Source organism: Mytilus edulis, chromosome 9, assembly GCF_963676685.1.
Source record: "Mytilus edulis chromosome 9, xbMytEdul2.2, whole genome shotgun sequence".
In the NCBI taxonomy this organism is placed as follows: Eukaryota; Metazoa; Mollusca; class Bivalvia; order Mytilida; family Mytilidae; genus Mytilus; species Mytilus edulis.
The window spans coordinates 50,177,679-50,249,767 of NC_092352.1; the positions used below are offsets into that span (position 1 = coordinate 50,177,679).

The window sequence follows — 72,089 nt, forward strand, 5'->3', positions numbered from 1 at the left end:
CAACTTGAAAACTGGGCCCATAATAAAAAATCTAAGTACATTTTTGGATTCAGCATATCAAAGAACTTCAAGATTTCAATTTTTCTTAAAATCAGACTAAGTTTAATTTTGGACCCTTTGGACTTTAGTGTAGACCAATTTGAAAACAGGACCAAAAATGAAGAATCTACATACACAGTTAGATTTGGTATATCAAAGAACCCCATTTATTCAATTTTTGATGAAATCAAACAAAGTTTAATTTTGGACCCCGATTTGGACCAACTTGAAAACTGGGCCAATAATCAAGAATCTAAGTACATTTTTAGTTTCAGCATATCAAAGAACCTAACTGATTCATTTTTTGTCAAAATCAAACTAAGTTTAATTTTGGACCCTTTGGACCTTAATGTAGACCAATTTGAAAACGGGACCAAAAGTTAAGAATCTACATACACAGTCATGACAGTTAGATTCAGCATATCAAAGAACCCCAATTATTCAATTTTGATGAAATCAAACAAAAGTTTGATTTTGGACCCTTTGGGCCCCTTATTATGTTGGGACCAAAACTCCCAAAATCAAACCCAACCTTTCTTTTATGGTCATAAACCTTGTGTTTAAATTTCATAGATTTCTATTTACTTATACTAACGTTATGGTGCGAAAACCAAGAAAAATGCTTATTTGGGTCCCTTTTTGGCCCCTAATTCCTAAACTGTTGGGACCTAAACTCCAAAATCAATACCAACCTTCCTTTTGTAGTCATTAACATTGTGTTTAAATTTCATTGATTTCTATTTACTTAAACTAATGTTATTGTGCGAAAACCAAGAATAATGCTTATTTGGGCCCTTTTTTGGCCCCTAATTCCTAAACTGTTGAGACCAAAACTCCCATAATCAATCCCAACCGTTCTTTTGTGGTCATAAACCTTGTGTCAAAATTTCATAGATTTCTATTAACTTAAACTAAAGTTATAGTGCGAAAACCAAGAAAATGCTTATTTGGGCCCTTTTTGGCCCCTAATTCCTAAAATGTTGGGACCAAAACTCCCGAAATCAATACCAACCTTCCTTTTGTGGTCATAAACCTTGTCTTAAAATTTCATAGATTTCCATTCACTTTTACTAAAGTTAGAGTGCGAAAACTAAAAGTATTCGGACGCCGGACGACGACGACGACGACGACGCCGACGCCAACGTGATAGCAATATACGACGAAAATTTTTTCAAAATTTGCGGTCGTATAAAAAATGATGAGTTCTTGAATTCTTTCATTCCAATCCAGACCAGTCTTATCATTTTACATGCATGTACATTGTATTTCCACCCTTTTTGTCGAGCCTGCGAAATTTATTAATAAAGCGGGACATACCGATAATAGATTACGTCGTCGGCGTCGGGGTCAACATTCAGGTACAGTCGGCGTTTTGTTAAAGTTTGTTTGAGACATCAGTAACTTTGTCAGCCCTTCATATAATTTCATGAAATTGGACAGAAGGTTGTTTATGACCAAAAGACAGTATCCAGAGTGAATGTTTGAAAATATTTTTTTTCATTTTTCGTTTTCTACTGGTAAATAGACTTTTTTTTTTTAACAATTAACAAGTAGATACAGTCTAGGGTTAAAGTTTTGCTGAAGTTTCTGAATGATTGTTTAAAATGTCTGAAGCAAATGTTTGAAAATATAATTATTTTTTCATTTATACATGATGGTATATTTCTGATGAATGGACTTTGAATATTACAGTTCACATTTACAGAAACTTAAAAGTCTTGAATTTCATTTTTTGACATGACAAATTTGTGAACCTTCATGGATTGTTATGGAAATTAGACAGAAGCTCATCTTGAAGACCAAGAAATAACATCTAAGATTTTTTTTTTAATTCTGTAGTTTACAGTGACTGATAAATGGATTATTTTTTTTTAGTTAACATTACACTTTTACGCTGACAGCAGCATAACATCGCGAGAGAAGGGGTTTCGATTTTTGTATAACATGTATTCCTTTTCGGTTATCGTCATTATAGAATATTTTTTCTTTATTCATATCTATGTCCATTTTGCTACTATTGCAGATAAGATATGTTTAAATTAAATGGCTTTCTTTTAATTGTTTATATCGTTCTTTTCTCATTGTTTGAAACTTTAAGGCACCAGTATTTAGGTTATGTTCGGTAATTGTTCCTTTTTTGACTATTGTACCAATCCATACTCATATTCATAGTAATAATACTATTTGCAAAAACTATTTTCTATTATATATAACTATTGAAACAATTTTAATGGGATTTAGGACCGTTCTGTGTTGTTGCATACCCAAAATTTGATTGTTCAAGTTCCAATTTTATGTTCATTTTTCATCTATTGATTTCAGGGTTTTGACAATTTATGCATACAAAGCCTATAGAAAAAAATTAATTCGTTGACTTAGAATATTGGTTCAACTGTACCCACGAAAGCCATGAAAATTGGTATCCAACGAACCGTAATGTTGAATCCCGCACATGTATCAAAATATCTGACAAGGATTTTTTTTTATAAATATAGTTTTTTACCCTTCCCATATCTTCATGAAGAGTGCTGCTTTTTTTTTTAATTAACAGCTGCTGATAGATTTAGATTGTTTCAAATGTCCTCGAAATAAAAAAAAAAGAAAAATATAATATTTCAACCGGAGTTATTATAATTGGACAAACAAGCACTCCCTGCCAAAAAACGCGGACGTGACAGAAGACACCTTTTATTAGCGTCAACAGTAAACATTGGTATAAAATTTATTGTCTAGATGTTTTGGTCATATATCACAAACAAATAGTTTGTTCCAGATATTTCTTATTGTTCTGTTGAAATAACTTGTTATACATATGAATTGTAAGTACATAGCACGCAAATTATCTTTTACTTTACTCAAAAGTCAGTGTGAAAGGAGGTCAAAGTTGGAGAAATTTACCAAAGTCGTCCTTTCAAGGCGTGGTAAAAGCGTATCTGCAAACTTAAATATGCTCTGTCTACCAAGAAGGTAGCGAGATATGATATATGTGTCATTTAAATTGTCACTGATTTCAGTCCTTCCCTGAAAACCCTTTGTCGTCTAAAAATTCGGCGACGGTTGTACCCCAAAGTATGCAAGGCGACGGCCATCTTTTATTTAACGATCGCTTTGCGACAGGTTTAACCACACGTAAATAGCGTCCGCGATTCACACGCAATGTACGACCATCGCAAAGTACGATTGTTTTATGAAACGGAATTTTAGCGTTACGTTTGGTTAACGTTCAAACGTACGCTAACGATCGTTTTATGAAACGGCAGCCAGATACTTTTGGGTCATATTTTAAAGCAGTAGTTCCAACACAAGGATGAAGAGATAAGGGGATAAAGGATCCCCTTGCCTAACCCCCCTAGCCAAAGTAAAAAATTCTGATAAATGTCCATTATTTGAAACTGCACTGGTAATGTCAGTATAAAAACATTTTATCCATCTTCAAAGTGTGGGACCAAACCCATGTCGACCGTGTCGAAGGCTTTTTCAAAGTCAACCAGTAATAGTAATCCTGGAATATCTTCTTCTTCTAGTTTATCTATCAAATCTGCAATAATTCTAACACATTCACCAATAGATCTTCCACTTAGAAATCCTTTTTGTGTCTGACTTATAATATTTTGCAGATAAATAATGTACAAAGTTGAGAAGCATTGAGGACCAATATTCCTGAAAGTTTTGTATAATACAGCCAATGTGTTTTTTTTTTTTTTTTGTCATTTACGGATAACTACATGTAAAGCATTTAGTGAGGCTCATTGAAGTCCCTGACTCAAATAGTTAACGTAAATGTCAACGACATAAATTTAAGATCCGTGTTCAGATTATTCTTTTGTATAACTACTGTTTAGTTCGAGGTGTGATGCGACGTTTTTAAAAGGGCGTTAGTTACGAGGTATATAACAATCAAAAAATAAAACGTGATTTTGTTGGTGATTCTATCATTAATGAAAATGGAACAGTGATAAAATAATTCACTTTTAACTGCCAGTGTGGTTCAGTTTTGTCAAAACAAGCAGAGAAATTTCGCTAAGGAATTGTTTACCTACTAGTTTTACTATATTTAATCCATATTTATGAAATCTTCATCTGAACCCCTTCATGAAAGAAGGGTTACGCATGTGTTCAGCTATTAAAATGTCAATCTTTAAAGTGAAACAAGGTATACTATTTTTTTTCGATTATGCTAAAGCTCGTTCTTATACTGGTCAACGTTTTGTAAACATACATTCAAAACCTATACTTTAAAATCCAATTGTACGACTTATATATATATTTTGTTTATATCGGGTTGATTTACCATCGGTAGACTTCGGAGGTCACATCGAAGGTTAATAATAAGTGCGTCTCAACTAGTACTGTAAACAAAAAAAACAAACGAAACGATGTTTTGCATCTTAATGGTTTATTTTGTATTTCTCTAATTTTTATATACGTTCTAATATGGTATAAATTTATTATTAGAATTGAGAGAAATATGTGAACCTGAATTTGACAGGAAATGCCCTTCAATACACATAATAATAAAAAAAACACAGAATGGCATACATTTGTTATATTGTTATTTTTGGACATATGATTCTAATTAGCAAAATCCATACATGTACTTGCATCTGTGCTATGACAACTTACCACTTTAGTAATTCACTATTGCATTACTTGTTGAACAGAGTGTAGTTTGAACTTAGCTTATTCACAATAAGAAAACGAATGATAAATACATGATCGTTCATCGTCGTTTCCCTTTCCATAATTGAATTTACAAAGGTACATACGAAGGTATTGGCTTCTTCTATTCATCAAATTTTATTTCACAAATACCATTAAAGTCCAGCTTGCCAAAATAAAGCTACAATCAAGACAACTTCAAGTGAAAATCTTAAATCTAAACCATAACATACAGATCAAGTTCGATTTTCACATAAACTGTTCAAAAGATCACAATATTAATAAGTTAGGAAGTATCTCAATTCATAAAATACAGATGAAGTTAGATTTGACAGCTACAATTTAACAGATCAAAAGTAGAATAATTTGTCTAAATGCAAATGTTTCAATGGGTTGTTTCCGGGTGATGATTATACAAACATTCCCCAGAACATTTATTATCAAAAAGATTGGGATTTATTGTGTTTACTTATCAATTTTAAAGTACCTCTTGACAGATTTACAAAAATGTCAAGATCTATTCAAGTGTTGTGTACCAAAGATCAATTTTGACAGAGCACTTGATAAATACTTCAAGTTTTGAATTGGAAAAAATATAGAAGTAACTAATGATTTTACCTTTTTTCAACATCAATTGCAACATTCTGGATTATTGGAGGTTTTTGTTTTGTTATTTTGAGTTTTCTTTAAATATGCTGAATAGTCAATAATAAAGTTTTTTTTTCTTTTTTCATGAATGAATCTATTAGTAAAATGTGTTACACATCAATATATCATTATTTCAATTAAATGTAATTTTAAATCAAAGTTCAACAAAAACACAATACACAGTCAATGCTAAGGTTATATTTTTTTTTGAATTTTTGTATTATATCATGCATATATATTTATATATATGGCAATACTACGAACTTGTCTTTTTTTAATAGATAGGAAAAGTTTCTTTGGAAAATACTTTTGTCTATTCTAGCTAGTATAGTTTGACCCGAACTTATCACTTCATATTCATGTTTGCTGATAAACAAAAAACCACTTGTTTATGTCATGTAATACACAAATGCAATCCAATTCAGGTTGACTGTCTATTGAAATTGTAAAATATCAGCTGATAGATACAATATGAAGCCTTTTGACCATGGTTCACTATTTCGCCTTGCATACTGGACAACAAAATCTTATTATTGTGACTCACAGCTGATATTTTACAATAGCATATGCAGACCACCTGATAATCGGATTAATCATCTTACATCAACATTGTAAATATCAGAAATCATTTTTGTACTCCGGCTTAAAAAAAGCTGTGTGTATGTCGTTTGTTTATTTACAGGTATTGAACTATTGACTTATAAAAATCTGTTGTTAACAATGTGTACCACATATAATACTATTTTTACACAATAATTCCAAGTATAGCATTCTTATAATAATTTCTTAAGACATATTGTTATCGTATGTATTTATCACATTCAGTAAATAAAAAAGTAATTGAGAGCAAAGTAATAACAATGCAATTAACTCATCAAATAAGAAGTAGCTAATTAAAATTTAACAAGAACATGTAATTTATTTAAAATTTCACAAATACTTAACATGAAACTTAAACTGTCGCTTAATTTTCAGTGCTTTTTAATTGTTTTTATCATATCGTATCTTTAATCGCATTAACTATTGTATTTACAATAACTTCAAAGGATGAAAAATAGGAAGTTAGCAATATCTCTTTACTTTCCTTTCCGCCAAATAGATGATGTTCTCTCACTAAATAATTAAAAATTTGGTGACTATTTTGAACGCATCTATCCCATCGAACAAAAGATAAAGAATACTACAGATACAGTTAAGTCTGAGTCATATCTCGGCTTAAATCTAGAAATTGACAATAAGGGTCGGCTGAAAAAACAAAACTTTACGACAAACGAGATGATCTCAGCTTCCCAATTGTAAACTTTCTATTTCTAAGTAACAACATTCCCGCAGCGCCTGTATACGTAGTAAATATTTCACAATTGAAAAGATATTCCCGCGCTTGTATTTCCTATTATGATTTCCTTGATAAAGGGTTGCTGCTCACAATGAAGCTATTAAATCAAGAGTTCCAAATGGTGAAGTTGAAATCATCCATTCGCAAATTTTACGGACGCCATCACAAGTTGGTTGCCCGTTATGAAATAACCGGTTCACAGATGATATCGGATATGTTTCTTACGTCGTAACTACAATCCCCTTCCATTTTCATGAATGTTACCTACCGAATTAGACTATTTACCGGGTTTGTTATAACATGAGCAACACGACGGGTGCCACATGTGGAACAGGATTTGCTTACCCTTTCTGAGCACCTGAGATCACATCCAGTTTTTGGTGGGGTTATTATTGCTCAGTCTTTAGTTTTCTATGTTGTTTCTTATGTACTATTATTTGTCTGTTTGTCTGTTTGTCGTTTTCATTTTTAGCCATGGCGATGTCAGTTTCTTTTCGATTTATGAGTTTCACCCTTCCTCTGGTATCTTTCGCACCGATTTTACTTTTTTTCTTTTGTTGCCTGTTCTGACATCGGATTCGGACTTCTTTTAAAGTAAGGGCTATTGTAAGTATTGAGGTGTGTTTGTTTATCATATTCGTTTCAGGTATAGGTGAGATCTTATAAAACATGCTTAACTCAATGCGTTTTTGCTCCTGTACAACGACAGGAGCCACTGGACTTTGGCAGATTCGTATGTTGTTTTAAATCTAAGTTCATTAATATATTTCGGAGTTTAGTGTGACGCCCATTTTAGTAAACTAGCACACATCTTCGTTTAGGGCCAATTGAATCCCGACTACGGGTGCGGGCAAACTCACTGTTTGAAGACCCATTGGTGGTCTTCGGCTGTTTTCTGCTCTTTGGTGAAGTTGCATTCTCTTTGAGTCATTATCCATTTTCATTCAAAATTTAAACCAACAGTTAAACTATGCATAATCAACTTCTTAGCTAAAAAACATTAAAAGTAACGGAAAACCAAACAGTTAGATTGCATCAACTATTCTGAAGCTGTCTACCTATGAATAAAGTTTACGAAAAATTAATTCTTGGCAAATTTATAAAGGAAATGAAGCGTACACCTCCCCTCCCCCCCAAAAAAAAAATATGTTGACATCATTATGCATGTAGATTAACACTGGTAAAAGTAAAAAAGTAAGCTTTTTGTTTTCTATTTTTTTGTAGGGTTTTCTTTGGTAAATAGTCTGATGTTCGATGTTGAATTATGAAAAAAAAGATTGTGTATATTAATTATATCTTTGAAAGCAGCTTAAAGCTCATCATGTACAATAGACGAAATTCACCGTTCTTGAGTGTGTGTAAATCACAAAAGACATATGTTTCTGAAGAACTATCTGAGCATTCGTGTAATCGTCGACCTTTCATTTTATATATCAGACTGTTAAGGTAGCACAATACAAAGATTTTGTTACTCCCAATCAGACAACTTTAAACTGATGTAATTCATTTCATCCTTCTTTATATTTTATAAATGAGGTACCAAAAGAAAGAAGAAAGATTAATCTTTCAAATTGTGATAATTTTATTATGACATAATTATTACATAATTAATTATTATGTAATTAGTTGCTATATTGTGATGTCCACACTTGAATGAATTTAGCTTCTTTGTTCTTCATAGCATCCCAAAATATTTTATATATTCTTGTACAACACAGCTTGACCTCCAAAACTGTGTCTCAGATTTCTAAAAACATCAATAGAACAAATTGTATACCCAATTGAATTTAGTGGTCTCTTATGAATTGATGTTGTAAACTTCATTGAAGATTTATGAGAGAAGGAAATACAATAGGAAAAATATGAGACACAGTTTTGGAGGTCAAACTGTGTTGTGCACGAATCTATAAAATATTTTGGGATGCTATGAATAACAAAGAAGCTAAATTGATTCAAGTATAGACATCACAATATGGCAACTAATTACATAATAATTAATGATGTAATAATTATGTCATAATGAAATTATCACAATTTGAAAGATTAATCTTTCTTCTTTCTTTTGTATTGTGCTACCTTAATACAACCTTACATACACACTCCTATTTTGTTTATTCTACTGCTGATTTTCTTTTGTAAAAACTCAAACACGTACTTATATTTTATTCTAATGAATTTAATCATCCAACATTAACTCTTAAATTAAGAGAATATTTAAATTAAAACATAATTACATTTACATTGATCATGTTGATTAAGTTAGAATACAAACAAAAAAAATTAAAAAAAATGCAACAAGCTTAAGTTCGATAAAAAAAAACTAGCATAGTAATTGAAATGAAATATGTTGTAAAATGATTAACAATATATGTCGAGAGCTTAAAAAATGGACAGAAAAAAGATTTAGATAATGCATTTTATGTACGAGAATGCAAATGAAAGGATGATGTTGTTTTTGCTTCATCTTGTTGATCGTGTTAAAATCACAAATAACATACAAGTTCAATACGATAACTAATATTAAATTATTTTTCTGTAACAAAAAAATATTCATCAAATATATTTATTGATGTTACTTGCAAAAAATGGCCATCGAAATACATGAAAAAGAAAACAGTGTGCGGTTGGTATCAAATTCATATAATTCAATTCACATGATAAATTTTGTATATTATAAAAATGTCCTCAGTTCTTAAAGGAAATTCTTGATTTCCCTGAAACTTTGATTTATCCAGTTATGTTCTTGTAGTTACATCGTATTGATCTTCAGTTTTCTGACCGAAAACGAGGTCATAGGTCCCCTCTTTCCTTTCTTGTCTGTTATGTTGATCAGTGGAATCATACATGGTATCGATCGCACGGCTGTATACGGCTGTGTCATTTACAACATGTCTCTTTTCATTTGCTTTATCATATACTCCTTCCTCAGATAGTGCATATAGTGATTGTGCGTCCTTAGATGGTTGACTATATTCTTGTCCGCTTTCAATTACCTGTGTCTTTGTTCTGTTAGTAGCCTGGTTATATAATATCCTGTTATTTGATGGATACTTAGGGAGTGAAATACCTTGCTGACCTATATAGTCATCATCTGCATTTTTTCTCATAGAATTTGAGATTTGTTTGTCCGAGTTTTTGCAAATACATCTGTAAAAACAAAGTATTTGATACCATGTGCTTAAAGTTGAAATTGAAATATTGTACAATATTATAATGTTCAATCGTGTTATACATAAACAATCATTTATATTTTTAGTGTATACATTTCGATTAATGATTATGCTCTGTTTTGCGAGATCGATCATTCAAACGGTGAGTTATTTAAACTAAAAGATTGTACAAGTTTATTCTAAATATTAGATATAATACTTTTTGTGTGAATCACTGAGCTTCGTGTTGCTAATCCTTTGTAATATTTTGTAGAAAATACGAATATTTAAACAGCATGACAAAAGTCGCAAAAAACTTAGGACAATATAACAGCACATTCCCTTAAAAAAAATAGTTCCTGAAAAGATGGAACAGAAAATAGATCCATCTGTTGCATGTATGATAAGTTTTACTAAACACTAGCTCTTTAGATGTTTAGTATCTTCTTGCTCGCATAATACGTTCACGTTATTATTTTTTTCTTTAGGCCTATCAACTTTGTGGAATTTTTTTCTTCACTAATGAGCTATGAATGCTCACACAATATTTGCGTCCTCTTGATACTCAAATACTGGAAGCAGTTTGAATGCTTTGCATATTTTTGGATACCTGAGGACGATTAAGCTTGATTTCTTTAAATTGATTTAAAAGTGTTTTATTACAAGTTCTGACATGTCATGTTATGTTGTTTTTTTTTTTTATATTTTTGTAATCTTGTGTTTCAAATATTAGCGAACAAAACGTTTCGATACTTCTTTCTTTCTTCTATCAAAAACACTCTTTTAAATTGCGATGTATTTACGTTGTACATGTTATAGTCCGGTTATACGTTGGTTCTAATTTTCAAATTTGTTAAATAATCCCAAAATAAGGCAATACGATGAAACTTATTGTTTGAGTAAATACATATAGTTTATCTTAGTGAGGGATTAAAGCTACTTTGTAAAGGATCACTCTGATTGAAACAAAAACATCTCTGAATCTGACATTATCACGATGCTTGATTTCTTGATTGACAACACATTTTTTTACGTTCGGAGGACGTGTTTTTTCAACAGACTGTTAGTAATATCCTTTGACTCTACTTTCCGCTATATAGATGATGTTCTTTTACCAAATAATTCAAAATTTGGTGACTATGTTGAACGCATCTATCCCATCGAACTAGAGATAAAGGATACTACAGATAGAGTTAAGTCGGCCTCATATCTTGACTTACATCTAGAAAATGACAATGAGGGTCGGTTGAAAACAAAACTTTACAACAAAAGAGATGATTTCAGCTTTCTAATTGTGAACTTTCCATTTCTAAGTAGCAATATTCCAGCAGTACGGGGTATATATCTACCAATTGATACGATATTACCGTGCTTGCATATCCTATCATGATTTTTTTCATAGAGGTGTGTTGCTCACAAGGGAGCTATTAAATCAAGAGTTCCAAATGGTGCAGTTGAAACCAGAGGGTTGCTGCTCACAAGGAAGCTATTAAACCAAGTGTTCTAAATGGTGAAGTTGAAATCATCCATTCGAAAATTGTACGAACGCCGTCACGAGTTGGTTGACCGTTATGGAATAACCGTTTCACAAAATCATATCGGATATGTTCCTTACGTCGTAACTACAATCCCCTTCCCTTTCCTGAATGTGACCTACCGAATAGACTATTTACCGGATTTGTTATCACATAAGCAACACGACGAGTACAGGATCTGCTTACCCTTGCCGAGCACCTAAAATAACCCCCAGTTTTTCCATGGGGTTCGTGTTGCTCAATTTTTAGTTTTTAATGTTATGTCATATGTGTATTATTGTTTGTCTGTTTGTCTTTTTCATTTTTAGCCATATGCATGGCGTTGTCAGTTTATTTTCGATTGATGAGTTTGACTGTTCCTCTGGTTATCTTTCGTCCCTCTTTTATGTGATTCGTACTCGATTTTGTCTTTTAACCATTTTATTCGGGTGTCACGTGTTGTGAATATATTGTAGACAAAATGCACGCCTGGTGTTCGAAATTTTATGTCAAGTATCTTGGATCAGTGTTTTTTTTTTTTACCATTGTTTAAATCTTATTAATCAATTAGAAAAAAGACACATCAAAGTTAAACAAAAAAAAGCGACTTAAATGGTTTTCAAAAGCGGCGAAAGCGAGTTGTTCAAAATAAAAAAAATCTTCTTCTCAAACGTTCTCTGCAACTGTTAGTCGCCATACGAATTTATTCTTGTTTCTGGTTGAAAATAAGCAATCAAACCACATATGCAAAATCCAACCAAACGTTTGTTAGTACTTTAACATCGGTATTTGTTATTTGAATACGAAGTTGGTTTTTTTTTAGCCTCTTTTCCAAAAATATGATGTTTTGAAAAAAATGAATCGATACTCATACATCTTCGATTAAGATACTTACAAATCTGTCGTTGTTACATAAAATTTTGAAATCTATTTGAACCAAGCTGTCCTTAATGATGTATTGTCTATAATTTGTATGGTAAAACCTCTGTTGTTATAAATAAGTTAATCAGTTTGAATGATAAAAATCAGTAGAAAAATGCATCTTATTCCCGATATGTCACAGTTTGACGTCGCGAAATACCATTTTACGTTAATAACGTCATTACATCCCCTGTAACTGTAACATATGCACTTAAATATACATTTACATGAATGCTTCAATTGACATTATACATGTAATTTTTTAAGAATATGACATTAGAACAAAATCTTCTTAGAAAACTATTAAATGTATTGTTCGTACCTTCGCCGCCGGATGAACACAATAACTACAATGATGCCGACCACAACAATTAGAGCTACAGGTATTCCTACAGCAGCCCCTGTAAACATATATAATTGTTTGTATGGTTTAGAATAATATTTTAAAAGTTGAATTGATGTCTAAATACGAAATCTATTTATCCGAACCTGTTGATTGTGTTTATGTCATCAACGAGTTGTTATTTTGATCTAAGATTGTTATTAATTGACATTCTATTATAAACCTGATGCTCTTGATTTTCTTTGAACTTCCTGATGTGATGTCATCAAAATGACGACTATCTCTGATGAAGTCACATTGAAATAACATATCTTTTTGTAGACGAAATAAAAGGGTAAATATTGTCTGCATATCGTCTACAAGTCTTTAGAGAAAAACATGATATCTCCACACAGTATGATATAATATGTACATGTAATTACTCTTGCCAGTTATATTTTGATTATCTAACTGTCTCAATCAAATAAATATCGTATTTTTTTCAATGCAATGTTACAATCTATAAATAGAACAATTTTACACAATCATATGATCAAACATTTCAACGGTATACACCTCACTCTGTTTGATTAATATTTTACTCTGAACGATTTTACCTTATTCAAAATTTCACCTCTAATTATATCTGATTATATTATTTGATTATTCGGCAGACCGCTTATATATTTTGACGGAAGACTGAAATTGATGAAGTGTTGTTTTTATTATTTTACAGAACTGGATCGATTATTTTATGGTCGACTATGAGTCTGTGGTTTTATCATCAGTTTCGTACTCAGTAATTCAGTCAATTATTCGCTCATTAGTTCAGTTAACAATTAGTTATAAATCCTTGATTTCACAAAATCGGCTTGAAGTATTCCAACTGACGGTAAACATCTAGTAGAACGCGTATGTGTGGAAAGAACCACACATCTCACACAATGCAAAATGTATATGAAAGTATGCTTTAAATTTGTACATTCAACCAAACTACACACAAATGTTTACTCGTTTAAATTAGTGTGAAAAAAATAACTCGTATTCGAATTAATCTTGGACTCGGACTAGAATATTATTTATTGTTTAACTGATGACAAAGTGAATTAATGTATTTCGTACCTATATTTGCCGAGTCTGATTTTGTTGAGGAAAGCTTAGTATATGTGGCACATTCCCCGGGTCTGCCTCCTTCTGAGAAAGAAAATGAAACATTTTAAATAATGTCACAAGTTTCCCCCACATTTATTAGCGATACACAAATAAACTCATATATATATAACAGTATGAGCATTGGTACAGTGGAGATCACTTCTAACCTCTCATTAGAACTGTCAGAATATTCTGTCATAGAACTGTTCTAACCTGTCCTAGAACAGTTCTACATAGAACAGTTCTACCCTAGAACTGTTCTAAGTAGAACTGTCAGAATCAGTTCTAGGTAGAACTGACTAAATCAGTTCTAGGTAGAACTGTCAGGATCAGTTCTAGGGTAGAACTGTCTAAATCAGTTCTAGGTCGAACTGTCAAATCACTTTTAACCGTAGAACTGTCAGCAGAACTGACTAAATCAGTCAGGACTGTAGAACAGTTCTAAATGACGTCACTGCAGTAAGGGCACTTTAGAATTTAGAATAAATAAATCACTTCCAATTACTTTGCTATATATTAAATAGCAGATTTTCTATTTTTTTTACTGATCAAATTTTGATGAAAAAGAGGACATGCTGGCACTATAAACTGATGTGAGCATAATTTTATTTTCCAATATTGCTTTCATTTATATTAAACAATCCATCCTGATATAAAAATATACGTGATTTACTTTGCGGCTTTTAAGATTGACATCATGTACATAATAAAGTGCAAATATGGTCAGTTTTGGTTGATGCGGACAAATTATTTTGTTATACCAGTCAGTCTGAGGTATGAAAACTACTGATATTTGTTTATGATGCAATATTTTGAATAAAAAGAGGACATGCTGGCATTCTAAATTGATGCAAATGAAATTAGGTAGCATTGTGTTCCAATATTTTTATCATTTGTATTTTCATGATTTTACAATCCATCCTTACATAAAAATATTACAGATTTACTATGCGACTATAAGAGTTACATAAAAAAGGGCAAATATGGTTAGTTTTGGTTGATGCGGTCAAATATGGTCAGTTTTGGTTGATGCGGTCAAATATGGTCAGTTTTGGTTGATGCGGTCAAATATGGTCAGTTTTGATTGATGCAGACAAATAATTTTGTTACATGATTACATGTTACTGTCAGTCAAAGGTATGAAAACTACTGACATTTGTTTCTGATGCAATATTTTGAATAAAAATAGGAAATGCTGGCACTCCCAATTGATGCGAGAAAAAAAATTGTGGTCATTGATTTTCAATATTGTAGTTATTTATATACTACAGTCCCTCTTGACCTAAAATTATAACTGAACTACTGTGCAGCTATTTAGATTTACATAAAAAAAAAAGCAAATATGGTAAGTTTTGGTTGATGCGGTCAACAGATTTTATTATACGACTCAGTCTGAAGTATGAAAACTACTGATATTTTTTTATGATTCAATATTTTGATTAGAAAGAGGACAGGCTCATTGGCAGATCAAAGGGGGGGGGGGGGGGTTTCAGGAGTTGGAACCCCCTTTTTTTTACGATCAATGCATTTGAATGGGAACATATAGTTGGAACCCCCCATCCTTTCTAAAATGGCTAGATCTGCCCATGCATGCTGGCACTATAAATTGATGCGAACAAAATTGTTTTCCAATATTGCTGTAACTTGTAGAGTACAGTCCATATTGACCTAAAATTAAAACTGAAGTACTGTGCAGCTATATAGATCTGCAGAAAGAAAGAGCAAATAATGTCAGTTTAGATTGATGTCGTCAAAAGACTTTTGTTAAACAGGTCCGTCCGAGGTATGAATACTACTCGTAAACAGATATTACATTTGGTTAATGAGGTCAGATAATTTTGTTATGTGATAACGAGCCATCCTGACTCCTAGAATAACAAATGTAAAACAATTCAAATAATACCCCCTCCCCCATATTACTAATTAACGGCCTAATTTATGTAAAAAAAATGAAAGAAAAACAAACAAACATTTTATGTTACACATCAACAAAAGAAAATCACTGAATTACGGGCTCCTGACTTGGAACAGGCACATACATGCAGAATATGACGGGGTTAAACATGTTCTCTTGCCGATTATAAATCTGAAATAAAACCGGCAAAGTAGCAAAACTCTATATAATATTAATCGCTATTTTGACGAAGCCTTTATATTAAGACAAATATTTCTTAAAACTTATAAATCAATTCTAGCCGTAGAATTTATAAATCAATTTTAGCCGTAGAATTTATAAATTAATTCTGGCCGTAGAATCTATAAATCAATTCTAGCCGTAGAATTTGAAATCAATTCTGACCGTAGAACTGTTCTAGAAGTAGAACTGACCAAAGATTTGGTCAGTTCTAGCTAGAACTGGCTAAAACTGTTCTAGGGTAGAACTGTCAGGATCAGTTCTAGCTCGAACTGTCCAAATCAGTTCTAGGTAGAACTGACCAAATCAGTACTAGCTAGAACAGTTCTAACCTAGAACTGACTAAAAGGTGTCAGGCTGACAGTTCTACATACTTTTCTAGAACAGTTCTAACCTAGAACTGACTAAAAGGTGTCAGGCTGACAGTTCTACATACTTTTCTAGAACAGTTCTCCTGACAGATTCTGACAGAATTTATGAGAGGTTAGAACTGATCTCCACTGTATATGTCTGCTCACAATAAAACGGACTTGCATATTAAGGATGCAAAAGTAAAAATGTGACTTTTAGTTCCTGCTGAGCTTGAATAAATAAAAGCGTTACGACCACGTGAAAAACCTCAGTTAGTTTTTCATTAACAGCTGGTTAGCTGTTTTGTTTAATATCACAAATGCCTTACTGGTAGTCTTATAATGCTTATGGCAATGGTCACAATAAATTAAGAATAATGAAAAAGAGAAAGCTGACAAACATTTAAATACCTCGACAACATATGGCACCGGCTACGTTTCCTGTATTGCAACCCTGTTCATCCTCCGTATAATTGCATTCAAACAAACTTGTTTCAAGTCCATTACAATACAAGGAATAATTAGCAATTTCTAAATCTAACAATTTGTCAACAATTACAGCATGTCCTGTCCAAGTTTTGTTCAACCATTTACACAGCACCCCAGCATCATGATGATCCCATCCATAACTGCACAGGTAAAGCTTTTGTTTTAGCGAATGGTGATCAATTTCTATTCTGTGATCTTTGTCAAAACTTAGCATAGGCAGCATGTCAACTAAAGTAAGAAAATCTAGGTTTGTGAAAACAATATTGCTTTCCATTATCATTCTTTTTTCGTAAGAATACATCTTTTGAATATTATTCATAACATGTATTTACATTAACACAAATTATTGCCATCATATTGTTTACAATCTTGCTGACAATGCGTTGACAGTGACGAACATACATGTATAAAATAATTGATGTTTAATTGATGAATAATTAGTGTTGCTGCGATACTCTACAGGAATCATTTGACCAACCATTGGTTCGTGTTCATCAATCACCGATGTTTTGCTTGTCATTGTTCGTACATCGATAGTTAGTCCGTTTAATTTTTTTGTTTTTTGTCAGTTTCAATAAAACATGTACAATTTGACATGTGAAAACATTTGTTGTTTTTATAGTGATTAAGATGATAACACAATGTTGACTGCTGTACCCCTATTTTTGACATTTTTAACTATTGTGTCTGTTTGTTTGGTTCACGCATCGGTGACAATATAATGGAATGTGATACGACTGTCATACAAGTGAGAGGTTTAGCTAGCTATAAAACCAGGTTCAATCCACCATTTTCTACATTTGAAAATGCCTGTACCAAGTCAGGAATATGACAGTTCTTGTCCATTCGTTTTTGATACGTTTTGATATTTGATTTTGCCATGTGATTATTGACTTTCCGAATTGATTTTCCTCTGAGTTCAGTATTTTATGGATTTTACTTTTTATGAGAGTGCTTGTATTCGGCTTCTATAACATCCCCTAATTATCTTCAGTATATCATATTATTAATATTTTCATACATTAAATGCGAATTTATGGCAACTTACATTCACCAGTAACATTTGCAGTGGTTATTGTCGTTACGTCAAGTTCGTTATCTGAAGCAAATAAAAGGAATGGAATCAAGATTTGTCGTTCCAAATTATACATAACAAAATATTTTAACTGACAATGTACATAATGCAATTTTTTGCGTCTGTTGGATTTCGGCGTCGATTCCATACAGCAACTTTATATTTATCACAATAATTTAGAAAATTGAAAAAAAATGGCGAATTATCAGTTGCCTGCAATACAGGATGTAGTTGGTTTAAACCTCATAGGGTCAAGTGAAAGATTAACAACGGACAAAATGACATTTCATTGTAAGGTCAGTGCCATTGTAAAGTATCACAACATAAATCCGCATCAATGTGTTGCATAGAACTAGGAATATGTGTATGCATATCATATAAACAAGTTTTAACTAAGAATGTGCACTTGCTGTATCTTTTTTTTCTTATCCATCATTATTATCACAATTAACAAACAAATCACACACACACAGTTGTTATCCGTCAATACGTACAATTATTATATGTGTAAAATCGGCTCCCTAAGTTAGTAAGTTAAGATCTATCTTTCGATGATACCATTAACATCAGCTTTTGATTAATTTCTGATGTTAAACCTCTGGTGTCGGACTAAATACTCCATGCCCAGAAGTCTCCGTGTTGGTAGTGTAGCATATTTAGATAACCAACCATGTTTTGATATAGAGACATAAACATCAGTGTCTCATGAAGACAAAAACAGAACACTATGTACATGCTGTAAGTGGTGGTACAGAATAAAATCAAATCCATATTTTTAAGCATGATCCTTTGGCTTATGTTATATAATTAGATAATTATTGACCTCACATATATTTTAAATCATATATTTCAATGTTTTGTTTTATTGATCATTTCATTCCGCGTAAGGAATATTTCTTCTTTTGTTTTTGCTTCAAACTAAAAAAAAGAAAAATAACCAACCAAAAACACGAAAACAAAACCAATATATGCATTTATGAGACTTGAAGGATTTTTGTTATATAGAACCATATTTTTAAAGGTTATATATAAGCTCAAGTACAGACATGTATTTTATTAATTAGTTCTCTTTGTTTTGTTTTATTTCGATTTTATGATAATAGCCTGAATAAGAATAACAACACACTGTAAAACACAAAATCATTTACCGGAAGACGAGCTATTAGGGTACTCTGTGATTGGAGAATCTGTTGGTCCTGAAAGAAAAGAGGTAAACAATGTGATTGCTAATTTCTTAACTGATAAATATAATACAAATGAAACCAAATCACAGAAAGGGCCATTAGACTTACATGCGAAAGAATCATGTAGTAGTAATTGCCTCTAAGTAGATAAAGGAAGATGTGGTATGAGTACCAATAAGACATCTCTCCATCCAAGTCACAATTTATAAAAGTAAACCATTATAGGTCAAGGTAAGGTCTGCAACACGGAACCTAGGCTCACAACGGACAGCAAGCTATAAAGGTCCCCAAAAATTACTAAGGAATGACACAAACTGGTGATATCGATAAAATTTGCATCCAACCAAAGAGTACATAATTTCAAAATCCATACCGTATGGTTAGCCGAAGAAGGCCTGATTGATAAGACTACAATATCTTACAAGGAAAAACACAACGACTTTATACTACACCATTTAAGGCACTACAAAAATATATAGTATGAAGCAAAAGAGAGTTTAGAATTATTTAAACCTTAGAATAAACTTAACAGCCGAAATGTTCATGGAAATCAGGTAAAGGTTTTTTTTTATTTTTATAAATAACAACATATTGATTAACGTTGATATCTTGCAAATGACAATTTACTAAACAGAATGATAAATTTAGATTTAAGTTGAGGAAATATATTCAATAACGTGTTAACTGTAAAACCAATCACAAAAGTACTTAATTTATCTTAAATATGTACAAAATTTGTTACCGACGAAAACAAACTTATGGTCTTTTATTTTGTATGATTTATTATATATTAATCAATAAATAACTTGTTTTTAAAGAGAAAGTTAACTAATTCATACAGAGATGTGGTGGGATACTTATTTCAACAATTTGAGGCCAAGATATAATTATGTTTGACAGTGAAAATTGGTATCAAGAACATTTGTGTATGTATTTTTATCAGAGAGTTGTTTATGTAATATTTAATTTATTTATAAACATGTATATTTTAGTGAATGTTTTGAGATTCTAAATCGTGTAATTAATTGCAGTTTAGGACATGTTTATTTAATACAAAGACCAAATCATTCTTACTTGTACACCCATATGAAAAGCTAACAAATCTTTCTTGGTAAAGACTAGAGTCCCTATATGTATCTGGTGAACACGTGCGTTTTTCATCACATAAATACTTTAGACGTGCTATGGCATCCAAAGCGTTAATACCACCACATTCACTGTCTGAATTGACATTTTGAACATGAATATGCTGGAATGTTGGACAGTTCACTTCTTTTAACGAATTTGCACAAGTATACACGCTATGATCCCACGACAGGAAAAGCCCTAAAAGTCACAAAAACAAATATAGGAAGCAATTCAATTACTTATGTACGATCGATATTAAAGATATTAGTACCATCTTTAAATTATTTTTCAATAAATCATTTTAAAAATAAAGATATAAACAGTAACGTTATAAAACAATTGCCTTATACACTTTATAACCGTAAAATAATTGAGGTAAAATAGTGCGTTTGGAAACTTCTTCCACCATGCATAGTGTTGAATCATACTTCCATAATCAATAGTATATACATAACAAGCATCTTTTTAAAGTATGCCAACTGGAAAATTAAGATACATCTTACAAAAAGTGCTTTCATTTAGCAAACGACGCCAAGATATATTATGAAAGTTAAGCTACAATTTTTTGCTTGTTCTTCTTCTCTGAACATAAATGCGTATGTAAAAAATAATAACTATAAAAACACCAAGCTAATTCTTGTGATTTAACACGCCCGCCAGTACCACACTCCAGTAAACGTCAACAAATTAGGCGTCACTGGTAAGTCTTGTGTGCACGAGGTGCGCTTCTGGCGTATTGAATTTTAAACCTGGTGCCTTTTGTTTATAGCTTTTATTCATGTGTTTCTTTGTCAAATATTTTCTCCTATTTATTTGTATTGTAGTCCTGTAATGTTATGTCGTCATTTTAATATAATATTTAACATTGCCATTAAAGCGGGAGGTTTGCCATGCCACAAAAACAGGTTCGACCTACCATTTTTTCTTTTAAAACATCCCGGTACCAAGTCAGGAATATGGCTATTGTTATATTATTGTTCGTTTCTGTGTGTGTTACATTTTAACGTTGTGTCGTTTGTTTTCTTTTACATTTCTGCGTGAATTCACATTACTATGAAACGTGTCACGGTACTTTTCTATCCCAAATTCATGTATTTGGATATAGGAAGATGTGGTGTGAGTGCCAATGAGACAACTCTCCATCCGAATAACTTTGATGTTACATTTGTTATTCTCATCGGATTTTGTCTAACGCTTAGTCCGTTTCTGTGTGTGTTACATTTTAATGTTGTGTCGTTGTTCTCTTCTTATATTTAATGCGTTTCCCTCAGTTTAAGGTTGTTACCCTGATTTTCTTTTTTGTCCATCGATTTACAAGTTTTGAACAGCGGTATACTACTGTTGCCTTTATTTACTTAGTATTGTATTTGATATTTTTGAAGATATCCAATTTGCGTAAACCCCACAACTCATTTTTTCATTTATACGTGTACACATAGGCAGCTATACCACAATCCATTTTAATTATCTGGGTATGTTTCTTGTGGCAGCTGATGCCCGCCTCAGGGTGCAAATTTTTCTCGCTGCCATCCATCTGTGAATTTCCGGTGTTTTCTGCTCTTTGGTCGGGTTTGTTGTCTCTGACATATTCCCCATTTCGATTCTCAATTGTATTTACATATATAAATGTTCATATGTGACATCTTCTGTTTCATTTATAGTTAGATAAAAGGTTTATCAGTTAACGTAAATTTAGTTTCAGTTCTTGAATAGGTTCCAATAAACACAACATTCTTGAACTATTCTGTGCATGTGCATTGAATCAGATATAAAACTGTGAAAAGGCTGAGTGATGCATATAATCTCTTTTCTAGCTCTTAAAGCACTTAATTCTCAAATCGAATGATATCAGTAAAAAGTGATTAAGTATGAGCAGCTGCATCATGTGAATTGCCGTATAGTTGTAATATAATACCCCTTATATACCTTTACAGAGTTATTTTTCTTTTGAACAATGAATCATTCTTTTGATGAATCAATCCGGACGGAACCAAGCGTAAAAAAATATATACACTAAGGCATACAAATATTTTGAGTCTCCTCTGATATTTGATGTGTTTTCTTCAGTTTTTAGTTTGAAACTCGGATTTGTTTTTTCTTTCAATCGACTTATGAATTTCGACCAGCGGTATACTTCTTTTGCCTTCATTTATTATTTTCCATGGTGAAAATGCAAATTCTGATTTCTTTCCTTCGTTCAATATTACACTGACATACCAAAAAACGTCCTCGACGTGCATTTTAACTTTTTAAACAAATAACATGAAGTTTTGTTAAGGAGTAGGTCCGGTAAGGGCCGATTTTTGGCCTCAAATTTCAGGTTCATCTGAAGAAAAATTTTGTACACTTTTTAACCCATCATTTTTATCTTTAAAAATGTCCTGTACCAAGTCAGGAAAATGGCCATTGTTAAATCATAGTTCGTTTCTGTGTGTGTAACATTTTTACGTTGTGTTTCCGCGTTGTGTCGTTTGTTTTCTCCTATATTTGAGTGTGAATTCACATTACTATAAAACGTGTCACGGTACTGTTCTATCCCAAATTCATGTATTTGGTTTTGATTTTATATTGGTTATTCTCATCGGATTTTGTCTTATGCTTAGTCCGTTTCTATGTGTATTACATTTGTCGTTGTTCTCCTCCAATATTTAATGCGTTTCCCTCAGTTTTAGTTTGTTTTCCCCAATTTTGTTTTTTGTCCATTGATTTACGATTTTTGAACAGCGGTATACTACTGTTGTCTTTATTTAAAGACTTAAGTGTCTATTTCAGTTGATTCAATTAGTTTATGTATAAGATTTTAACTGATTTTCTCATTAAAAAGCTTAAATATGAAAAATATATCAAATATGCCAAAAAATGTCACTTTTTAGATGGTTTTTGTCAAAAATGAAAGTGGCCGCATCTGTGTAATGTTATGCATTATCATCAATTACAACTAACGTTATAATATTAAGAATGAACACAAATACGGCCACTTTCATTAGAGGGAAACCATCTTAAATTTGACTAAAATGCTAAAATTGTGAGGATTTCAGTAATTTAGCATGACTTAATGATTCTAGTACCCGAAATACGTACATTGTATTGTCAAAATTATCCCATATTTATGTAGCAGAAGCATTCTACTTTCCTAAAAACAACTTAGTTTACATTTTAAAAATGTGGTAAAACTACTATATTTTGGGCCAAAAAGTGGTCTTAACTCCTTTATTGCAACATAAAGGGCAGCTATGTGACATGAACTTAATAATTCAAAACACTTGTAAAACAAACCATATATAAAACATGCGTGTGTAGGAATTTGAAAATCGTACTGATCACCCTCTAGTGGAAATCATTTGACTTACAAGTATGGATATTATGTTTCTTGTAACATGATAATGTATCACGACTAAGTGCTGTCTTCGTCTAGTTCTTATTTTGTTTTTCATTTACATGTATCTATCTTTTACTTAATCAAATGATCTATTGTCCAAACACCGTTATCGGTCGGTATCTTGCGTCGTTTCGTGCAACAATAGTTTTATTAGGCATGGATACAATTTCTCCGCTTAATATCTAGATAACTAAGTGATTTCGCATACAAAATAAGCTGTATGGCATATAAAAACTTAAACGCATTAGAAAAGAATATCCCACTTTAGTGAGGTTGGTTTAATAGAATGCAAATCCTAAAGATTTAAGATATCAATAATGTGTTCGGTAAATAGGTCAGATAATGCACATCGGAGTGTTACTACATAGTATACGACTAGAAAACCTTAAAATATGCATTATCTATTACATGATAAAGCCATGATCAATGCAGATAAATATATAAATCATATTAACTAACATCCGAATGGAAAAATGAATAAAATACATTCAAGTGCACTATGTTTGAGAATATAGTTTATCAATAAGATATAATAAACTTTGAACTAGCGTTGAGTCACCGTGAGTACTACTATTCCGTTCATTGTGTGTATTGATTTTATGCTAGTTGTTTTTGTGAATCGAAACGATGTTTTGCAGCTTTTTTTTTCATACTTTGTTCTCATGCTGTCACACGACACTCAGAGGTGAGAGGGTGTTGATCACCCTATTGTTTAAGTGTCTGTCACAAGCCCTGTCTGTAATTAAGAGGTTATGTAAATTGTTTTCATTTAAATAAGGTGCATTGGAACCTACATTAACTGCTCATGTGTGGACACTTCCTTAACTTTTTTTACCCATTTACATAGTTTGTCCTGCGCAAAACTGTAGTTGACGAATATATTTCATATCTCCTTTTAACAGATATAATGTAATTATTTACTGGAATTCTGTCAACAACATAATGTAGAATGAATATCTACATCAAAACAATAATGGTTCGTACTTAAAGGGAAACTTCGCAAAAAAATCAAAAATTGATATTATGTCCATTCTGTATAAAAATTCTCAAATTTATAGATATTAAAGTTTTATTCCGCTAGATAAGAGATTACCATCGATTTTCAATTTTGAGTATCAATTCTCTGCGTTCCGCCATTTTGTCATCTTCTACGCTCAAAAATCACGATATGTCTATAAACCACAAAGGACCAAAACTACAGTCACCGATGTAGTCGTAATTGCGTGTCGATATCTTGTCAATCGTACGGTTGTTTTATCTGACTAACTAACTTGATACGGAAAATGTTCTTATTTTTTTTTTTTAAATAACCATAGTCTGTTATTTTTAAACTGTTAATATTGGAATTAATTAAAAAGTCAAAGTTCAAATCATAAATAATGTGGACAAGTTCATTTATATACATATTATCTATTTGATATTATTCCCAACTTTGTACTTAGTTTATATCTATTTTACCCTATACAATAATGATCTTACTATATTGAACACATTTTGTATTATATGGTTCATTGAATCCAAAATACTCTATTTGGGCTCTTTGATATTTACTCACCACTGGCTATTGGACAAACTACCTTACTTAATAGTTGTTTAATCTGGTTCTATCTAGTTTACCAGTTCACCTATTGACTATATATATTGTACTTTTTAACTATATTGTCAATGCAGAATAAGTAACACCAGAAACAACATCAAGAGCCGTAGCCAGCATTATAAGGTATTTACATTTAAGGGTTTTTCAAATTAGTTTATGGTTAAATGTTTTTGACTTAAATATTTTATTTAGTTTCATTTACTTTGCTAATTGTATTTCAAACTTTATATTTTCTTATTTTAATACCTGTAATTAACTTTCAATGTTATATAGTATTTTATATAGTAATATGGTCAACTTACTTTAGTGAACAGTTTTCATTAGCATTGATTAACAAATTGTTTACATTCAGAGTTGTCATTTAACTGTGTTTTGCATTATTATTTATTTGCAATTGTGTAATTAAACATAATATTCATTATTTGCTACAAAATGATATATTCATATGCATTTATATGTAAAGTTGTATTTATTTGTCATTATCTGTATATTTCAGATCTGTCGTTGCCTTCTATATTATATTTATTAAAATATCTGAACTTTCTGCAATCCAATTTATATGAGCCTTATTCCACCTGGTCACAAATGGCGTCGTCGACAAACCAGAAGGCAATGACTGCTGGCATTCCATCAGACGGCTGAGAGGGGTATCCACGGAGGAAGCCGAACATTTACGAAGTTAATGTGTGTGTCATCGGACTATCCACGGAGATGAACGAACTTTGACGGAGTTTCTACCAGACCGGAAATCCACGGGAAGAGCCGACCAGTGACGGAGATTATTTGTGTTATCGGAATATATACGGACTTATCCGAACATTGTCTGAGTTTACGATTGAAGACGAACATTGACGGAGATGTATAACAGTGCCGAAACCGTTTACCAATGAAGTAACTGTTTTCTGTATTTGGAATATATGTGTTTTTGGAATATATGTGATATTGTGAGACATGGTGACATATGATGAAATATGTTTAGTATTTTTTCAATCTGGATTATGTGATTTATTCATTTTGAATTATGTGTATTATTCATGCTGGATTATAACTATGCATTGATTCACTTTTTGTGAATATAGAGTGGAGTTATATATTGTGTATTTTTGCAATTTTTGTATATATTTTTGTGGTAATTTTCAATAGTTTTGAAAGTTCATAATGGCAAGTAATCCTACTTGTAAGTCTTTACAAAAGCAAGTGACTGAATTACAGAATAGAATTAAAGAACTATCTTGGAAACCTAGTGTTGAAAATGAAGTAAAAAGACCACCATCTAACGAAAAGAATGTTGTATATGTGCAGAAAGAAGAAAAGTTCCAAAGTTTACTGGGTATAATTTTCAAGTTGAAGATTGGATTGAAGATGTTAATACTGTGTTACATGCACGTGAGATGTCCCGTCAAGAACGAGCGGATTTTATATATTTACAACTTGAAGGTTCTGCTAAAGATGAAGTGAAATACCGTTCTCATCTAGTTCGACAAAGTCCAGATCAAATTTTAGAAATTTTACAAGATGCCTTTGGTGTAAAGGATAATATTACTAAACTACAGAAGAATTTTTTAAATCGTGTGCAAAAGCCAAATGAATCACTTAGGGAATATTCGTATGTGTTAATGGATTTAATGAGTAAAATTACAAATAAAGATTCTACTTGGATGCCTAATAAAGAGAAAACATTGTGCGACCAATTTTCACAAAATGTACAAGACAGTTACTTAAGAAAACATCTGAAACAAATAGTTCGTGCACAATCTCATATACCATTTTTGGATTTACGTGAAGAAGCTATTATGTGGTCCGAGGAGGAAGAATATAAAGATAAAAGATACAACACAAAGACGAAAAGTGAAACAACCGATACTGTACCAGAAGAACCTACAACTGATGTTTGCGCTAGTAAGGATAAAACTGACAGTAGTAGTGAACAATCCGATAAATTCAATCAGTTATTGGGTATTGTCCAAAAACAAAGTGAACAGATTGAAACATTAACAAAGATCGTTAATACAAAGCAACAACCAACAAGTTATAACAGTAGATACAATAGGTTTGAGCCACAACGACGTACTTTGTTATGTTTTAGATGCAATGAGCCAGGTCACAAGATTGCAGACTGTCCAGTTGTGAATTCCAAGAAGTCGGGAAACGGGTAGAATCTACTGTGAAGAGTCCCATTGTAGATGATAACCATATGGACTCAATTCAAGCTGATCGTTTAGTGGGTAAATGTCCAACCGTTAGTGCTTACGTTGCAGGATTTAAAGTTAACTGTCTAGTAGATACTGGGTCAACTGTTACAACAGTTACAGAGTCGTTTTATAACCGTTTTCTAAGGAGGTGTACTGATCTACAAACTGATATTACGTTTAATCTGAAAGGTGCAAATGGAACTTGTATACCGTATATAGGATATGTTGAAGTTGATATTGACATAATGGGCCAACGTTTGCCAAACAGAGGTGTTTTGATTGTGAAGGATCCTATTGACAGTTATACCCGTATAAGAAAAGAAAATGTCCCTGGACTTTTGGGAATGAACGTTATTAGCTTATGTAAAAAACTTTTGCAAGAAGATTATGGGAACCAGTATTCAGAACAAGTAACCGAAATAGCCGAAAATTTTAAACTTAGAGAACTTTTTAAAGCTTGTGACAAAAATGAACATTGTAATACTATTGGATTTGTTAAACTTTGTTCTAATTCACCAGTTCATATTCCTGCAAATTCTGTGATTATTTTAAATGGAACTGGGCCGAATTTACCGAGATTGTATGATGCTGTTGTTGAACCTTTACACACTAGTGGACACTTGCCTTCTACTTTTATTGTTGTACATACGTTTGTTACTGTTCGAAATGGACGATTAACTTTTAGAGTTGCTAATATTGGAGATGATGATATATGGCTTGCTCCAAGAACTAGAGTTGGTATTTTATTGAAAGGTGATGTAGAAAACAATGATAAAGGACATGTTGAATTTATACGAACTGGTCATACAGAGGAAATTTATATTCATGATATTGCTTATTGTGCAGAAACTGATGTGAATTTGTCAAAGATAGAAGATTTTGAAATGCCTGTAGATATTAGTCATTTGTCAACAACAAGCAAGCAGAGAGATGAAATAAAAACATTGTTTTATAACTATAGTGACATTTTTTCGAAAAGTGATACTGATGTTGGATATACAAAGACAGTAAAACATAAAATTCGCACAGTAGATGATGAACCGATTGTTCAACCGTATAGACGAATTCCACCTAACCAGTATGAAGAGGTCAAGCAACATATACAGAAACTAGTTGAAAACAAGATTATTCGTGAAAGCACAAGTCCTTACGCTTCACCTATTGTACTAGTGAGGAAGAAAGACAATTCTCTGCGCATGTGCGTGGACCTTAGAAAAATGAACCAGAAGTCTTACAAAGATGCTTATCCATTACCTCGTGTTGAGGAATCCTTTGATGCTTTGAGTGGAGCTAAATTGTTTTCAACAATGGATTTAACGAGTGGTTACAATGTCGTGGCGATGCATGAAGATGATATAGAGAAAACTGCTTTTACAACACCGTTTGGACTTTACGAATATCTACGAATGCCGTTCGGATTATGCAATGCACCTGCAACATTTCAACGTTTGATGCAACAATGTTTTCGAGATGAGATTTTTAACATTTTGTTAGTCTTTTTAGATGACATTATTGTGTATTCTGCAAATATTGAAGAACATTTGAAGCGTTTAGAAGTTGTTTTCAAGAGATTACGAGAACATGGTTTAAAACTGAAGCCTTCCAAATGTCATTTTTTTAAACGAGAAGTTCGCTATTTGGGACACGTTGTTTCAGATGAAGGAATTCATACAGATCCAGATAAAATCAGTGCAGTTCAAGATTTTGAAATACCTACAACCGTTAAGAAGTTAAAGTCTTTCTTGGGTTTAGCAGGATATTACCGTCGATTTACACAGGGATTTAGTAACATTGCAGGACCTTTACACAAATTGGCTCAAAAATTTACACCTCATCCACGAAAATTATTTGGTAAGGAAGGGACTACTGATTGTCAGACTGCTTTCGATACTCTGAAAGAACACTTAGTTACTGCTCCAATTTTGAGTTATGCAAAGTTTGATGAACCGTTTATTTTAGAAACTGATGCAAGTATGCAAGGATTAGGTGCTGTTTTATCACAGTATATCGATGGAAAATTGCGTGTTGTTGCGTATGCCAGTCGTGCTTTAAGGCCAAATGAGCGCAATATGGATAATTATAGTTCCAGAAAATTAGAACTCCTAGCTTTAACTTGGGCAATTACAGAAAAATTTAGAGATTATTTACTTGGATCAAAATTTACAGTGTTTACAGACAATAATCCATTGTGTTATTTACAAACATCAAAACTAAGTGCACATGAACAAAGATGGTTGTCGAAATTAGCCGTTTTCAATTTTGAGGTAAAATATAGACAAGCTAAACATAATAATAATGCCGACGCATTATCCCGTATGCACGATAAGATAGAACTTTCGAAATCTGAGGATGTTAAACATTTACTTCAAACTTTTGCTGCAGGAACTGTTGTACCAAATGACTTAGCATCAGATATACAGTCTGTGTCAAGGAAATCAGTTTATACAGAGGAAGCATTCGTTACATTACCTACTTTAGATAGACAGGAAGTTAAAGATTTACAAGAACGGGATACAGTGGTCGGTAAATTTATTGAAATATGGAACACTAAACGTAAACCATTGAGATCGGAGCAACGGAAATTTGATAGGCCGTTAGTAACATTATTACGTCAGTGGGACCGTATTGAAGTTGTAGATGGTTTAGTTTATAGGGTAATCATTGATCCAAATCAGGGACAATTGAAACAATTAATTTTACCAGCCGTGTTACGGGACAAAGTATTGAAGAACTGTCATGATAAATTAGGGCATCAAGGAATTGAGCGCACTTTCTGTAGTATTAGAATCAGGTGTTATTGGCCGGGAATGTTTAGGCATATCAAGGATTATTGTAAATCATGTGAACGTTGTATTGTTTCAAAGATGCCACAACCTGCCATAAGACCAGCAATGGGCCATTTGATAGCTAGCAGGCCGTTACAAATACTTGCAATTGATTTTACTGTTCTTGAACCAGCACACGGAAAAGAAAATGTATTAGTTATGACGGATATTTTTACAAAGTTTACTCGTGCAGTACCTACGAAAGATCAGAAAGCAGACACTGTTGCGAATGTATTGTTGACTGAATGGTTTTGTGTATATGGAGTACCAGAGCGTCTACACTCCGATCAAGGTCGGAACTTTGAATCTGATGTTATCTGTCAGCTTTGTAAACTGTACCAAATTAGTAGATCTCGAACTACACCTTATCATCCCGAAGGAAACGCACAATGTGAACGCTTTAATAGAACACTACACAATCTTCTGAAATCACTTTCGCCAGATAAGAAGAAACATTGGCCAAAGTATTTACCGGAACTTGTCTTTTCATACAATGTGTCACAGAACTCAACAACAGGCTATAGTCCTTATTATTTATTGTTTGGTCGTAGTCCTAAATTGCCAATTGACTTTTTACTTGGAACAAATCAGACTGATGAAACTGATCAATCGTTAGATGAATGGATTATTGCGCATCAGAATCGTTTACGATATGCTTACGAAAAAGCTGGGGGCAGACAAAAGATCGTGCTGAATACCGCAAGAATAAACATGATGAACAACGTTTCAATCCTGAAATTTGTGTCAGTGACAAGGTGTATATTAGAAACCGTGGTGTACATGGAAGAAATAAGATACAAGACACTTGGAGCTCTACTGTTTATCGTGTAGTGCGTTTGTCAGAAAACACCGTCTCTGTAGAACCTAATGATGGCGCTGGTGTTTCAAGAACTTTGAATCGTCGTGATGTCATTAAATGCAATATACAACAATCTGTGGATGATAACAGCAGTGAATCAGACAGTTCAGATGATATGTTTATACCAAGACGAACAACTAGGGCAACTGCAGGGAAACATACAAATCCAAATAGACTTCCAAATTCTATTTTTTCTAAGTAAATTTATTCAGGACATTTGTTGTACATAGTTATGCTTTTTTTTGTGTGTCTTATTTTTGTCTCTAATTTTTGTGTCCTATTTTTGTGACTTATTTTTTGGGTTACTTATTATGATAGTTAAGGGAGTATGTGGATATAAATATTTGCATTATCGAGACGATTAATACTTAGCTGGGGAGTATGTGGACAAGTTCATTTATATACATATTATCTATTTGATATTATTCCCAACTTTGTACTTAGTTTATATCTATTTTACCCTATACAATAATGATCTTACTATATTGAACACATTTTGTATTATATGGTTCATTGAATCCAAAATACTCTATTTGGGCTCTTTGATATTTACTCACCACTGGCTATTGGACAAACTACCTTACTTAATAGTTGTTTAATCTGGTTCTATCTAGTTTACCAGTTCACCTATTGACTATATATATTGTACTTTTTAACTATATTGTCAATGCAGAATAAGTAACACCAGAAACAACATCAAGAGCCGTAGCCAGCATTATAAGGTATTTACATTTAAGGGTTTTTCAAATTAGTTTATGGTTAAATGTTTTTGACTTAAATATTTTATTTAGTTTCATTTACTTTGCTAATTGTATTTCAAACTTTATATTTTCTTATTTTAATACCTGTAATTAACTTTCAATGTTATATAGTATTTTATATAGTAATATGGTCAACTTACTTTAGTGAACAGTTTTCATTAGCATTGATTAACAAATTGTTTACATTCAGAGTTGTCATTTAACTGTGTTTTGCATTATTATTTATTTGCAATTGTGTAATTAAACATAATATTCATTATTTGCTACAAAATGATATATTCATATGCATTTATATGTAAAGTTGTATTTATTTGTCATTATCTGTATATTTCAGATCTGTCGTTGCCTTCTATATTATATTTATTAAAATATCTGAACTTTCTGCAATCCAATTTATATGAGCCTTATTCCACCTGGTCACAATAAGTGTTCCGTGAAAATTGTTTTCGAAAATGTAATTCGTTCATAATTCTTTAAAGTAATAAACTTTATTCAAATAAATTTGGATCTTCCCTCATCACCAGCATGGCTTAAGGTATTACTCCTAAAGGTATTGTGAGGGGTGTAAGGTGACACGTCCAGGTATTCAAGCGATTTCCTGTCGGGCTTGCAAGTTCATGCATCGTTTCACTTCTGTAGGTATTGATCGGTGTACACGGCCGATAACTTATAACTTTCCATTTTGAACTATCAGGTTTATAATATACATCTCTGTCTTGCGTGTCCGAAAGTTATATAATATACTAGTCATTACTTAACTCGTACGCTTGTTTATAAATAACATTTCTGGTGTAAAGAATATTATTTATAAAAATATAAATAATATATAAAAAAAAAGATTTGAAGAAATAAAAATCTATTTACATATTTTTTCCAAGGGTTAATTTAGGAAAATGTAATATTAACTCGTTGTCAATAGTAAAGGACAGATTGGCACATACCAGAAATATTGATTTTAAAAAATGTACGCATTTGCCGACGATTCGTTTATACGCCTGGATAGAAAGTTACGGAACTATAGCGCAATTTAAATTATATACATGTGTACATTGAACATAAGAAACATACATTTTGTGTAAATTGGGGTAAAAGTTTTGTAAATAGACTAGTCCACGTATGCCAACAGTATGTAATCAACGAATTCGATAGACTATTGTATACCAAAAGAAGAAGAAGAAGAACGAACTATACAAATCAGTTGAAAAAGGCTTTAGTTAACTCATCAGATGGATAAAAATACAAATTCTATAAATACAATTGGAAGTTTTCGTTTTTGCAATTTGAGAGTAAATGATGTATCAAACGTTCAAGAATACGCATGTAATATGTGTCACTGGATAAAAAAAAAATCATCCTCAACACCTACTTCCGTATGGGATTTCCCCTTTCAGTGACCTGCAAATTTAACAGATGATACACTTTCTAAGATTTATATGTCCAACAACGACCCACTGCTCTACATGTGTTACTAACAGCCTAAGATAGCAATTCTTTTGTTAGGTCAATTCTCTTTCGTACAATACCAGAAAACATGGAAAATAAGTTCTTTAATTTTTGACTCTCGGAAAACAATAAAAAGATAGGTTTACTATTTGTTCATTCATTTAACATGTATAATATGAATATCATTTAGTACACTTCGGTCTATACAAATGCAGAATATACCATGATTGTTTGATTTCGTCAAAAGATATAAGAGATCTGACAAATAGATTATCACCAGGGGCGGATGCAGGAATTTTCGAAAGGGGGGGTGCTAACCCAGGGCACCCAGGGCAAAGGGGGGGGGGTGCAAAACATATGTCCCGATACAAATGCATTGATCGGCAAAAATAAAGGGGGGTGCGCACCCCCGGAACCCCCCCCCCCCCTGGATCCGCCACTGATCACTTCGATATTGCAAGACACCCATTTATAACTTTGCACTTTTGCATACCAAACTTTCGCAAAAAGATAAGTCATTTGATTAAATAAGAAGTTGTGGTTTGTTTACTTGGGAGACACTTACCCAAATGAAGTGGACTTAAGCAGCTATATAAGTCACGGTATGGCCTTCAACAGTGAACAAAATTAAAAGTATATTGTATAATTCAACTAAATGTGAACATGGCTGTGAGTTAGTACGTCTGGAGCTTTCCCTCTATGGCGCTTGTACCTCGGAAAACTTATACAGCTTGTTTCAAGAACAACCGGGTTCAGACAAACTGTTCTGAAATCGATATTGTCATAAATGCATTCACCCAATTCAATATTACCATCAAAGAGAGTAAATTCGGGGCAACAAAGACATTCCGTCAATAACGGCATAACTATGCATTTAGTACACGAACACCAATCCGGCTGTGTTAAACTGGCGAGGGTTGCTAAGGATATCTTGATTTCGGGAACTGCAGCTTCCATTTTATGGAGCTCTTCTTCGGTATACTCTGGCTCTAGTGCGTACCCAAATTGACCATACTCGTCAAAATCTGCCTCTCTTGACCGGACTGGAACCATTGTTAGTACTATCAACCTCTTTTTTTTTTACTATCAACCTCCGAACAAGACATTTTTAGTTACGATTTTATGATTAAATTTGGGACAATATATACACTGTCCTATAGAAACAAGCACGCACAAATCATGAGAGAAATATATGTGAGTAAAAGTTAATTGAATTAGCAAAGTTAATATCCTTTGGTCTCGAATGTATGTTAACTAATTAATGTGTTTTTATAGGCTAGCTCAAATCCTCATCCAAATAATATAATCTATATGTAATAATCCCTTCCTACCACACCAAGATTTAATGCCGAGCGGTAGACATATCTAAGGTACTTATTAAGTATAATTAAAGAACTATAGATAACAATAATTAATCATAAATGTGCAAAGATTTAAAAACATTTTTTTTTCTTTATTCGTACAATTATATTCCGCTTCGGTAGAGTTATCTTCAGATAGTTTCAGATATTAATTAATACATGGGTTTCAAAAGTCTAAATGTAAGTCTTCTCGTACATTTTTTTGCCTAATAAAGACAATCAAAATGATTTGGTAAAGCTATTTCTAATTTCTAAGTTCCCCTTTTTTATGAGACTTAAATCAAGGACAAGAGGTGTATATCATTTTATTATGACACATGAATTAAGTTTCCCGTCTTTATTGCCACAGAACCGTGAATACACACATCGTATAAACCTAGTCATAGCAGAGATAGTAAAAGGTCAATAAGAGTACACCAACATATTGTCTTTACAGATGATTGTACTTTAATTTGTTCACCTTATCAGTCCGAAAATGCACTAATTAAAAATAATTTTATAACTTTTTGTGTTTTCGAATATATACGTTTAACATAGCAAATTTATCTCATGAATGTGTACAATTGCACGTCTGTGCGTTTTATCTTCTTATTATCGGCTGGTTATTAGATAAAGCATAAGTCATCGGCGCGCTTACGATTACGTTAAAATATGATTAAAAACCAAGACTTTTAATGATTGTATTTTAAATCCCGGCATGCAAAAACCAGGAGAAAACGTCACGACCTACAGGAAGTAGTTAATATTTTTTCATTAATTATTGAATTTCATCTTTATTACTGCAAATTTAGCGATAAAACTTTGTGAATATATATATTATGTCATTATGAACATATTTAAACCATAAGAAAAAAATCGCGAATTTTCCCTTTAAGCAAGTGCAAATTACATATTCACATTGACACTAAAACATATGTGAAAATAGTTGCGTGTTGCCCCTATATACTATAAGATATTCCAAATTGAGTTTAAGGATCTGTGCGTATAAGTGCATGTGTGATAAGAGAGGACACTATTATACCATTTATACTTAAGCTTAAAAATACTTACAATTACACGTAAAGGTTACATATAATCGTCTTGGCGGTCTTTTGCAATTATCATTAAACAACGTTTCGATCGAAAGAGTACACATATTGTTTCCAAGACAGTGGGTATTGAAGTAGGTACTTATGTTTGATTCACATATATTACTGCTGCTTGTATCCTGACATAGAGATTCTCCATATGTTATTTTTTCCAAAATTATTGTTTCGTCATTCACACGATTCATACATCCGAATGTTGCATTTCCTCGTTTGAAATCTTCACATGAAGTCAAACGGTCTACAATGAAAGGAATAAACACAACAGATAAACATGTATAATGTAGATTAATTCCTACATTCACTTGATTTTTCAATATATTTGCAATGTTATTTATTACTGACTTTAGTTTTTTTTAATTTTGCAATTCCTTTAATGTGGTCTGTCATTATCGTTTATGTCTTAGTAGTTTATCTATTTAAAATGCATAGAGAAAGTGAGAAAGTCATCTAGTGAACTTCATTAAATAAATGCCGTCATTCTGCATAACATATATTATTGCATAGTAATATAATATTTCCCACAGAAAGTAACCATTAGTTAGCGTGCAATAAATTCTAATATTACACTAGTGCAATAAATCTTCAAAAATCATGACGTCATCAACGACAAAATCTTAGTTTAAACCAATTTTACTTTCAAATATTATATTGCTATACAATAAAAGGGTTATTGCATGAAAATTGGGTAAAATTGTCCCTCGTAGAACATATATTGCACTCGCAAGCTTGTGCAATATAAAATATTACTAGGGACAATATTCCCCAATATTCATGCAATAATCCTATATTACACCATTCAAAACTTATTATTGAGATCATCTCATCATATTTCCGGTGTGAAAATATTACTTCTTAATATGTGTAGGCTGTATAGTCATTAATACAAATCAGTGCAGTAGAATCAACAACAAAATTAAAACCGAGCGGACATCAATATGATACTAACTAGATTGAAGACGACTTAAAATGTTTATGGTGATACACAGAATGGATTCATGTTTATCAAACTGTTTTCACTGATGCTTTATGTTTTTATTAGTTTGTCAGTTTTTTTGCAATAGGAGTGTGAATGTCCAATTAGTAGCTTCTGCCTCGGTGTAACCCTATGCTCCTCGAACAGTGGAAAGAAGATTACCTAGATCTCTTATTATGAGAACAATTCTCAGTGGTGCTAGTATGTAGTATTTATTTCCGTGTGGGGCGAGTTCTGTCTCTGTGTGACATGGGTGCCCCAATACAAAAAAAAATATTACGAGAAAAAGAAATCAATGTAAAGATTTCAAACATTTCTTATTTTTATTATTTTTATTAAAAAAAGTTATTGTAGGTGGTGCGAGTTTGATAAAATAATGCAAGTTGTAATACATAGTGATGATGCAAGTGGGCAAGGAGAACGACTAATTATTGGCGTTTTCTGTAGAAAAAAGATTGTTTCAAAGGCAAGTTAAGGAAGAAGTAAAATAACCAAAAAATACTGAACTACTGAGAAAATTCAAAATGGCAATGCCGTAATCAAATTACAAAATAAAAAGCTCAAACAAATCAAACAAATTTATCATTTTCCTGACTTGGTACGGACATTTTCTTATGAAGAACATTGTGGATCAACGTAGTTTTATATATACTGAGCCAAAAAAGTTTAGCAACACTTTTAAAAAAAACATTTTTGTTGTTTCTGGAAAAAAATTATTTAAACATTATTGATTTAATCCTTAGTTTTACTTGTAATTTAAAACAGTCGTACTTTTTTCCTGGTGATCCATTTCGCTCCATTTCAGCTTTGCACGTGTAACTGATGTTTTACCTTCTGTACCTGTACTTTTAAAACGATATTAAAAATGTCTTTTTCACTAACGTTCAGAAACACACCATTGGTAAGAAAAACACATACACATTTGAAAAATTTTGCATGGGGCGTCAACCAGGCCTCCCCGAAAATGACCGTCAGAAAGCTGTTGAAATTGTTGATGCCGGAATGAGGGTTGCTGACATCATGGCTTGATTTAATGTGCATAAGGCAACAGTTTAGAGACTAACAAACAGATATCGACAAATTGCAACTGCACAGGATAGGTCGAAATCTCGTAGACCCAAAAAAACTATCGTCAAGGGAGGAGCGTCAACACGTGAGAAGTTTTTTTCCGGCCAAACAGTAGTGCATTGACTAAAGGCAGCTTCTGGTGTGCCTGCAAATCCTTCATTGGTGCACTTAGGGCATGGCTGAGAAATTGATTTTGAATAACACTATACTCATTTCCGCATTTTGACCCTCCCGCGCTCCATACAAAGAAAATTCTAGGGTGATCCGCATGCCTTGACCCATCAATAAGCTTGTTAGATTTTCAAAAAAAACTAAGAACACCATGAAGATTTGATGAATAAAGGCTGTGTTTGGAAAGGCTTAAGAAATTTGTATACATTTTTTCAAAAATTAAAAGAGAAATATCATATCTTTTTACATTTATATTGAATGCTTTTTAGCAAGGCGGACAAAACTGAAAAAGACCTCGTTATGAAGGAATTTGTGATCGTCTTTAAAAAAATCTGCTATCAATCAAATGGTTTCATCAAATCATATCAGAAGCTTATTTTGAAACTTAATGCATTGGTGGACAACTCTAACAAAGCGGAAAACAATTATTGAAGCAGAATTAGTACATAATTTAGACTTCAATGAAGTACTATTGTCAAACATTTAATATATTGAGCGCAAGATCAGTTAATAAAATCGGAAATGGAAATGGGGAATGTGCCAAAGAGACAACAACCCGACCACAGAACAGACAACAGCAGAAGGTCACCAACAGGTATTCAATGCAGTGGAAAATGTCCGCACCCGGAGGCGTCCTTCAGCTGGCCCCTAATCAAATATATATACTATCTCAGTGATAATGAACGCCATACTAAACTCCAAATTATAAGCAAGAAACTAAAATTAAAAATAATACAAGACTAACAAAGGCCAAATGCTCCTGATGTGGGACAGGCGCAAATATGCGGCGGGTTTAAACATGTTTATGATATCTCAACCCTAGAATGTGACTGATTAACAATCATTTTGCTTCTGACATATCATAATTCCTTTCTGTTATTATTAAAATTATATGTTGTTATGATTTTGTAATAAAATAAAATTTCACATTTTTGTTGCTAAACTTTTTTGACTCAGTATATGTAGCTAGTTAAACCTCTCACTCGTATGACAGTCGCATAAATATTTCATGATATTGACAACGTTGTGTGAACAAAACAAACAGATATGATAGGCGAAAATATGAGAACAGCAGTCATCATTGTGTTATAATCTAATTCAATATAGAAAAATATATGTAACAAAGAAACAGAGTCACGTTAATTTGATACCCAGCAAACAGACTAAACAGTGAAAGTGATTATCATCAAGACAAATAAGATAATACTATAACAAAGTGCAAAACATTACATACATGTATATACGCCATATCACGAATATTTTTGACTTTGTTTTATTACAGAAGAGATACGGCTCAATAAAATTGGTCTTTTCCGTCGGTATTAAAGATTCTATTACAGTGTTTTGAATTTGAAAAAAAACTATATTTTTAAACATGGTGCATTAATTTTCTTGATTTATTCACATGCATAACGAATATTTAAAAGAAAGCCAACTTCATATATATAATTTATAAATACCAAGTGGATATTACTAAACGGGAATGGGCACAATGTAATAGATTTGAAAAAAAGATACAAAATATCGATAGTACAACATGTACAAAAAGGCTATCAAAATAAGAATAATTGAGGGAATTGCATCAAATAGAAGCAAGACGCCGAATAGTAGGCGTCTCCTCCGTTACATTTATGCATGCGTTATCGATCATAAGAGGTAAGATAAATGCCAAAATATAGATAGGGGATTTGGCATAGAGAGTTAAAAAAAAACACCAACTAATCATTTACGATTAGGCTTATATAGAGTTCCCTATACTACACGCAGTTAATGTTATGAAGTCAATTAATCAATTATATATTTTTTTTTATTTTCAATGTCTGAGGTTCGGCTTAATAATGACTTCTGTAAATACATGTGTTGCATATGAACGGTACAAAAAAGAAAATAATTCTGAATACAAATTAAGTTATTTGAAATCGTTATAAACTGGACCCATATATATAATTCTATAGTTGGACAGGAATTACAACCCTTTTATCAGCGCTTATCTTTATTCACTATTGTATACTATTATCTGCACAGAAAATAGTCTGCTATTAATCTTTAAGTACCTGATTACAATTATATTACAAAAAGTCTGAAATATGTCGTGCTTTATTAGTATTTACACTAGTAACCCGAATTTAGCTTGAACGGACAAAAAACTTTATTTAAATGAGATTAATCGTCATTTGATAAAGATTGACAAAAAATAAAAATTACTGTGGATTCATTAGTATTCGTTGGATACCATTTTTCGTGGATTTCGTTGCTACATGGAAACCACGAATTTAAATATTCAACGAATTGCAAATTTTCTAAAGAAATGTTTGCAAACTTTGCCAAAACCACGAAATTAAATATCCATGAATATGCAAGTTTTCCTTAAACCACGAAAATTGGTATCCACGAAAATAAATTAATCCACAGTATATTTAATTCCTTTCAATTCATATTAATTCATTTTAACGCCAGTCAAATAGATTTCTCTGCAGTCAATCAATTGAAATCAAGTTGGTGGTTAGATGCGTCAACCTAATAGGCCACTCCACCGTTAAACAATTTCAAACAGACATTAATTCGTTTTAAACATGGATGAGACCCGAGCTTTTTACAGGTAAATCACTCAAGTGAAACGACCTCGATGTATCTATCATTTTTTTTTTTCAAACTTTATAAACTTCAGTTAAATGCGTATAGTCTTAATAAAGTCACATGCTTCACAATTTCTACCGACCGTGCAAGGGCTTTATAGCCAGTCAAGGTCGTTAAAAACTTTCATTTGTTGTCTTCACAATTTAAACAAACGAATGAAGAATACACGTGACATGTATATATATAAGGAATTTGAAAGAAAACTTTTTTTTAAATATATATGCACTCGCGGTTAAAAAATTCAAAACTTGTGAATCTATTGAAAATAAAATAGTTAGATGTATAACATAATTTTAATTTGCTCAAATGCACTAAATCGTTATCGCACATATATATGCGTTTCAAAAATTGCCAAGTGCTATGAAAACTCGTAGCATGTAGGTAACGTGTGGTCCTTTACAACTATTTACGAAACTTTATGTATTCCTGTATATTTACCGTTTCTCTTTTTTCTGTTTTACTATATTATACTAGTAAATTAAGTGTAGAGACGGAAAACTACACAGAAATTATTTATTGTGTACACAATTTAAATCGATGTATCTTATATTTTCGGTAAACAACAAATATTTATTCCCTACTTGTATATTGATATATGGCAAAGATTGTAATGAAAAACAATGTTTTGTTGGATAATACTATTCATGAAGATAATGTTGACGTTTGTTGAATTTGATAAACAGTTAGTCTTGCTCAAAATTATAAATGAAGTAGCAGCTCAATGAACATTTAAAACTGTGTTAAATTGTAATACCGGTCACTGGCGCAAAACGGGCGTTAATTGTGGAAGAGAAGCAAATATCAAACAAAAACATTGTGCTTACGATTCTGTAAATGGATTATTGTGCTGTCATGCACCGTGACGTATTTGCAAACAGTGAACATGTATTCTGTATATAGCCCTTGGATGGTGTAAACTTCCCAAAAAATCGTGTATGGTGTAATGGTGTATGGCATATGGTGCAATAGTGTAAGGTGTATGGTGCTATGGTGTATGGTGTAAGGGGAATGGTGTAATGGTGTATGAGGAATGGTGTGAGTGTGTAACGTGCGATTGGGAATGGTGTGAATGAACGGTGTACGACATTTCATTGGTTGAAAACGAAGTTTTTATTTTAATTTTTCGAATTGTAAACATAAACAATAATAATAATCTTAAAATTTGAAATTTGATTGCATTACGGGTAATTTCGGATCGTGTAGATAGAATGGGGAATGGTGTATGCTGTAATGTGTAAGGTGTATGGTGGAAAGGTGTAACGTGTATGGTGTAATGGTACAAGGTGTATGGTGTAATGGTGTATGGTGTATGGTGTAATGGTAGAGAAATCTATTTGACTGGCGTTAAAATGAATTGATATGAATTGAAATGAATTAAATATATTTTTTAATTTTTGTCAATCTTTATCAAATGACGATTAATTTTATTTAAATAGCGTTAACACGTTTTGTCCGTTCAAGCTAAATTCGGGTTACTAGTGTTATGTACATACATCACGGTCATTTTTCCAAAAATTCTTATGAAGTATTTTACGCTTTTCTAAATTCTTTTAAGATAATATATCAACACGAAGTCAACTTTACCGGTTGTTTTAATCCTCCAGAGAATCATTATGTTATTATACCAACAAGTGCTTCCACAACTTATTACAAAACATAAGTGCAGGTTGTCATGGTTGTACGGCACTATCGTTGATTGATTCTTATTATGTAAATACACATTTTACAATACGCATGTTGAATACAATTCTCTTATGTTATATACCAGGTAAAATTCAGTTGTATTTATAAACGCACATACATCATGTTATAAGAAGAAAATAATACATAAATATAGGTCTACTTTTGTTATTACCTGTTTCCCCCGAAACAACCACAACTGTATATTCCAAGAAAAACCAACACACATTGTAAATTCCTATTTTCGCCATGTTTGCAAGAAGCATATACAGTATAGTTTATATGCATACACTTGTGTGAACAAACAAGGAAGAAGAAATATATATAATACATATACAAGGACTCAATACACAAATTTTTAAAGTATCCATATCCATTTTCCGGTCATATATGTCAATGACATACTTTTAACTACTTTTAGTGCGGTGAACGAATAGGGAAAAGTCGATTATTAAAGAAGTTTAATTTCACGTCATGGTATACATGTACGGCTGAAAATTGGTACAGTCATAGAAAAATGATTTTGCACCAATTTAAGAATGGTCGTCAAAAAGTCGTATGGTGCTTTATTTTTATTTAAGCTTTTAGTCAGAAAATTTGACTTCAAATGCAGGTCATAAGGGGCATTCAGTTTTGATTTTTATTTAAAGGCTGCCCTCGAATATCTTTCTTTTTTGTTTTATTCAAACATCAGACATAATGCACTATGCATTATGCGAAAAAGATAATTCTAAAAGCCTTTTGATGACAAATAATGAAGGTATAAACTACTGTTAACGTGGAAATTTTGTGTTTTACCTGATTCCAACATCAGACAATAAAGCGCTGATGAATGGATTATATCGTATATACTATAAAGAAATAAAATGCTATTTTTCTTTTCATTTACTCATGTTTTTATGAGGTAAGATTGTTTAAAACGATATTTTTTAAACTTTCAAAAATCTCTGCTATTCAATCATTTACTTTTTTTTTAAAATCCGGATAGTTGTGTCCCGTCCATGACTGGGCTGAATACAAAGTTTTCCTGCAATATTTTGGACTTGATATTACTTGTTGATGTTGATGTTTTATTGTTTCGTTGAATTATTTGGGTGTCTATTATTCTTTTTAAAGGTTGTGTTAATGTGATTTTATTTATAGAAGAGGCAAAACAAGTGTTTCAGTTGTTTATTTAAGAATTAGGAATCCGACAAAATCCCAAAAAACATAACAAAACTAGAAAGACCGTTGAAACTTAGCTGTAACATTTGAAAGAAGCAAATATTCAGTTCAAACCCTTACAATAGTGCTATTTTTCCTTAATTCGGAAGTGGAATAATTGATTTATTTTATCACTTACAGCAAATCGAGGTATTTTGACACAGTTAATTGGTTTAATGATGAAATTTACCCGAAATTACGCGGATTGTTGTGACTTTAATTAATCCATAGATGCATGTACATATATTGTTCTTTCTATTCGTTTGATAATTGATTACTATAATAGTGGATACGAATGATGTATAAGTCTACATAACATCATGGTCTTTAGAGTTCGCACAGCAATTTGAAATAAAAAACCTTTTCAAAGACCTAAAGAAAACCCTTTTGCCGTCACATCAGTCAGTCAGTACTTGTATTTCCCAGTTAGTTTGTGATAAAGAATACTACAGAAACTAGAATGTTTGCTTCATCTCTTGACCTTTTCTTTGATTTTGAGACAGATTGACGACTACAAACACAAATTTATGAAAAAACTTTGAAGGGCGATTTAAACTTTTCAATTGTCAATTGCCCCATATACCTCAATGTACTACACTCCTCTGTGCCATCGTATGATGTGCACGTATCTCAAATGATACCTTTCGCTCGTGCATGTTGACTCAATACAGACTTTTTGAACAGGGGTGTACCCCAGACTAATTAAAACAGGTCGCTGATTTCAGAGGGACTTTCAAACATATTAGTCGACGATTATGTCAAAACTGCATGGTAAAAGTCGATGAACGACGTAAATGACAAACCAAAATTTACAAAACTCTACATAGACCACCAAAGATCAACACAAAACATACTGAAAACCAGGGGTTATCTCGTGTTCCAGGAAAGTTTTGCAGATCCTGTTTCAACTGTTATACCTTGAGTTTCGATTTTTAGATACTAAGTATCAAAATCATCAAAAGGACATAAAGAGCTACGTTTTCGCAACTAATGACACGGGTTACATGTTGCTGACACAACCGAACTGGCCTCTTGTTTTTATTCTTATGGAATTTCCCTAGCTTATGTAAAAAAAAATAAACATCTGTAACTACTGTTGCCTCCAATAATTCTTTGAGACATATAGATAAAAAAAAAAGCAGTCGGCTCATGTCAACAAATCGAAGTCACGACTATCAAGGGTTTTGCTATGTGTACTATTGTTTGTCTGTGGGTGTTTTTCTTTTTCTTTTTGCTATGGCGTTGTCAATTTATGTATGACTTATGACTTTCATGTCCCTCTGGTATAGTTCATATCTCTTTCATATGCTTTCATTTATTAACAGGCTATTATTTGAACTTGGAATTATTTTTAATTATGGAATTTGCTTGATTTCTTATTATTGATTTTTTTTAATAAATTCCATGTTTATTCTGTACTAAAATGTTCTGTGCTGCGCACAACACTTTCTATTACAAAGAAAATAGTATATTTTCAATAGAATGTACTGTGCCGCGCACAACACTATCTAACCAAAATACATTGTATGGAAAGTGTTATTAACCGCTCAAAAGATTATAATACCAAATAAACATGGAATTTATCAGAAAAATTTAAACACAAGAAATTATGCAAATTCCATAATTAAAAATAATTCCAAGTTCAAATAATAGCCTGTTTATTGTAAAAAAAAACTACAACGAAGACAAGGAAATTTCATTCTGTAAAACAGACCATTTAAGTATAGGCTGTCTGATGCTAATTTGTCATACAGCCACTACAAACCTTTACTGGGAGTCAAACTATTCTGAATTACAAGAACATTCACAGAGGAAAGTTATATCACCAGGAGTGTGATATAAATGCTGACCCTAGTTCAGATATCAAATCAATCATACAGACCTTACTGTAGGACATAAATGCCACTAAAATGCAGTCATATGATCACTAAACTACAGCCATATGATCATTGCTAGTGTATACTGTTAACACTGGACACTTTAAATTTGCAAAACACTCATTTGCAAATCTACCGCCGCCTCAAATAAGAGCTACAGTGTCATGTATATAACCAAAATGTGCGAAATTACATGGGATTCAATAATTTCATTGGTTTTCTACTGTTACTATTATATTTATTTTTCTATTTGATTTATAAAAACATGGGATTTTCAATATCCCATGGGATAGGGCAAAATCCCATGGGATTTACCATTATCCCATGGGTTTAAATCCCATGGGATATTTTTTGGTCCCATGGGATAATTGTAGTCCCATGGGATATTTGTTGTCCCATGGGACAAAAAAAATCCCATGGGATTTTTAATATCCCATGGGACAAAATAAAATCCTATGGGATTCAAATTATAAATATATAGATATAAATATACAGTAATGTGTATGTTACAATGTATTCTATTTGGTAGTAAACTGTTATAAGATGAATCTTTTTATTTGAATATCTTTTTTCTTTGGAAATGTTAATTCAACATATTGTTCTATAAGTTGTTCAAAACTAAACTTTTAAACAACAAAGAAGTTAATATAAGTATCAATATATGTTTATTTATGAATTATAGAATACTTTCTTGAAACACTATTATTTACCATTTGAAATCAATGAAAAACTCTAATATAAGGCTGAACATACTAGTACTGTAAATTCAGAAATTATTGCGTGCATTTATTATTGGATTTTTGTCATTTAAGACTAATATGAGATTTTAATTTTTTACGATTTTGAGATCAGTTTAATTGATATAAAATATTTCTAAATGGGAGTTTAAATTATTGCGTTTACATCTGTGTTGCAAATTTTTGCAAATATAAACCCTCACAATAATTCTTGAATTTACAGTAGCTATTTAAGTAAATCTATATTTTTCACAATATCCCTCCACACAAAACATTAATAGTTTCTTATCATCCAGCATTGTGTGATCTTATAGTCCACTTTTTGGTCATTCAGCGCACAGAACATTGACATTATTGTGGTTTCAATATCTTTGGTATTTAAAAGAACTTCAAATCATTGACTGAGTGATGAAAATAATAGCTGATCCAACTTTTGTCTTTGAATTTATTCTGGTCTTGTTTCTATGTTTTCTCCATTTATTCTAGATGATGAATTTCAATCCTTCTGAAAAAGAACCAATAAAATCTGAAGTATTATATAAAATCTTTTGCATACATGTAGCAATAATATGATTTTTAATAAAAAAAATAGCTATGCGGTATGGATTTTACTGATTGTTAAAGGTTATCCAATGTCATCAGTTGCTAACCGCTTACATCCTTTGGTCTCTGATGGAGAGTTGTCAAATAAGCAATATACCACATCTTCCTATTCTAATACTACCGGTATATAATAATCAATTAATTTATTCTTCTTTATAACATTTGGGTATGTTCCCAAGTTATATATATCATATATAAAGATCAATGTTAAAACTTTAGGCAATTATAATAACATATTCCATTATTCAATAGAATTTCAATATATTATACAAAATGCAGACAACAGAAACAATATATCTTTAGGCTTTTGAAGTTCAGACAGAGTTCAATTTGTGTTTTATTTCAATGTAAAAATACCTTGAAATCTTCGGACATATTGGAAATTATAACATTGATACAAAAAAATATATTGTTTTATACTTATTTCTTGTGTTGTTGGCTTGCTGTCTCATTTTACAGTTATACATACATCAATAATCTTCTTCTTTATTAAAAGTAAATATGGGATATTTTTTTATTTTTATAATCTGAAAACATTATATTTCTATCGAATAACTAAAGCTTATTACCAAGTTCACAAACACCAACGTGTTTGTCAGATACTAATTTTAAGACATGTATAAATGTTCCAGACCATATAAGTATTTGGACCGTACGTTTACGGTCCGAAACATATAAGTATACTCTTACAGTCCGACCATATGCATACAATCAGACCATTTGAGTATACCTGGTACTTGTACTGTCTAATACCAGAGCTCAACCAAACATGTATTTTTATTTCTACTGCAATTAAACTTTTTGTATTAATCTATTAAAGATTTCAGTTATGTTGATCTGTAATGTATATTTGTTTCTAATAAACTTGACCAACTTCTTAAAATTGGGCAGACTGTACGCGTAGTCTAAACATGCTAAATACTCATATGTTCTGGAACATAAACATGATTATCAAGCATTCGACAGGATGTCATGCTAAAATCCCTTAATATTAGTACTAAATTTTGAGTATATATATGTAAATCCACAGGCTACTTACTGAAATTAAAGAGGATACAATTTAGAGGAAGGACTGGACAGATGAATGCACAAACACTATTAAAACAGAGCATAAAACTTACCAAAAACAAGATGTTTTACATTTATCCTTTAGAAGCAGGAAAATTGAAAAGTTTTTTTTTCTTTCTCTGCTGTCCATGGTATAAACTTTAAATTCATTCATGCAAAATATGAAAATCTGCAAAAGTAGGACCTTGAACCTCAGCTTATCCACATTTTGACTTTTGAGCTGCATATTTTTTTTTTCTTTTCATCTTGCTGACAATCTACATGATCTAAACATAAAAAAATGATAAAAACATAATTCTAGATTAACTTTGTGTTTTTATTTTTGTTGATACAAACAATTTTTCCCAGCTTAAAAGGAAAACATTTTCACAAAAAAGGAGGTCATACTAACCTCCTAAATATTTAAACAAACCAAAATTATTACTTGATTAAGATCTTGTCATAAATTAATAGCATTGATACTCTTATTTTTGAAGACCATTATATATATATGTCTTTTGCATACTTATATTTCTTTGTACAACAGTATGCATATTAAGATTGATTCCGAGGACTTAAATGTTAAATTAAATTAGCATGATTATTTTTACAGTTTCTCAGCTCCATGTGTACAATATGTATCTTGCAATACTGTATATTCTGATATTCAGAACATATTGTGAGGTTTTTATTAATGCAAATGAGAGCTGTATATCATTCTCATTTCTGAGACATATTTATGAGCTGAAGACCAGTGCCAAAATTTCCTCACTGCTTTGAAGACCCATAGGTGACCTTCGGTCGTTGTCTGCTCTTTGGTTGTCACTTGTGTTGTTGTCTCTTTGACAAATTCCCAGTTTCTACTTCCCATTTTATAACATGTATGCAGATTTTTCGTAAATTACAATAATCAATCACGCAATTCTGTCCATTATTTATTTGTTATTGAAAATAAGGAAAAATAAATGCACACAAAATTTAACATTGTTAATAAAGGCTTTTTTTAAAATTCAAAACAGTTGGCTACACCGTTAATTTCCTTGTTTGATTTATTTCATATTTTTAAAGCCTTAATAGCTAGCTAGATGGTATGCCTGGATGGATTCAGCCATTTTATAAAGGGGGTTCCCTGTTCCCAACCCAAGATTTAGGAGGGGTGGTTCCAACTATATATATGTTCCCATTCAAATGCATTGAGTGTCCAAAAAAAAGGAGGGGTTCCAAGTTGAACTTCCAACCCCTAGAATCCTCCCCCTGTGATCCAGAATTTTTTTCACTTAACCACTGGGGATCTCAACCATTTAAAAGTTTTTCAAACATGTGAGGGTGGGGTGACCCCCCATGGACTCTCCGTATATTTCATTTGATGTGTTTTATTGTTCCATACAAGAATATATATGGTTTAGGGGTGGGGATCTTGACCGTTTACAAGATAATAGCACATTCTCAAATTGAACGGGACGGGGTGACCCCCAGGGACTTCCTTTTCATTTTAATTGATTTGTTTTATCGTCCCATTCAAGAATATATATGGTTTAGGGGTGGGGATCTGGCCCGTTTACAAGATAATAGCACATTCTCAAATTGAACGGGGATGGGTGACCCCCAGGGACTAACCTTTAATTTTAATTGATTTGTTTTATAGTCCCATTCAAGAATATATATTGTTTAGGGGTGGGGATCTAAACCGTTTACAAGATAATAGCACATTCTCAAATTGAATGGGGTGGGGTGACCCACCAGGGACTTCCCTTTAATTTTAATTGATTCATTTTATTGTCCCATTCAAGAATATATATGGTTTAGGGCTGGGGATCTAAACTGTTTACAAGATAATAGCATATTCTCAAATTGTAGGGGTGGGAATAACCCCCGAGGGACTCACCCTCCCTTCTTTCTTCCCCCCAAAATACCTGATCACTACCCCACCCCCCTTTTCCTCATTTCAATCACCCTGATATGATCACTTACAATAGGAATTGGTTTAAATTCCCCAATTAATTCTAGCCGGTCAAATATATGAATAAATTGATTTAAATTTCATTTTTGATAAAGAAGGACAAAAGTTTTCTATGGTTAATAGGAAATTGATAGTTACTAATTTGGGAAGCTTTCAAATTCATAGCATGCCGGCGGCTGTGTTCAAAGTGCTGGGTTTTTTATCACCCTCGTTCACAGGCACTTGTCTCAGAAAAATTTTTTCCTATATACCTTAATATAACACAAGGTACTTAACTAAATTTTTTGAAAAATGACACCCAGCTATATATGAGAGAATGTTTTAGGCAAATTGTCTTTATTTACAAATAAATGTATTCAAGTTCAGGAAATGATTTATTCTTCTGGCGGCTTCAAATATTTTTTTATCAATAACTTATACACAAGGAGACATTTTTTACTTTTGACAGCATGAACCGCAGTTAATTAGCAAACACAAATTAAGACACAAAATCGTTTACAAATAAATTTTATAGAAGGAAAAAAAGGGAGAGGGGTTATACATACGCTCACATACTTCTAAAAAGATTTGCATATGAAAGCTGTCTAAAGATAATTTTACATTATTTCAGGAGTTTTGGAAAAAGAATATATATATATATACAGTTTAATTTTCGACGTCTATACTGTTACAAAAAAAAGGTGATTCTTTTTAAAGATTTGGTACTTCAGTTTCGACTCAAAATTTCGTTTTGAATTATTAGATGGCAAACTATTTAGGATAAGATTGTATCTGTTCTTTAAGTATTTAATTATGGTGATATTGGCGACGAGTTTCATTATATTATAGCAAGGGCTTGTACAAATTTTTGATTAAAGAATTTCAGCAATATAAATAGACGAAAGTAGGCAAACAATTATTAAGATCTCCAAGCGGGCCAAATTGTACATCGAAAAAGACCTATATTTCTAAACGTTTTTAAATGATATAACTTGAATAGAAAATTTCCCAACTATGTGAAGATTTTTTATATTTCTAAACGTCTTCAATTATTACATACCAAAGAAAAATTTATTTAGCATATTCATATAATTTTATATTTTTTTCCAAGTAAACTTTTTTTTGTAAAGTTTACTTCTATGTGTTTATAACCATCAACAGAGACACATTCTTTGCCATCACCAATCAGTCCTAATCATTAAAGATCAATTGAAAAATTCAAATGATGATTGGTATTGAAAATGATCATCGGTCATCCGTGACGTATTCTAAAATCCTAAATAACGGCGCATGTCGATAGATAGATAGTTTATTAATTATCGTCTCGCCATTTAAATTTCACCAAGGGGTTGAGGGTGTGTCTAAACACTGCTAACGGGTCCTTAGTGCACTAAGGACTGATAACATGCCACTAAGAACTAGATGGAGAGCTGTTACATGCAATTTCTTTTCATATTACGGTAGAAATTGATATTTAATGCATAAATTTCAAATTTTATAGAAAAATAATAATAAATTAAGGAGATATTCAACATTATTTAGACACGTGCCTGTTTTTCTTTGATATGCCGAAAATCCATGAACCGTTTGACACGTGTCAAATTACATATTAATTGATTACACGGGAATCCTTTTGGTAAAGTTGGATACTATTAAATGAATTGTTGTTGAAATTTTATTAACAAAAAAATCTGAATGAAGAAGTATTTTCTCAAGTGTATATTTCTTGTAAATAATAAATTTGTCACCAGAGAAATATATCTAATGTCGGATTTTTATTTGATGTTCATATTAATAAGTGACTGAAATACAAATTTTTATAGATATTTAATTCACATTTATATATATTTTTTTTAAAGTACGTGTTGAAGTTTGGATAACCGGCAGATGCTTGTTGCGTTTTCATTAAATTCATCTTGTTATTGGGCTGTGATAAGCCCGGTAGTACCGAAAAATTAGTCTAATATTTCGTAGCGTTCTTTGTCTCTTGAACCAATTTTATTTTTCAGGTGGTCGGACACATTATCTATAATGAGTTTTGTACCCGTATCTCTATTCTGTTTATTTTTTCTTGCAAGCGTGCTTTAATGTGGTGACAGGCGACGACGGACATGCGTTTGAACAATAGACTGGTTTGGAGCTGGAACACTTTAGTTTGTTTCTTATGGTGCACTGTTCAAAATTTATTTTCATATATGAAGACATTTTAAGAAATGTATAACTGGACAAAACGAAACCAATAAGATACTGCATTTTTACTACATGCAACACACTAAGTTCATATATGACCCGTTTGAGTAATATATTTCGGGCCTTCAACAGTGAGTAAAGCGCATAGCACATAGTCATTATTTCATAAATTTTTTCGTACGATATGTTAAGCAGACAATTTGTTAAAAACAATACAAATCGGATTTCCTTCTGACATACTTGCCACAGGCATTTGTCTCAGAAAAAAATTCCTATATACCTTTTCTAAGACAAGTGCCTGTGATACTTGTTCTTCTTTAAGAAAAGTAGATTTAAAGAAATTATAGTTGAAAATATTTCTGTCGGCTTTTTCTTTTTTCGCGTGATATATTTAGGTTTAAATATTCTGATTATATTGCATGACAAAAAATAATTATTTACACATCATGTGGTAAAGGCATATTTTCAAGGCATTCATACGAAGCATTCTCTTTCTCTGTCAGAATTATATCTTTAGCTCTAAATTTACACATACTGAAAAAAAATTCGTGAATACTGTACTAGACACTGTGGAACATTTTTAAAACATTTGTCTCTTTTATATATTTGAAAATGAAACTTAATCGGACTTAAAATCGGGAAATGATTTATTTAACTTCTTTTACTTTTAGAAGAATAATAAAATGTCGAAATATACAAACAAATAAGTGCCGTATGGAGCCTTTGTAAACAAATATCAAGCTGGTTGAAAACTAGTGGTTTGGATAAACCCCAAGAACGACACATAATTTTCTCTCTCTCAATTCCATCGTATTGTTTTAGTGAAATCATTTGTATATATACACGCATCTTTGTCGAAATTAAAATAAAAACAAAACACTTATCAATATATATATTTATTTTGTCTTCATATCTCTTACATAACAAGCTGACCACACTCTAACTTATTAGTCATTTAGTAGGCGCACATCAAAGTCGTGCACCTGTGGCAAATAACTTTGTCGGGAAAGAAGTAAAACAAAAACAAAATTATTTGTTCTGTAATCATTTTTCATAAGAACAACACATTTAATTATAAATATTAAGCATATATATGTGGTGGTGTTTAACGACCTTGACTGGCTATACAGCCCTCGCACGGTCGGTAATATTTAAAATTTAAAACTTTAAAAAGTACACTTTGACAAAATTATGAAATATAACGAATTGAACAATTTAAAATAGTATTTTAACAAAGTTTAAGATATATAATTTTACAACGATCCTAAAAATATCCAAACAAACGATAAATCTAACGATATGAACCTACGCAGTTTTATATTATAAGACTGACATACACCAGTTTGCTAACTCAGTGTACATGTACGTGCTGGGCCAGGGTGCTGGGTGAGGTGTTGGAACTTGATATACATGTATCATTAAGTTACAGTTCTGTTAAGATTTGACTGCCTTTTTACAGGGAATTTCTATTCTTACTGTTAACAGTTAGTATATACTGTTCCTGGCTTAGAATGATTATCTGCTCAGCAACTGGTGCGTAATTAGCATTTTATTCACGTGATTTTATTCAAATATCTTGTAGCAGTAAAAAACACAAATTAATGTATTTTTCAAATAGCTTTATTCAGCTTTAAATAATTATAGCGAAAAACAGCGAACATGGGAAAATGAAATGTTTTTAGTAGCCTCATTATTAAATCTCCCGGTGAGTGTGATCAAATAAAGAGTTTCTCCGTAATACTTGGAAAATCTTATCTGATTCAGGATCAATTCATCGGTTACACTCCCCTATCACCAGTGATTCTTTGTTTTTAGCTGACATTCTGAAAAAAGGTGTGTAAGTGTTGACTCGCAATTTGCATGATTAATAACGGATATCGACTCGTTTCCCGGACTACTGCAAAAAACAATTATTCAGTTCACTGATTTAGATGGAAGGTAAACGGACAGAAAGTCGCAGGACAAAAAGTCACAGGACATGAAGTCACAAATTTGATAGGACAAAAAGTCACAAACAAATTGTTGACAATTGGTTTGAATATATGAAAAAGATCTTGAAATATTTTCTTTTTATTACATATATTCATTTTTAATTTAAGGAAATTGCTCATAGAGCTTGATAAACACGATAAATGGAAATGTATTAGATTTTAATCTTGCAAAGGATATATTTATGGGGCCATATTTATTGGCAAATTGAAGCCATTTAAGTACCAAGCCACTTTGAAATTTTGTTTTCATAACAATTATTTGATTATTATTGATATTTATTGAATAAATTTTAATTACTAAGTTGCTTCTTATATAAAACTTCAAGAAAAATACAAAAAAAAGTGTTTTCTTGTTCAAAGAAAAATAATCTCTAAACTGAATTGTGACTTTTTTTCTGTGACTTGTTGACCGTGACTTTTTGTCCTGTGACTTTCTGTCCTACATTCAGATTGAATAGGGGTTTGGTTGACCCCGTCTCCCTCTATCTGAGACTACTATCTCAGTGATGAACTTAATGTTTTATGTATTGTGCTTGTCATATATATGTATGTTGGATAAAAGCTCTAGAGCTTATGTTGTATTGTATGTATAACCAACTTTAAATAAATCTTTTTTGTTAGCCCATAACAACTTAAACAAGTAAGATTTAGGTTTCTTCTTTTTGTAATACAAACAATTATTACACCTTGAAAGGATTTTTTTTTACTATGACGGCGTCCAAGAAAAGAGTTGAAATAGCTAGACACTAACTTTATATTGGACCCTAGTAGCTTTATATGTGCTTGTGGTTGCAAATGTAAATGCATGGATGCCTGCTACACTGTAGAATACATAACAAGGAAGCTTTGCTTTGCTCTTCATGGAGTACGAACTCGTCTTCATAATTAAAAACCTTCCGCCAAGCAAGCGTAAGGGTCTTTGACAGTAACCAACACTTATCTCACGAGGCGTACCTAGTATGTCTTTTTAGGTATATATATATATAAACATTTATTCATCATTGTGCGAAGTGCTCCTTTGAAGGAGGGATTTTCTAAACCAGAACAGAACAGAATAGCCATGCAAGACTTTATTATCATTTGGACTAATATTATGGCACATTTTGTCTTACCACAGGGATTTGTGTCAATTTATCTGGTTTTCTATCCTCTGACCTCATTTTCATGGTTCAGTGGTTATTGTTAAGTTTTTGTGTTTTGGTCGGGTTTTCTAATATTGTATGCAACATGTCAAGTATATTTGTTGTATGAAAATTTTTAGGGATGTACATGTTAGACTGCCAGGCATGTTTTATTCAATCTTGACCTCATTTTTATGGTTCATTGCTTAATGTTACCTTTTTGTTTTTTTTGGCCAGTTTCTCTATTTTATTATTTTCAAATTAGCAAAAGGTCAACTAGGTGCATATGTCTGACTGAGAAGTTTCATCTTACTTTATTTTCATAGTACATAGGACAATATAAAAAAAGAAGATGGGGTATGATTGGACAACTCCCCATGAGAGACCAAATGAAACAGAAATTAACAACTCAAGGTCACCCTACAGCCTTAACAATGAACAAATATAAAAAAGAAGATGTGGTATGATTGCCAATGAGACAACTGTCCACAAGAGACCAAAATGACTCAGACATTAACAACTAAACGTCGCCGTACGGCCTTCAACAATGAGCAAAGCCCATACTGCATAGTCAGCTATAAAAGGCCCCAATAAGACAATGTAACACAACTCAAACGAGAAAACTAACGGCCTTATTTATATAAATAAATGAACGAAAAACAAATATGTAACACATAAACAAACGACAACCACTGAATTACAGGCTCCCGACTTGGGACAGGCACATACATAAATAATGTGGCAGGGTTAAACATGTTAGCGGGATCCCAACCCTCCCCCTAACCTGCGACAGTGGTACATGTATAACAGTACAACATAAGAATAAACTATAAAAATCAGTTGAAAAAGGCTTAACTCATCAGATGGACAAAAATACAAGTGGACGTGGCCGGGTACTTGTACATCCCTACACAAAAAGACACAATGAACAGATCTGAGAGTACTCCCAGTTATACTGCATAGTCAGCTATAAAAGGTCCAGAAATGACAACAAAAACAATTCAAACCAGAAAACTAACAACCTAATTTATGTACAAAAAATGGAAAAACAGTTAAATGTTACACATAAACAAAGGACAATCACTTAATTATAGGCTCCTGACTTGGAACAGGCACATATATTATGAATGTGACAGGGTATAAGGAACTATGATTATGAAAATGTTTAGCTTTTGTGATTTGGTTTATTTTCCAGATACTGCATTGTACTGTAAGCTATAAGGTCACTTTATTTATTGAACGGAATGATTGTAAGACGCACATGTGTATGTCTGTCATTTTGTCTGTCTGTCATATTTTATATGACCGTGACCTCATTTTCATTGGTCAATGAAACACTGCATTGTTTATCATAATTATGCTTAAAGTTACAAGTAGATTATATTTGTAGGATATGTAACAATTGTAAGGTGTGCATGTCTCTCTGGCAGATTCATAAAACCATGATCGCATTTTATGGTTCTTTGGTCAATGCTAAGTTTTCTTGGTTTTGTCATTTTATCAGATATTATAAGCATAGGTCTACTTGTTGTACGAAATGAATGCAAGGTGTCATATAAAAAAAGAAGATATCTGTTTGCCAAGGTTAATTTTACTAAGACCTCATTTTCATAAAACAACGATAATATTAAACAGCAAGAATGAGAATCAAGTCAAAGTTATATACAAAGGAGGCAAAATTTTCAGTTGCCTACTTTTTATGTATTAGTAGTTATTTTTGTCATTAAATGATATTGTTTACCCTTTTATGTGTAGGGCAAGAATATTAAAGATATAAAAGGGAAACTATAAACAGAAGAAATTATCAACAAAAAAAGATTTACAAAGGTCAACAAAGCCTAAATGGTAAGTCCACTGTTGAAAAAAGTTTTAGCCCTTGAGTAATGATTAAATATTTATTAAAATAAGATGTGGTACGATAAATGAGAAAACTATCCATCAGAGTTCAATTAAGTGGATGTAAGCATTGTAATTACTTATTAGAGGCCAATGATGACCTGTTAGTAATGAAAAAACTCATACCCTATACATGATATAGTAATCTATAAAAGACAACTCTAACAAAATTTGAAACAAAGCATCAATTCAGACTTCAAATATACCAGACTAATTTATAAAAAAACAAAATATTATGAAAAACAAAAATGACGGATATGAACCAACAACTAATTTTATTTATAACTTTATTAGTTTTTACTTTTACATATAGTACAGAAATCATTCTAAAAAATCAATTCGTTTTGGCCCCAGACAACTTTTAAAATGTATATATCATTGAAAAAGATCCAAATTATCTCCCTTTGGTGCAGAAATGCCATTTTTTTGCATGAGAATTGTAATATCTTTTTTAGCTCATCAGTGACCTATATTTTTTATTATCATTTTCAACTAACTTTACTTAAACTAAACTATTGTAAAATTTAAGCGATTTCTGTACTTAAGTTCTTTTTTCATTTCAAAATTACCTCTATTTCTCCTATTAGTTCAACAGAAAAAAAAGTACCTTTACAAAAATGTATATATATGCTTCTTTCAAAGGCGGATTGTGAGTGTGAATGAATGGTGTCCCCATTTTTTAGCTAACCTGGCCGAAAGGCCAAGTGAGCTTTTCTCATCACTTGGCGTCCGGCGTCCATCATCGTCGTCCGTCGTTGTCCGTCGTCGTCGTCCTGCGTTAACTTTTACAAAAATCTTCTACTCTGAAACTACTGGGCCAAATTTTACCAAACTTGGCCACAATCATCATTAGGGTATCTAGTTTAAAAAATGTGTCCGGTGACCCGGCCAACCAACCAAGATGGCCGCCATGGCTAAAAATAGAACATAGGGGTAAAATGCAGTTTTTGGCTTATAACTCAAAAACCATAGCATTTAGAGCAAATCTGACTGGATAATATTGTTCATCAGGTCAAGATCTATCTGCCCTGAAACTTTCAGATAAATCGGACATTTCGTTGTTGGGTTGCTGCCCCTGAAATGGTAATTTTAAGGAAATTTTGCTGTTTTTGGTTTTTATCTTGAATATTATTATATATAGAGATAAACTGTAAGCAGCAATAATGTTCAGCAAAGTAAGATTTACAAATAAGTCAACATGACCAAAATGGTCAGTTGACCCCTTTAGGAGTTATTGCCCTTTATAGTCAATTTTTAACCATTTTTCGAAAATCTTAGTAATCTTTTACAAAAATCTTCTCCTCTGAAACTACTGGGCCAAATTAATCCAAACTTGGCCACATTCATCTTTCGGGTATCTAGTTTAAAATATATGTCCGGTGACCTGGCCAACCAACCAAGATGGCCGCCATGGCTAAAAATAGAACATAGGGGCAGTTTTTGGCTTATAACTCAAAAACCAAAGCATTAAGAGCAAATCTGACAAGGGGTAAAATTGTTTATCAGGTCAAAATCTATCTGCCCTGAAATTTTCAGATGAATCGGACAACCAGTTGTTGGGTTGCTGCCCCTAATTTGTTAATTTTAAGGAAATTTTACTGTTTTGGGTATTTATCTTGAATATTATTATAGATAGAGATAAACTTTGAACAGCAATAATGTACAGCAAAGTAAGATTTACAAATAAGTCAACATGACTGAAATGGTCAATTGACCTCCTAGGAGTTATTGTCCTTTATAGTCAATTTTTAACAATTTTTATAAAATTTGTAAATTTTTACTAACATTTTCCACTAAAACTACTGGGCCAAGTTCATTATAGATAGAGATAACTGTAAGCAGCAAGAATGTTCAGTAAAGTAAGACGTACAAACACATCACCATCACCAAAACACAATTTGTCATGAATCCATCTACTTCCTTTGTTTAATATTCACATAGACCAAGGTGAGCGACACAGGCTCTTTAGAGCCTCTAGTTTAATTTACTTTTTAGCTCACCTGGCCCGAAGGGCCAAGTGAGCTTTTCCCATCACTTGGCGTCCGTCGTCCGTCGTCGTCCTGCGTCCGTCGTCCGGCGTTAACCTTTACAAAAATCTTCTCCTCTGAAACTACTGGGCCAAATTAAACCAAACTTGGCCACAATCATCATTGGGTTATCGAGTTTAAAAAATGTGTCCGGTGACCCGGCCAACTAACCAAGATGGCCGCCATGGCTAAAAATAGAACATAGGGGTAAAATGCAGTTTTTGGCTTATAACTCAAAAACCAAAGCATTTAGAGCAAATCTGACGGGGGTAAAATTGTTTATCAGGTCAAGGTCTATCTGTCCTGAAATTTTCAGATAAATCGAACAACCCGTTGTTGGGTTGCTGCCCCTGAATTGGTAATTTTAAGAAAATTTTGCTGTTTTTGGTTATTATCTTGAATATTATTATAGATAGAGATAAACTGTAAACAGCAATAATGTTCAGCAAGGTAAGATTTACAAATAAGTCAACTTGACCGAAATGGTCAGTTGACCCCTTTAGGAGTTGTTGCCCTTTATAGTCAATTTTTAACCATTTTTAGCTCACCTGGCCCGAAGGGCCAAGTGAGCTTTTCTCATCACTTGGCGTCCGTCGTCCGTCGTCTGTCGTCGTCGTCGTCGTCCGTCGTCTTTAACTTTTACAAAAATCTTCTCCTCTGAAACTACTGGGCCAAATCAAACCAAACTTGGCCACAATCATCATTGGGGTATCTAGTTTAAAAAATGTGTGGCGTGACCCGGTCAACCAACCAAGATGGCCGCCACGGCTAAAAATAGAACATAGGGGTAAAATGCAGTTTTTGGCTTATAACTCAAAAACCAAAGCATTTAGAGCAAATCTGACAAGGGGTAAAAATGTTTATCAGGTCAAGATCTATCTGCCCTGAAATTTTCAGATGAATCGGTCAATCGGTTGTTGGGTTGCTGCCCCTGAATTGGTAATTTTGAAGAAATTTTGGTGTTTTTGGTTATTATCTTGAATATTATTATAGTTAGAGATAAACTGTAACCAGCAATAATGTTCAGCAAAGTAAGATCTACAAATAAGTCAACATGACCAAAATGGTCAGTTGACCCATTTAGGAGTTATTGCCCTTTATAGTCAATTTTTAACCATTTTTCGTTAATTAAAGTAATCTTTTACAAAAATCTTCTCCTCTGAAACTACTTGGCCAAATTAATCCAAACTTGGCCACAATCATCTTTGGGGTATCTAGTTTAAAAAATGTGTGGCGTGACCTGGTCAACCAACCAAGATGGCCGCCACGGCTAAAAATAGAACAAAGGGGTAAAATGCAGTTTTTGGCTTATAACTCAAAAACTAAAGCATTTTGAGGAAATCTGACATGGATAAAAATGTTTATCAGGTCAAGATCTATCTGCCCTAAAATTTTCAGATGAATCGGTCAATCGGTTGTTGGGTTGCTGCCCCTGAATTGGTAATTTTGAGGAAATTTTGCTGTTTTTGGTTATTATCTTGAATATTATTATAGATAGAGATAAACTGTGAACAGCAATAATGTTCAGCAAAGTAAGATCTACAAATAAGTCAAATGACCAAAATGGTCAGTTGACCCGTTTAGGAGTTATTGCCCTTTATAGTCAATTTTTAACCATTTTTCAAAAATTAAAGTAATCTTTTACAAAAATCTTCTCCTCTGAAACTACTTGGCCAAATTAATCCAAACTTGGCCACAATCATCTTTGGGGTATCTAGTTTAAAAAATGTGTGGCGTGACCTGGTCAACCAACCAAGATGGCCGCCACCACTAAAAATAGAACATAGGGGTAAAATGCAGTTTTTGGCTTATAACTCAAAAACCAAAGCATTTTGAGGAAATCTGACATGGGATAAAAATGTTTATCAGGTCAAGAACTATCTGCCCTGAAATTTTCAGATGAATCGGTCAATCGGTTGTTGGGTTGCTGCCCCTGAATTGGTAATTTTGAAGAAATTTTGGTGTTTTTGGTTATTATCTTGAATATTATTATAGTTAGAGATAAACTGTAACCAGCAATAATGTTCAGCAAAGTAAGATCTACAAATAAGTCAACATGACCAAAATGGTCAGTTGACCCATTTAGGAGTTATTGCCCTTTATAGTCAATTTTTAACCATTTTTCGTTAATTAAAGTAATCTTTTACAAAAATCTTCTCCTCTGAAACTACTTGGCCAAATTAATCCAAACTTGGCCACAATCATCTTTGGGGTATCTAGTTTAAAAAATGTGTGGCGTGACCCGGTCAACCAACCAAGATGGCCGCCACGGCTAAAAATAGAACAAAGGGGTAAAATGCAGTTTTTGGCTTATAACTCAAAAACCAAAGCATTTTGAGGAAATCTGACATGGATAAAAATGTTTATCAGGTCAAGATCTATCTGCCCTAAAATTTTCAGATGAATCGGTCAATCGGTTGTTGGGTTGCTGCCCCTGAATTGGTAATTTTGAGGAAATTTTGCTGTTTTTGGTTATTATCTTGAATATTATTATAGATAGAGATAAACTGTGAACAGCAATAATGTTCAGCAAAGTAAGATCTACAAATAAGTCAAATGACCAAAATGGTCAGTTGACCCGTTTAGGAGTTATTGCCCTTTATAGTCAATTTTTAACCATTTTTCAAAAATTAAAGTAATCTTTTACAAAAATCTTCTCCTCTGAAACTACTTGGCCAAATTAATCCAAACTTGGCCACAATCATCTTTGGGGTATCTAGTTTAAAAAATGTGTGGGGTGACCTGGTCAACCAACCAAGATGGCCGCCACCACTAAAAATAGAACATAGGGGTAAAATGCAGTTTTTGGCTTATAACTCAAAAACCAAAGCATTTTGAGGAAATCTGACATGGGATAAAAATGTTTATCAGGTCAAGAACTATCTGCCCTGAAATTTTCAGATGAATCGGTCAATCGGTTGTTGGGTTGCTGCCCCTGAATTGGTAATTTTGAGGAAATTTTGCTGTTTCTGGTTATTATCTTGAATATTATTATAGATAGAGATAAATTGTAAACAGCAATAATGTTCAGCAAAGTAAGATCTACAAATAAGTCAACATGACCAAAATGGTCAGTTGACCCCTTTAGGAGTTATTGCCCTTTATAGTCAATCTTTAACCATTTTTCATAAATCTAAGTAATCTTTTACAAAATCTCCACTGAAACTACTAGGCCACAATCATCTTTGGGGTATCTAGTTTGAAAAATGTGTCCGATGACCTGGCCATTCAACCAAGATGGCCGCCACGGCTAAAAATAGAACATAGGGGTAAAATGCAGTTTTTTGCTTATAACTATGAAACCAAAGCATCTAGAGCAAATCTGACAAGAAGTTAAATTGTTAATCAAGTCAATATCTATCTGCCCTGAATTTTTCAGATGAATTGGACAACTGGTTGTTGGGTTGCTGCCCTCCAATTGGTAATTTTTAAAGAAATTTTGCCGTTTTTGGTTATCTTGAATACTATTATAGATAGCGATAAACTGTAAACAGCAATAATGTTCAGCAAAGTAAGATCTACAAATAAGTCAACATGACCTAAATGGTCAATTGACCCCTTAAGGAGTTATTGCCCTTTATAGTCAATTTTTAACAATTTTCATTAATTTGGTAAATTTATGTAAATTTTTACCAAATATAGTTCTCTGTTTATGACTAATGGGCAAAGTTCATGATAGATTTAATTGTAAGAAGCAAAATCGTTCAGTAAAGTAAGAACTTCAAACACATCACCATCACCAAAATACAATTTTGTCATGAATCCATTTGTGTCCTTTGTTTAATATGCACATAGACCAAGGTGAGCGACACAGGCTCTTTAGAGCCTCTAGTTTGTAAATCTTAGTAATCTTTTAGAAAAATCTTCTCCTCTAAAACTACTGGGCCAAATTAAACCAAACTTGGCCACAATCATCATTGTGGTATCTAGTTTAAAAAATGTGTCCGGTGACCCGGCCAACCAACCAAGGTGGCCGCCACAGCTAAAAATAGAACATAGGGGTAAAAATGCAGTTTTTGGCTTATAACTCAAAAACCAAAGCATTAAGAGCAATCTGATATGGAATAAAATTGATTATCAGGTCAAGATCTATCTGCCCTGAATTTTTCAGATGAATCGGACAACCTGTTGTTGGGTTGCTGCCCCTGAATTGGTAATTTTAAAGAAATTTTGCTGTTTTTGGTTATTATCTTGAATATTATTATAGATAGAGATAAACTGTAAACAGCAATAATGTTCAGCAAAGTAATATTTACAAATAAGTCAACATGACCGAAATGGTCAGTTGACCCCTTTAGGAGTTATTGCCCTTTTTAGTCAATTTTTAACCATTTTTCGTAAATCTTAGTAATCTTTTACAAAAATCTTCTCCTCTGAAACTACTTGGCCAAATCAATCCAAACTTGGCCACAACCATCTTTGGGGTATGTAGTTTGAAAAATGTGTCCAGTGACCCAGCCATCCAATCAAGATGGCCGCCATGGCTAAAAATAGAACCTTGGGTAAAATGCAGTTTTTGGCTTATAACTCAAAAACCAAAGCATTAAGAGTAAATCTGACAGAGGTAAATTTGTTTATCAGGTCAAGATCTACCTGCCCTGAAATTTTCAGATGAATTGGACAACCCGGTTTTGAGTTGCTGCCCCAGAATAAGTAATTTTAATGAAATTTTGCTGTTTTTTGGTTATCATCTTGAATATTATTATAGATAGAGATAAACTGTAAACAGCAATAATGTTCAGCAAAAAAAGATTTACAAATAAGTCAACATGACCGAAATGGTCAGTTGACCCCTTTAGGAGTTATTGCCCTTAATAGTCAATTTTTAACCATTTTTCGTAAATCTAAGTAATCTTTTACATCTTCTCCTCTGAAACTACTTGGCCAAATTACACCAAACTTGGCCAAAATCATCATTGGGATATCTTGTTTAAAAAATGTGTCCGGTGACCTGGCCAACCATCCAAGATGGCCGCCATGGCTAAACATAGAACATAGGGGTAAAATGCAGTTTTAGGGTTGTAACTCAAAAACCAAAGCATTTAGAGCAAATCTGACAAGGGGTAAAATTGTGTAACAGGTCAAGATCTATCTATCTATCTTTTTTAACAATTTTCACTAATTTGGTAAATTTTTGTAAATTTTTACAAAATATTTTTCACTGTATCTAAAGGTCCAAGTTTATTATAGATAGAGAAAATTCTAAGTACCAAGAATGTTCAGTAAAATAAGATCTACAAACACATCACTATCAGCAAAACACAATTTTGTCATGAATCCATCTGTGTCCTTTGTTTAATATGCACATAGACCAAGCAAGGTGAGCGACACAGGCTCTTTAGAGCCTCTAGTTCTATTTTTCTATAAAGTATAAGATAAAGTTTATTTATAGAAAAATATAGCGTAACCCTATATTAAGAAAAAAAATTGATTGAAACCTGTGAGCCCCCTTAATTTAACAAAAATAGTTCACTGTACAGCCTTTGACAATGAGCAAACGCTATACCGGACAGTGGTTTTAATAACAGCACAACATTTGAACAAATTGTAAAAATTTGTTGCAATGGGCTTAACTCAAAAGACTGCAACAAGGAACCAAACAATAACCAGTAATATGTAAATCATAGACACAAAGCACTGAAATAAGAGTACTAACAATAGATATTTAAATGAAAGTTTATTAAAATGTTCATAAACATGATAAAATAGTCATTTTATTGCTGTATTTCTCTTCACTGATAATTTTTGAGTTTTGTGTATTTGTAGGTCAGACATCTCGGTTTTCATGGTCATCATTCAACAGATCAATACTGAACAGAAAACTTGGAAGATGATATTTTTCTCAACAGTGCGACTTTTGTTATTAATTTGAAATGAAATGTTTTTTTTTCTACATTTAATAGAAAAAGGAAATTTCAACATAATGACTATAAACAAAAAGGAGTCATATCATCACGATCATAGATGCTCAAGAACTTGATCATGTACATGCAACAATGTAATTATCAATTGAAAGAAGGAACGAATGAAAAAAATATTAGTATGTTGTTGTCCAAATAAACCTGCTTTGTCTTCTCATTTGAATCGCTTCATCCAATAAAGATGTACCGAGGAGGATCTTTGAAGAACAGATTGAAAAATGTTTTGTCTAAGAAATGCAGGAATATTCTAGTGGATGAAATAATTTATTGACTTGACTCTTATATAGTGGACTGAATAATTGTACATAGCAAGCAGCGAAAAAGAAAACTAAAATTTTAACACAAAAAGTGTTTAAATTATAAATTTGCAAATATAAGCATAATATTATGTACACCACAAAGGTATATAATTCAAATTGTTTGCATATTCATGTATTGCAAGGAAACTATAACAAAGAAAACCTTACTTCATGAAAAGAGTAAACTATTCAGTCAGAATATGAAATATTTTTTTCAGTTCTATTTTTCATTATAAAATAAACAAGACAAAGATTTCAAAACAATATTTTTTCATTTATTTAAACATGTCATCATTTTGTTTCAGTGAAAGAACTTTACTCTTTGACCTTAAATTTTATTATACATTCCAAAATCAGAATTATAATCTTTATTGTCATATTAACAAATGAAAAACATGTTTGTGACAAAATGAAAAAAAATTTATATATATAATAAAATATAAAAAAACTTGTATACATTTAAAACTTTTTACTACAAAACAGCATTCATTGCAACATACACATACTGTATATTTATATCTATATATTTATAATTTGAATCCCATAGGATTTTATTTTGTCCCATGGGATATTAAAAATCCCATGGGATAATAATAATCCCATGGGATTTTTTTTTTGTCCCATGGGACAACAAATATCCCATGGGACTACAATTATCCCATGGGACCAAAAAAAATCCCATGGGATAATGGTAAATCCCATGGGATTTTGCCCTGTCCCATGGGATATTGAAAATCCCATGTTTTTATAAATCAATTAGCAAAATAAATATAATAGTAACAGTAGAAAACTAATGAAATTATTGAATCCCATGTAATTCCGCACATTTTGGTTATATACATGACACTGTACCTCTTATTTGAGGCGGCGGCGGATTTGCAAATGAGTGTTTTGCAAATTTAAAGTGTCCAGTGTTTGTAGATCACAGATGGGGTTTTTCTTGACTTTTGGTTTAGAGATATTTTGAGTTGCAAGCAGCAGGTCAAGACGTTTTTTCAATACAGGGTTATTTTGATATTTGTCCTAGAGGTGCTCTGATGTTTCAGACATTTATGTCCCCTATTTATAAATTGATATGCCATTTTCTTTTTAAATATATACTTCAGAAATATTCCGAAACGGCTGGACTGTCTGTCCGTCTGTTATCACACTTGTTAACACGATCGAGACTTTTCTTTTTAAACGATCTAAACCTTACCCGATGTACATATTCAATTTTGGGAGGGGTAGAAACATATTGATTTCAAAGGTCGAATGAAAAGATCAAGATACCTTGTTAAAGTTGATGAATTTCCTTCTTGAATAAGGGGAGATGTATCAACATTTAAGCAGTACATACGTTCGTATGGAATTTATAATTCAACATACTAGTTACTATAGAACGTTGTCTATTTGATCGTAGAGCTATTCCCCCGTTCTCGAAAATGACCTCTGAGTTTCTTGCAAGAAGCGGGAATTGCTTAGTAATTGAGTTAAATGGGGTCCGTGTTGATCAAGTATCGTTGGTTTTATATGTTACACTGTCATTGCTATATTTTATTTGTTGTGAACGGGTCAGAAATTATTTTATTATTTGCCGGTTTTATAATCTTTTATTTTTTTTACTAATGATTCTTTTTAAATTTCGTCCATGACCATGCATAAGGGAGTTTTTTTTTTATCTAATTAGATTAGTAAAATCCCGTCGCCTGTTTTGTTCGCCTGAACCAAGTCCTGAAAATTTTGATACTGTGTACGGCCTCACACGGTGGAAATTATGCTTCGCCTTCATATTTGAGTCCTTTTTAGTCGATCAGAGATTGTTGTTGTTTTTTGTTTTTTTTATCTGTTTTTTTCTTCTGTTTTTTTTTTTCACCGTACAGAAAATGAGTTGATCGTTGTTTTTTTCCTTCTAAATTTAAAAATGCCATTTTACTCTGTTGAAAGGTTATCTTTGTCACTCAAATATAAATTTCATGCATAAAATCTCTTAGTGATGTATAGTATTATTTCAATTTTCATTTTTGAGTCGACCCCTCACATCTTACCTGTCGTAGTCGTGCTCAACTGTAGGTGTAGACAAATGTTGAAAAGGTCTATTAGACATGTTACGAAAAGGTATATTCACGACGCTGAGGTTGACAAATTACACTTTAAATGTGAGGACTCTGTCGAAACACAAAAGAGATTACCTGTGTATACATTGAATATTCTTTAAAAACTGCATTGATACTTTTGAAGGCAATTCCGCCGTATGGAACGAATATTCAGAAACATTTTTACCATAAGAAATAGATATTAATAAATTCCATAATATTTTTAAGAAACTCTAATGCAAAAGATTGGGGGGGGGAAGCGGTCATGTAAATGCAACGGAGACACGGGGTACATGCGTGTGTAAATATTTCGGGCGAGCCCTTGCAAAATTGATAGAAGTTGCAAATAATCTTAAGTATTATAATCTGCTTTACAAATACCTGCTCGTGAATATATGTAACGGTCATTTTTATATAGGTATGAAAAGCACACAAAGAAGTGTATGTATTTTGATCCAGTTGTTTGCCACCTAAATTTTTATCTGACGGGGTCTGTTTTAAAACACATAGACATGAGTTTTATACCATTTCAACTAGAATCATGTTGCATTCTAGTTTAGAAAATTTATACTCCCGGTCACATAGCTTCGAGGGCATGACTTTTCTTCCTTTATTTCCTTCCAACTTTGTCTTAATTTAAACAGTTTCAGCTCAATTTGTATTTTCTTTATAAGGTGTTTGTGATTGATTGATTATTGGTTGCATAACGTTCAGTGGCAAATATTTAATGCCTGTTTAGAACGATAAGAGGTTTGTGTAAAATATGACTCACTACTCATCAGTTGAACATTCCCTCAGAGTTTCAAAAGCATTACATAATGACTTTGCATTTACACCTTAACACCACCTTATGCAGATATTTTGTATTTTACAAATTCCTGGTAAGTTTGGTTGAAATTCGCCAACCGTTTCAGAAGAAAATGACAATAGGAAAATTAACACCGATGGCCGATGGGTCTTTCCTCTATTTAGCTAACAATGCTAGGGGTTTCCTAAAATAATAATTATGGCGTTTTTATAGATGTGTACTAACCAGTTGGTTTTTTTTTGGGGGGGAGAGGGAGGGGGATAGGATTATATTTGAAAAAGGCATCAACTAAGAGCTAAACAACGAGCAGAAAGAAGAAAATGTAAAAAAAAAAATGAATTTGCGTATATCAGAGTGGCGGGTATATGTCGAACACGATATAAGGCGCTTCAAAACTTTCAGAGTCAATGGAAGCTTATGGAGATACCCGAGAGAAGAAATCAATCAGACAATAGAGCGTTGTGTGGGATTAATAAAGCCATACATTAAACTTTTTCATGAACTGTAATACAACAATACAATTATTATCTAACTGGCTTACTATGTATATATAATCAATCTAGAATCGAATGAACTTGTATAACTCTCAGCCCCCTTTTTCTATCCCACCCACTATTGCACGCGTACAACTTTCAAGTCGTATGATAGTCAACAATATCACAAAAGCAAATGTCATAATATTAGGATGTTACGTAAATGTGATTTGAATTCACCAAGACGCACATGATTTAATTTTTATCTATAATCAATGTTTTGACACCGTCCCCAAATTTAAAGTGTAATTTGTCAACCTCAGCGACGAGAATATACCTTTTCGTAACATGTCTATTAATACATCCAGTGACCAACTACATTTAATATATCCAAGTGAACTTGAAATTAAAGATACTACCGATACAGATAAATCTGCTTCATATCTAGACCTTTTTCTCGAAATGACTACTGATGGTAGGTTGAATACCAAAATTTATGAATACCAAAATTTTCCTATAGTCAACTTTCCATTTCTGTGTAGCAACATCCCAGCGGCACCAGCATATGGCGTATATGTGTCTCAATTGATACGTTACTCTTCAGCTAGCTCAAAGTACGTTGATTATTATGATTATGTTGAAGGAGGAATACTGCTTTCTCAAAAGTTGCTAAGACAGGGCTATGAATTAATCAAATTAAGATCATCACTCAAGAAAATTTACGGTAGCCATCATGAGCTGGTTGGTCATTATAACAAAAATGTGTCAGAAATCATATCTGATATTCTTCCTCAGTCATAATAACCTTCCATCATTACCGAACTGAACAAAGAAATAACACGACGGGTGCCGTATACAGTACAGGAAATGCTGACCCTACCGGAGCACCTGATTTCACTCCCGGTTTTTAGTGGAGTTCGTGTTGTTTCTTATTTATTATTTATAACTGTTGATGTAAATGTCCTTTGGTTTTTTGAGTCTTTGATTACTCCTTGGTTTTAATTGTTATTGTCTTGTAATGACGAAATGTTTTGAAATTGATGTCCAATGATACTTGATAAAAAAAAAACTCGCTATATGTAGTACACAAACGTTTGACCACCACTCTATTGCAATGCACAACACGTTAAATGTCCGAAGTTCAACGTGTACGCAAGATTATTATAGGATTCGTGGCTTAAGAATTTTGTCGTGTTCTTTAAACACTATGGACCAATACTGACATACTTTTGTTTGTCTGTTTTTCTCTTTCATTTTGGGCCATTACGTTGTCAGTTTATTTTCGATTAATGAGTTTTACTGTCCCTTTACTGATTGAAGTTACGTATATTTAGTGCTATATCAATCTATCCTGCATAAAACAAATTATCTTGCGTCACTTAGTTTTGGATTGAAAACACGAAACTTTCTCTGTTTTCAAACGAATAAAAGGCTGTTCTATCATAAAACATATATTTTTAAAGTTGTTAGTTTATCTTAAAATAATTTTTATTCCTATTAATACAAATTTAGTTCATAGAAATCGTCATGGCATCGTAAAAACACAATTATAAGTATGTTTTGAAATAATTTTTGTTGTCTGTTTGCATGTACCGAATTCAACGCATATGGCACAATCTTAAGTTTTCAGTTTAATTGAGGTTTATAAAATGGTTATATTAATAAATACATATTTGCTCATAATTTTCTATAAATTTTGTTCAGTTTTGACGGACGTTGTTCTTAATACTTGAAAAAAATACATCATATAAAACTGAAAACTACACCCCTATTTGTAAAGTCGCATACATGTGTTCGGAAATCTCATTTCATGATTAATTTCCACTTTTTGGATGAAAATAGATTCAAGTTTTCAATCATTCTACTGTAAAAAGGGTATTTAAATTGAAGATATATATTCAATTTTGTTTTTCCTTATAAACGACATGTAAGCTTTGATCATGATTTCTGAAAAACTGCACCATATTTTCTTTTGACGACCAGAAGAATCTCAAAGTACACATATTCCCAAATCCAATGATATATGATATAGCCGTATACCATTTTTGACGGTTAAAATTTCATAATTCCGACTTTGGTCACCGGCCTATTTTAATCACTTAAACTGATTAAAAAGAAAAATTCGTGGTACTAACACTGCAGTACGTGTATCATCCAAATTGTTTCCTTAATGCAAAATAAAATAATGAATATTAAAGAAGTTCGTTTTCTATTGTTTAGATTTTAGCAGTGAATAATGAAAATGGTTAGATTTCAGCATGTTCAGTAAGCAGGCTGAATGGTGGATTATGGAATGTCAGTGAAATCCTTCAATATTCGATTGACTCATATTTTACAGTGCTCTTTTTGTTTCGTGTATTATTAATAATCCCATGGTCATGTTTACAATATTGACGCCATTATGGATATTCAATTTTGCATCAAAATTGCTATACCCATTCAAGACATTATAAATCAAGTAAATAAATATTCATAATTTTCAATTTTTTTAAAAAATAAAAAAAAAATAAAACCAATAGATTTAAATAGTACATGTATATCACTGATACAAACAATTGATCAACATTGACTGAACAGTATAGATAAAACGTATATGTTTGATTATTATACAGCATAGAAAGGAGTAGGTAAATTATCACATATAAACAGAGCAGCTGATTACAATTATAGACCACTAACATTATATTAAATTATTTCAAGAAACAAGACAAAAACTCATAATATGATTACGATCTTCAATTGTGGATGACGAATAGTTGATAATTTTAAAGGGTTTTAATCGAAAATAATTGTCGTCTAGTGGCAAACATTACCAAGTGATACTTACTATGTATTGAGTGGTCGGAATGGATGCTTAAATTTCAGGTGCGAGGTGAGAAATTTGTATTCACGAACAATGTTAAAGATTTGCTTAATATTCAGAACTAAATTACAAGGAATGTTCCAAGGGAATAATTCAAAAACTGTTGATGGAAGCCTCTCGTACATTAAATTGTCAGAAAGGTATATATAAACTCATCTATGAAGTGATGCATTGACCCATCAATTACCATTTTAGGAAAAGAAAAAAAAAACATCCGCTTTTGAAGTTAAAAAAAAGAAGTATCCACAATGATTGACGTCGGAGACCTGATTGAGCACAATCGCCTCATCAGACTTGAAGACTTACGATTAAATGAATATTTAATTTGACATCACCATGTAAATTACATAAAATTAGGTAACATTCACAGCAATATAACGTTTTTATCCTAACTAGTTCAACAATGAAAAAATAATAAAGACACTCTACGCTTTGGTGGGGTTAGTGTTGCTTTTTCTTTAGTTTTCTTTGTTGTGTCTCATGTACCATTGTTTGTCTGTTTGTCTTTCTATTTTTAGCCATTGCGTTGTCAGTTTTTCTCAATCTATGAGTTTCACTATCCCTCTGGTATCTTTCGTCCATCTCTTCTCTACTACAGATAGTACAAAAGCAAAAATGGAAGGTCGAGAATACAAAAATTTCCATTACATAATAACCCAATGGCGGGAAATAAACACACAAAAAATTCATTCGATTCCTTAATTATCTTATCCCACGAATATGAAATGTTATGCCCTCCACCAAGCCATTGTGTCGTCTTTTTACTTTGAAGAAACAGTGACGTTACTGCGTTATTTCAGCCAATTTAACTTTCTGAGTGAATTGATGCATATCATTACGGTTACCTGTATGTAATAACAACATTTAGTACTGATACTGACCTCA

The 72,089-nt window shown here is 32.3% G+C and overlaps 2 protein-coding genes across 2 annotated transcripts; one reads left to right on the plus strand and one right to left on the minus strand.

The window, feature by feature from the left end:
• Positions 1–8,839: 8,839 nt before the first annotated feature.
• On the minus strand, positions 8,840–42,532 carry LOC139489755 (uncharacterized). Its single transcript, XM_071276524.1, has 9 exons — positions 42,310–42,532; positions 35,568–35,843; positions 20,047–20,298; positions 18,937–18,984; positions 17,762–17,812; positions 16,636–16,941; positions 13,711–13,782; positions 12,589–12,667; positions 8,840–9,829 (listed from the first exon to the last, which is right to left on the minus strand). The coding sequence occupies exons 1-9, from the start codon at positions 42,398–42,400 to the stop codon at positions 9,418–9,420; spliced, it is 1,587 nt and encodes a 528-aa protein (XP_071132625.1). The 5' UTR covers positions 42,401–42,532; the 3' UTR covers positions 8,840–9,417.
• On the plus strand, positions 26,468–27,232 carry LOC139488531 (uncharacterized). Its single transcript, XM_071274234.1, has one exon. The coding sequence runs from the start codon at positions 26,468–26,470 to the stop codon at positions 27,230–27,232; it is 765 nt and encodes a 254-aa protein (XP_071130335.1).
• Positions 42,533–72,089: the final 29,557 nt, after the last annotated feature.

What these genes read in the sequence shown, in the direction of transcription:
- LOC139488531 (XM_071274234.1), top strand. Translation starts at nt 26,468, where the DNA reads ATGTCCCGTCAAGAACGAGCGGATTTTATATATTTACAACTTGAAGGT.
- LOC139489755 (XM_071276524.1), bottom strand. Translation starts at nt 42,400, where the DNA reads ATGCTTCTTGCAAACATGGCGAAAATAGGAATTTACAATGTGTGTTGG. An exon ending in GGTTGTTTCGGGGGAAACAG is followed by an intron (nt 35,844 to 42,309) that starts GTAATAACAAAA and finishes CTTTCATTGTAG; the next exon opens with ACCGTTTGACTTCATGTGAA. An exon ending in GTGTTCATCCGGCGGCGAAG is followed by an intron (nt 9,830 to 12,588) that starts GTACGAACAATA and finishes TTGTTTTTACAG; the next exon opens with ATGTATTTGCAAAAACTCGG.